Below are 72,089 nucleotides of genomic sequence, written 5' to 3'. Positions count from 1 at the left end.
ATAAAATTAAAACTCACACAACACCAGGTTATAGTCCAACAGGTTTAACTGGAAGCACTAGCTTTCGGAGCGCTGCTCCTTCATCAGGTTTATTTCATAGTCATCCTTATCTAGCCTGGCCTACAAGTCACTAAAGACCCACTGCAATGTAGCTGACTCATAACTACCCCATGGGCCTAGTCAGTAACATTTACACTCCCTGTAAAGGAATATAAATCTTATACCTCCTAGCTTCTGGAGTAGAGTCAATGAGGGGCCACTTGTGGTGCAGTGTGAGTGTCCTACCTCAAAGGCAGAAAACCCAAGTTTAAGTCCTCACTACTCCAGAGCTATGTCATAACATTACATTACCTACAGCGTGGAAACAAGCTATTTGGCCCAACAAGTCCACACCGACCCACCGAAGCACAACCCACCCAGACCCATTCCCCTACATTTACCCCTTCACCTAACACTACGGGCAATTTAGCATGGCCAATTCACCTAACCTGCACATTTTTGGATTGCGGGAGGAAACTGGAGCATCCGGAGGAAACCCACGCAGACACGGGGAGAACGTGCAAACTCCACACAGAGAGTCACCTGAGACGGGATTTGAACCCAGGTCTGCTGGCTCTGTGAGGCAGCAGTGCTAACCACTGTGCCACCCATTTTCTGTGTTCTTCCCACTTGATATTTGTGTGTTTGCTGAGGTAGGTGGTAACATTTCTGGTAATGTTTCTTAGTGGTTGGAATATGGGATCTGACTCGAAATGTTTGTTAATGGAATGCCAGGTTGAGTGCCAGACCTTCAGGAATTTCTGTGCATTTCTTTGCCATACGTCAAGGACATTTCTGAAACAAACACCAGACTACTCTGACCCCTAGGTATTATGGTAGCCCACAAATCAGCAATTACGCTACAACAGCTACTGATGAGCATAAAGGATCCCATACCTGCAACTAACACAATCAACATTATATACAAAATACCATGGAAAGATTGCCACAAAAGGCACACTGGAAAAAAACTAGCCATCAGGATACATGAACACCAACTAGCCACCAAGATATATGATCAACTATCACTTGTGTCCATACACATGGACAAAGAAGGAGACCAATTTGACTGGGACACACGTACCTATCCACGGACAAGCTAAAGACATGCATGGGAATCCCTGGAGGCCTGGCACCCAACCTAGAACTCCATGAACAAACATGTAGAATTATACCCCATACACCAACAACTAAGAAACAAAACCAGATATGAAACCACCCACCTCAGCAAACCGGGAGACATAAAAAACAACCAGGACAGAACACCAACGCTTCACGGGAGATGGACTGATTATGTTACCTAATACGGTGTTGAAAAGTCTGCAAACAAACTTTCCAACAAGCAAGTCAACAACCTCTGATCCAAATCGTTTTGATGAACAGCAGTGGACCCAGCACCGAAACTTGCTGAACACCACTGGTTACCGGCCTCCAGTCTAAAAACAACTCTACAATCTTCCTCTGTTTTCTATTGTCAAGCTAATTTTGTATCCAATTGTATCCCATGTGATCTAACTATACTAATTAGTCTACCATGTAGAACCTTATCAAAGGTTTTACTAAAGTCTATGTCAACAACATCTAATGCTCTACCTTTATTAATCTTTTTAATTACGTCCTCAAAAACCTCAATCAAATTGATGGGACACAATTTCCCAATCACAAAACCATACTGACTATCCTTAATCTGTCTTTACCTCTCCAAATGCAATGTATTTTATAATTTTATTTTTATAAATATGATATTTTATAATCTCTTCAACAACTGGCTCGAAGGTAGAAGATAGTGTGCTGACGCATGATTGCCTTCAGATTGGGGGCCTGTGACCAGCAGTGTGCCACAAGGATCGGTGCTGGGTTCATTGCTTTGTGTCATTTATATAAATAATATGGATGTGAAGTGTCGTTAGTCAGTTTGCAGATGACCACAGAATTGGAGGTGTAGTGGACAGCGAAGAAGGTTACCTCAGATTACAACAGGATCTTGACCAGATGGGCCAATGGGCTTAGGAGTGGCAGATGGAGTTTAATTTAGATAAATGTGAGGTGCAGCATTTAGGAAAGGCAAATCAGGGCAGGACTTGTATACTTAACACTAAGGTCCTGGGGAGTGCTGCTAAACAAACAGACCTTGGAGTGCAGGTTCATAGTTCTTTGAAAGTGGAGTCGCAGGTAGATAGGATAGTGAAGGTGGTGTTTGGTCAGAGCATTGAGTAAAGGAGTTGGGAGATCATGTTGCGGCTGTACAGGACCTTGGTTAGGCCACTTTTGGGATACGGTGTGCAATTTTGCTCTTCCTGCTATAAGATGGATGTTGTGAAACTTGAAAGGGTTCTGAAAAGACTTACAAGGATTTTGCTAGGGTTAGAGAGTTTGAGCAAAAGGGAAAGGCTGAATGGGTGGGGCAATTTTCATTGGAGTATCTGAGGCTGAGGGGTGACCTTATAGAGGTTTATAAAATCATGCAGGGGCATGGATAGGACAAATAGACAAGGTCTTTTCCCTGAGATGGGGGAGCTCCAGAATTAGAGGGCATAGGTTGAGGGTGAGAGGGGAGATATTTAAAAGGGACCTAAGAGGCAACTTTTCCACATAGAGGGTGGTGCATGTATGGAATATGCTGCCAGGGAAGTGGTGGAAGCTGGTACAATTACAACATTAAAAGGCACAGGATGAGCACAGGAATAGGAGGCATTTAGATGGATCTGGGCCAAGTGCTGGCAAATAGAACTAGATTAGTTTAGGATATCTGGTCAGCATGGATGAGTTGGACCGAAGGGTCTGTTTCTGTGCTGTACATCTCTATGACTCTATAACTCTATGTGGCACCGATGACAGATTCACTGGTCTATAGTTCCCTGGCTTCTCCTTAGAACCTTTCTTTAAATAAAGGCACATTAATCGACCTGCAATCCTCTAGTGCCCCATAGATATCTATGGTAGGGGGCCCACAATTTCTTCTCTGTCTATCCACAACGTCCTGGGATACAGTTGATCAGGTCCCAGAGATTTATCCACCTTTATGTGTTTTTAAGATCTCCAGCACCTCCTCTTCTGTAATGTGGATTGTTTTCAAAACATCAATATTTATTCTCAGTTCTCTCGCCTTCATGTTTCTCCACAGTAAAAACTGGCACAAAATTTAGTATGCCTGCCATCATCTGTGGTTCCACACAAAGATAACCTCATCCATCTTTAAGGTGCCTTATTTTTTCCTTAGCTGCTCTTAACATATGTGTTGAATCTCTGGATTACTGTTAACCTTATCTGCCATGGCTATCTCATCTCCTTTTGTCCCCTGATTTCCCTCTTAATAATGGACCTATCTATCTCTCTTGAAATACTCTTCAAAGGATTCACTTGATCCCAGTTGTCTATACCTAACATATGCCTCCTTATACTTGTTCAAACAGAGCCTCAATGAAGGCAGCATTTGGTATACATGCCGTTATTGCATAGTGCATTGAGTATAGACTTTGGGAGGTCATGTTGCAGCTGTACAGGACATTTGTTAGGCCATTATTAAAATACTGTGCGCAATTCTGGCCTCCCTGCTATGAGAAGGATGTTGTGAAATTTGTAAGGGTTTAGGAAAGTTTTACAAGGATGTTGCCAGGATTGGAAGATTTGAGATATAAGGAGGCGGAATACACTGGGGCTATTTTCCCTGGAGGCTGAGGGGTGACCTTACAGAGGTTTATAAAATCATGAGGGGCATGCATAGGGTAAATACACAAGGTACTTTCCTCGGGTTGGGCGAGTCAAAAGCTTGAGGGCACAGGTTTAGTATGAGAGGGGAAAGATTTAAAAGGGGCAGTTTTTTCACGCAGAGGGTGGTGCATGTATGGAATGAGCTGCCTGAGAAATTGTTGGAGGCTAGTACAATTACAACACTTAAAAGGCCTCTGGATGGGTATATGAATAAGAAGGGTTTAGAGGGATATGGGCCAAGTGCTGGTGAATGGGATTGATTAATTTAGGGTATCTGGTTGGCATAGACGAGTTGGACCGAAGTCTGTGGTGTATGTCTCTGCGACTTTATGTCTTCATCCACTGTACCGGCATTTACCAGCTTTACTCTAACTGGAACATAATGCTGTCCAGAAAGAAAATCACTGCCAAGGTGCTGCAGGGATTAAAATCCCAAATTTGTGATGATTTTTGCATCCCCAGGATTAAGAGGCGATTGGTGAAATCTCTCATTTTCTGGAACAGTCTCAGTGGAATGGAATTTTTTTTAGTCACTTGTGGGACATGAGCATCACTAGCTGGCCAGCATTTATCACCAGTGCCCAGTGGCTCTTGAGAAGTTGGTGATGAGCTGCCTTCCTGAATTGCTGTAGTCCATGAGATATAGGTAGACCCCTCAGGGAGGGAATTTCATGATTTTGACCCAGCGACAGTGTAGGAATGGCAATATATTTCCAAGTCAGGATGGCGAGTGTCTTGGAGTGGAACTTGAGGGGTTGGGGTTCCATGTATCTGCTGCCCTTGTCCTTCTAAATGGAAATGGTCATGGATGCTTAGCTATCTACTAATCTGTCTCTTCACCTTCAGGGATCTGTGGGCAAGACCCCTGTTCCTCTGAGTTTCCTAGTGTCCTATCATTCACTGAGTACTCCCCTTGTCTTGTAACACAGGAACAGGAGATCATTCCGTTCCTCAATCCTGTTACACAGGAATAGGAAGGATACCAGTCAGTCCCCCAGCAGATAAGATCAGTGAGCTCAGAATAAACCTTGGCTGATGGGAGGGAGATGGAGCAATCTGGGATCATCTTGCTGTGTGTGAAGCCTGCACCCTCACCCCGCATCCCTTATGACAACCCGTGAAAAGAATGAGTTCTGAAGTCAGACAGAATCTTTTGCTTTATTTAGGAATCGAAAGGAACTTGTTGCGATGCCTTTGCCCCATCTCACCTTCGGTCCCAAATTCCCATGCATCGACTGGTACACTCTCCGTGGTTCGCTGAGGATCAGCCCACTGTCTTTTAGCGCAGAGCGGAATCGCTGGACCTACAGAGCACAGAGAGATGGAGATGAGATGAGTTTGTTCGCTGATAGCCCCTTGCTGCCCTCCCTCTCTCTACCCCACAGGGTAGCTGTCCCTTCTCTGCCCAATCCTGAGGCAGTGATTCTTCTCCTACTGTCAAGTCTACCCTCTTCTTCTGTAATACCTCTCCCAGACAACTATCCCTATGGGATTGTGATTCCTACCTCAATCGATGAACCTAAAAAAATTCTGATTGTTTCCTCCTCCCCCACAAATTTTCTTTCATTATTCCAGGGTTTTGTGATTGCTATTTGGACTGACAAACTCCCATTTTTATCCCAGGTTAAAACTCAGTTTAGAAGATTGCGATACTGCAGACTTGAACTGTTTCCTGAGATGTAAGGGACAAGGAGAAGTTGTTATGAAGGAATTAAAGGCAACATTCCAATTAACTATACCTGGGAGAAAAAGGAGTCAAAGCAACATAAATAACCCGTTTCCAGGGTTAGCAAAGTTAATTGTTTGACAACCAGCTGTCTTGTGACTAATAGGTAATTAATATTCCCTGCATGAGGGATGTACTGAAGTGAAGGGGTTACTGGCACAACATGCAATGTTTTGAATAGAAAGTTGGCATCAAGTGTAACAAGGAACAGAAAAGCTACTCCCAATAAGAAGGCAATCCAAAGACTTGAATACTCCAGAATCAATATTGTGGATGAACAAATCTAAAGGAGCATCAATCATGTCACATCACAAGGCAGAAAATTCTAGAAGATTTCAGATTCAGGATTCCTCAGCAGCAGAACTCTGAAGAACGGCACTGTACAAGGATGATACCCTGGACATCCAAAGACAGACATTGTAGGTCGTAATCGTAGCTAAATTCCACCATGAATCAGGTAATACCCAAGCTGGGTTGTGAGGCCTAACTCGCTGACCTGAGGTCCTTATTTTGGCTGCCACGTGCAATAAAGATTAAGTACAGACTAACCTCAATTATCCGTATTTTGGATTATCCGAACAAGGTCTCAAGGTCTAATAAAAATATTACATCAAAGAGGTAGGTCAATTTGGATTGCCTGTACTGAAGAACATGTGAAAACACTGGCAAAATCAAAGAAACACAATCACCTCAAGCAACAATGAGTGGAGTTTTTGGTTTCACGTAAGGATTAGTTACACAGTCCTTTTCAAACGTGTGCTTTATTTCCGTCACTTTACTGGGCAGTTCTTGAAATAAATTGCCGAGAAAGTAAACATGCGCAAGGCAGTGCTTCTGATTTCCTACTGTGACACTGAGTTCACAGAAACTTGATAAATGCTCTTGTGATTGTAGAAGCTGTTCAGGACCTTGCTTAATGCAGGGATTTCATATATTTATGTGATGTTAAGGGTTTAAGTCCTTCTCAGTTTAACCTGCAATTTGCAGAATGCAAAGATTAGTTTGTTCAAATAGCAGACTCATCAAAATTATTGATTTAAACAAACTGTCTGGTAGAGCACTGCGATCCGAACGAAAAGGTGCTCGCCCAACTCATTCAGATAATAGAGGTTCCTCTGTTTTAAGACTGGATTGTCTTGGAGATTCCTTAGTAAGTAGCCAAATTAAAGGTAGCTTGTGGTAATTCACCCACAAGATCTAATTGAAGTTTGTAAGTTGCGAAAGGAGATTAACAAAGTAGACGCAGAGAAGATGTTTCCCCTTGTGGGGCAATGTAGGTTAAGAGGCTGAAAGATTTGGGAGGATGTACTGCAACATTGAGTCAAAGTTAAAATCAGATCGGCCATGACCTTATTGAACGGCAGAGTAAGCTGGAGGAGCTGAGTGGCTTCCTTACGGTCCTCGTTCATATGAGAGGTCATCGTTTTAGGCTTAACATGTGGCACGTTTAATAACAGACATGACGAGGGTTGGTACCTGGGACTTCGATGTTGTGGCCATTACAGAGACGTGGGTAGAACAGGGACAGGAATGGCTGTTGCAGGTTCCAGGGTTTAAATGTTTTAGTAGGGTCAGAGATGGGGGTAAAAGAGGGGGAGGTGTGGCATTGCTTGTCAAGGATAATATTACAGCAGTAGAAAGGGTGATGGAGGAAGACTTGCCATCTGAGGTAGTGTGGGCGGAGGTTAGAAATAGGAAAGGTGAGGTCACCCTGTTCGGAGTTTTCTACAGGCCTCCTAATAGTCCGAGAGAAGTAGAGGAAAGTATTGACAGGATGATTCAGGAGAAGAGTGAAAGTAGCAGGGTGGTTGTTATGGGGGACTTTAACTTCCCAGATATTGACTGGGAAAGCTATAGCTCGAGTTCGTTAGATGGGTCGGTGTTTGTCCAATGTGTGCAGGAGGGTTTCCTGACACAATATGTAGACAGGCCAACAAGAGGTGAGGCTATACTGGATTTGGTTCTAGGTAATGAACCAGGCCAGGTGTTAGACTTGGAGGTAGGTGAGCACTTCGGGGGCAGTGACCACAACTCGGTGACTTTTACTCTCGTGATGGAGAGGGATAAGTGTGCACTGCAGGCCAACAGTTATAGCTGGGGGCAGGGAAATTATGATGCGGTGAGGCATGACTTAGGATGCGTGGATTGGAAAAATAGGCTTCAAGGGAAGAACACAAATGATATGTGGAGATTGTTCAAGGAACAGCTGATGGGTGTCCTTGATAAGTATGTACCAGTCAGGCAGGGAGTAAAGGGTCTTGTGAGGGAGCCGTGGTTTAATAAGGAATTGGAATCCCTTGTGAAAGGGAAGAGGGCGGCCTATGTAAAGATGAGGCGTGAAGGTTCAGTTGGGGCGATTGAGAGTTATAAGGTAGCCAGGAAGGATCTAAAGACAGAGCTAAGAGCAGCGAGAAGGGGTAATGAAAAGTCCTTAGTTGGTAGGATTAGGGAAAACCCAAAGGCTTTCTACAGGTATGTCAGGAATAAAAGGATGACTAGGGTAGGTATCGGTCCAGTCAAGGATAGTAGTGGGAAGTTGTGTGTGTGGAGGTGGAGGAGATTGGTGAGACACTGAATCAAAACTTTTCGTCAGTATTCACTCAGGAACAGGACATTCTTGCCGATGTGAATATTGAGTCACAAGTGATTAGAATGGATGGCCTTGAGGTACGTAGGGAAGAGGTCTGGGGAATACTGGAAAGGATGAAAATAGATAAGTCCCCTGGGCCTGATGACATTTATCCTGGGATCCTCTGGGAAGCTAGGGAGGAGATAGCGGATCCATTGGCCTTGATTTTTATGTCGTCATTGTCTACGGGAATAGTGCCAGAAGACTGGAGGATAGCAAATGTGGTCCCCTTGTTCAAGAAGGGGAGCAGGGATCGCCTTAGTAACTATAGGCCAGTGAGTCTCACTTCTGTTGTGGGCAAAGTCTTAGAGAGAATTGTAAGGGATAGGATTTAATGAACATCTGGATAGGAATAATGTGATCAAGGATAGTCAGCATGGTTTTGTGAAGGGCAGGTCGTGCCTCACAAACCTTATTGAATTCTTTGAGAAGGTGACCAAGGAAGTGGACGAGGGTAAAGCAGTAGATGTGGTGTATATGGATTTTAGCAAGGCGTTCGATAAAGTATCCCATGGCAGGCTAATGCAAAAACTACGGAGATATGGCATTAAGGGTGCATTAGAGGCTTGGATTAGGAATTGGCTGGCTGGAAGGAGACAGAGGGTAGTAGTTGATGGTATAGTTCATCTTGGAGCGCAGTTACTCGCGGTGTTCCAGAAGGATCTGTTTTGGGACCATTGCTGTTTGTCATTTTTATAAATGACCTGGAGGAGGGGCTTGAAGGCTGGGTGAGCAAGTTTGCGGATGACACAAAAGTCTGTGGAGTTGGGGACAGCGAAGAAGGATGTGGCAGGTTACAGCGCGATATAGATAAGTTGCAGAGCTGGGCAGTAAGGTGGCAAATGGAATTCAATGTAGCTAAGTGTGAAGTCATTCACTTTGGTAGGAGTAACAAGAAGATGGATTACTGGGCTAATGGTAGACTACTTGGTAGTGTGGATGAGCAGAGGGATCTTGGTGTCCATGTACACAGATCTTTGAAAGTTGCCACCCAGGTAAATAGTGCTGTGATGAAGGCATATGGTGTACTGGGCTTTATTGGTAGAGGAATTGAGTTCCGGAGTCCTGAGGTCATGTTGCAGTTGTATAAGACTCTGGTGTGGCCTCATCTGGAGTATTGTGCGCAGTTTTGGTCGCCATACTATAGGAAGGATGTGGAGGCATTGGAACGAGTGCAGAGAAGGTTTACCAGGATGTTGCCTGGCATGGTAGGAAGATCATATGAGGAAAGGCGGAGGCACTTGGGACTTTTCTCATTGGAGAAAAGAAGGTTTAGGGGAGATTTGATAGAGGTGTACAAGATGATTAGGGGTTTAGATAGGGTTGACAGTGAGAACCTTTTTCCGCGTATGGAGTCAGCTGTTACTAGGGGACACAGCTTTAAATTAAGGGGTGGTAGGTATAGGACAGATGTTAGGGGTAGATTTTTTACTCAGCGGGTTGTGAATTCATGGAATGCCCTGCCAGTAGCAGTGGTGGACTCTCCCTCTTTTTGGTCATTTAAGCGGGCATTGGACAAGCATATGGAGGTTATTGGGCTAGTGTAGGTTAGGTAGGCTTCGGTCGGCGCAACATCGAGGGCCGAAGGGCCTGTACTGCGCTGTATTTTTCTATGTTCTATGTTCTCATAAGGGGATTTGCTTCTCCAGAGTGTGATAGTCACTGAATAAATTTGAGGTGGTAGACAATTTTTTAGTCAGTAATGGTTTCAAGACAGTGGGCAGGACTGTGGAGTTGAGGCCGGATGCAATCAGCCACAATCCTGTTTAAGTGAGTCACCCATCTTTCCTCCTAAACTAATCAGGACCCTCATTCTCTTAAAGTTCTCGGGACTTACCGACTCTGCCCGGTATTCCCAAGGGATAGCCCGGAATTGGAGGTAGCCAATCCCGGCCTCAAGGCAGCGTTGAGCTAGCACACGGCCCACAGTCTCGGCTGCAGTGACGTCCCGGGTGCTGTATAGGTGCTTCTTGATGGACCACTCTTGGGTCGAAGCTGAGATGACCACCTCGCCCTGACTGCTTGCTGCCTCCACACAGGCTGTGACGTGCCTCTGGCTCTTCCTGAAACGCAACCTGGCATCAAGCAGTAGAGAGACAGAAAAATCAATGACAAAGGAAATGAGAGATATCAGCAGCAAATCATCCTGTGAGGCACCACTTACCACAACTGCACTCCCCTGCCTTCTTCAATTGTCTTTGTCACTTCATCAAAAACTCAATTAAGTTGGTGAGATACCATTTCTCATGCACAAAACCATGTTGACTATCCCTAATAAGTCCTTGGCTTTCCAAATGCACATAGATCCTATCCCTCACAATCCCCTCCAACAACTTACCCACCACGGACATCAGTTCCCTGGCTTTTGCTTCCTACCTTTCTTAAATAATCACACCACATTAGCCACCCTCCAATCTACTGGCAATTCATTCGTGGCTATCGATGATACAAATATATCAGCAAGGGACCCAAAAATCACTTCCCATACTTCTGAGGCGTTAGATAATGTCCTTGGGATTACAGGAATGAAATGGGATCAGGGAACCGAGTTGGCTGATCAGCCATGATCACATGGATTGTTAAAAGGGGTAAACAGCCTCCTCCTTTGCTTATACTGTATGTTTCTATGAGCCCTGTGTGACCTTATTTCTAAGTCAATGAATGCGAACATGGCGCTACAGCTAGCAATTTGGAAAACAAGTAGTCCTTTGGCCTTTTTATGAGTAGTAGTGAGTCCAGCCGTTAAACTGTCTTCCATTTTCTTCCACGCAATTTTGGTGAGATGGAATATTCCATCTAGTTTTGACATTCCTGATAAAGGGCTTACCCCCGGAATGTCGACTCTCCTGCTCCTCGGATGCTGCGTGACCTGCCATGTTTTTCCAGCGCCACACTTTTCGACTCTAGTTTTGAGGCACAGTCTCAGAATAAAAGGGAAGCATGAGGAGGAATTTCTTCTCTCAGAGGGGAGTGAATCTGCGGAACTCTTGACCACAGAGGGCGGTCGAGGCTGAGTCATTAATTATATTGAAGGCTGCGATGAGATTTTTAATCTGGAAGGGATCAAAGATTATAAAGAAAGACAGGAGAGTGGAGTTGATAATTGCCAAATCAGCCATGACCCCATCGGACAAAAGAGTACATTCAATTGGCTGACCTCTGTTCCAACATCATATGGACTGTCAAGTAGATACTGCGGTTACTCAGGGAACACAGCAACTAACGTGCAGACAGCAAGAACTGACTAACAGCACTGTGATATCGGGCTGATTGCCTGTTTTCACCAACTGGACACAAGTTTTAAAGATTCAGATTGGCATTCACAGTGCTTCTTCCAAGGAGGTCACGAAATCTTTAATATGGACTTCAGACAGCAGTCAGCCAGTTAGATGTCACAGAGGGACACAGTCTGGCACTCCCTCAGCACTGACCCTCCAACAGTGTGCTACTCCAGTACAACAGTTCTCACACCAGCCCAGATACCAGTGGTTAGATTTCTGCTCTCCCATCTAACCCAGAATCTCGGAAGTCTGAGACAAGAGGACTATTCACTGAAGAATTTTCACATTCACCCGGCCAGAGGCAGAACTCAGGGACAAAGAGCTGACAGCCACTGGCAATGGAAACGGGAAATTGGCAGAAACTGACACGGCAGTGAACCTGCACAGTTACTGCCTTTGTTGTTTGAATTCGTGAATCACTGGACATTGGAATACATCTGGGAAAACAAACAAGTGAAATTCACAACTAATCTTGGAGGAACCTGTTTGGGAGAGGGGACAGCACAGAAACAGGTAAGTGGATATTTTAAGCATGGCCTTACAGTAAATCTGCAGTTGTGAGTAGAGTTGGTGTTTTATTATTTTTTTTGAGATATGCCTCTTGATTAAACTTAAAATATAAGCCACAAGTATTAATTTAACCTGGAGCAGTGTTTTGTAGAGGAATAAGACAGTGCTATTTTCTGTGTCTGGAGACTAAAAGCAAAAATGGCCTTTAGTAGAGTGATATGCTCTTCTTGTCGGATGTAGGAGTTCAGGGAGAGTTTAAGGGTTACTGAGGACGATATCTGCAATATATGCCGTTGATTAAGAATCCTTTCAAATTGAATGGAACAGTTGGAGAGACAGTTCGAGGTAATGAGGAATTTACAAGAGCAGGGAGACATGAAGGATGGCAGTTATAGGAAGAGGGAAAAGATGCAGATACAGTCACATAGATTGGTTAACTCCAGGAAAGGTAAGAGAGGTAGACAGTTCGTGCAGGAGTCTTCTGTGGCTATCCCCGTTTCAAATAAGTATGCTTTTTTGGAACATGTGGGGTTGATGATTCTCAGGGAAACGTAGCAAACAGCCAAGATTCTGGTACTGAGACCAGTTCTAATGCAATGACAGGTACATCAGGTTCCAAGAGATCGATTGAATTTGAGGACTGTCTAGAATTTGAGGACAGATGGTCCTGTGGCCAGCAGCATAAAATCAGAATGGTGTGTTGCATTCCTGGTGCCAGAGTCAAGGATGTCTCAGAGGGGATGCAGAATGTTCTCAAGTGGAAGAGGGGCCAGCAGGAGGTCATTGGAACCAATGACATAGGAAGGGAAAAGATTGAGATTCTGAAAGGAGATTACAGGGAGTTAGGCAGGAATTTAAAAAGGAGGCCCATGAGAGTACTAATATCTGGATTACTCCTGGTGCTATGAGCTAGTGAGGGCAGGAATAGGAGGATAGAGCAGATGAATGCATGGCTGAGGAGCAGGTGCACGGGAGAAGGATTCAAAATTTTGGATCATTGGAAGCTCTTTTGGGGTAGAGGTGACCTGCACAAGAAGGATGGATTGTACCTAAATTGGAAGAGGACTAATATACTGGCAGGGAGATTTGTTAGAGCTGCTTGGGAGGATTTAAACTAGTATGATGGGGCTGTGGGACCCAGGGAGATAGTGAGGAAAGAGATCAATCTGAGACTGGTACAGTTGAGAACAAAGGCGAGTCAAACAGTAAGGGCAGGCAGGAACAAAGCAGAGAACAGAGTAGGACTGATAAATTAAACTGCATTTATTTCAATGCAAGAGGCCTCACAGGGAAGGCAGATGAACTGAGGGCATGGTTAGGAACATGGGACTGGGATATCATAACAATTAGAGAAACATAGCTCAGGGATGGACAGAACTGGCAGCTTAATGTTCCAGGATACAAATGCGAGGAAGGATAGAAAGGGAGGCAACAGAGGAGGGGGAGTGGCGTTTTTGATAAGGGATAGCATTACTGCTGTACTGAGGGAGGATATTCTCGAAAATACATCCAGGGAAGTTATTTGGGTGGAACTGAAATAAGAAAGGGCTTGTTGTACTTGTATTATAGACTCCCTCATAGCCAGAGAGAAATTGAGAAACAAATTTGTAAGGAGATCTCAGAACTAGAGCAATAAGCTTAGGGTGAGAGGGGAAGACATAAAAGAGACCTAAGGGGCAACTTTTTCACACAGAGGGTGGTGCGTGTATGAAATGAGCTGCCAGAGGAAGTGGTGGAGGCTGGTACAATTACAACATTTAAAAGGCAATGAATGGGTATACGAATAGGAATGGTTTGGAGGGATATGGGCCAGGTGCTGGGAGGTGCCAGACTGGGTTGAGATATCTGGTCGGTATGGACAAGTTGGACTGTTCCCATGCTGTACATCTCTATGACTCTTTGACTTGCTATCTGAATGCTCATCATTTGGAGATGCCACTGCTGGACTGAGGTGTACAAAGTTAAAAATCACACAACACCAGGTTATAGTCCAACGGGTTTAATTGGAAGCACACGAGCTTTCGGAGTGCCGCTCCTTCATCACAACCACCTGAAGAAGGACGAGCGGCACTCCGAAAGATAGTGCTCCCAATTAAACCTGTTGGGACTATAACCGGGTGTTGTGTGATTTTTAACTTTGTATCGGAATGCTGTTGACAAACTGAGGGCAGAAGCTGGAAGAGGGGAAAGCAGACAGATACAGTCAAGGGCAAAGCGAAGGAAGATGGAGTGGATTTTTCCCGATAGAGGTGTACAAGTTGATGAGAGGCTTAGATAGAGTAGGTAGCCAGAGACTTCCCCACCCCCCACCCCCCACCCCCGGGCAGAAATGGGTGACACAAGAGGTCATAATTTTAAGGTGACTGCAGAAAGGTATAGGGGCGATGTGAGAGGTAGGTTCTTTATTCAGAGAGCGGTGGGTGTGTGGAATGCACTGCCAGCGGTGGTAGAAAAGTCAGAGACATTAGGGACATTTAAGCAACTGCTGGACAAGCACATGGACGGCAGTAATTTGCAGGGTGTGTAGATGTGTTTGATGTTAGATAAATGCTCAGCACAACATGGTGGGCCGAAGGGCCTGTACTGTTCTGTCCCATGTGGTGTCCGGTGCTCACCGGTGCCAGTAGCTGCCCCTCGGCCAGGTGCTCTGCCAGCCGTTGTCCTTCCTCGCCAGCGCCAGACGCTCCAGGTTCCGGGGGTTGCGGTTCACAAATCGCGGCGAGACCGTCTCGTTCTCTCGCGTGTCCGGGGCTATCGAGGCTTCAGCCGAGGCCGACATCAACCGCCAACCTTCAGGCCCAGAGAGAGAGAGACGGGGTTAATGCAGGGGCACATGGGTCATCACTGCTGACAATGGCCGGGTGACAGGGGCATGACTCTGCCCACACCGTACCTGCTCGAGCGGGAACCGCCACCGCCGCTCGCTCCAGCTGCAACCCGAGAGCGACCACCACCACCGCCATTGCGCTGAGAACCCCGCCCCCTGATGTCACGACGGGAAACGTAGCCCCGCCCCTCGACCTCACTCCCAGACACTCAGCACTGTCCCCTGAAACCTCGCCCTCCGCCCATGGACACCAAGCCCCGCCCACTTATTCCCCGCCCTGGCAACTAAGCCCCGCCCCGGCAACTAAGCCCCGCCCCCTAACGCCTCACCTGGTTTGCCAACCCACGCCCCCTGGCAACCAAGCCCCGCCCCCCTGGCCATCCTCCCCGGACACCTCGCCTGGCCTCCGACGCCTCTCCTGGATACCGCGCCCCGCCCACTGACGTCTCTTCCCCAATATCAAGCCCCGCCCCACCCGGAGACCCACCCCGTTTTCCCCTGACCCCATTGTCTCGTCACTAGCCCCGCCCCCTGCCGATCAGCCGGAAGCTGGCCTTCACGGCAGTGACGGAATCGTCGCAGTGGGCGGGGCTTCCGTTCCTATCCTTCATTTAATTGGCGGTTGGATGAAGTCCCATATCCAATCCACACACCATCCCCTTCCCTCACAACTATCCTCCAATCTGTCCCCATTCCACATATCATCCTTAATCTCTCATAACTGGCCTCATCCCCTCCTGTTTTTAGACTGCTGCAAGGACCCCTCTCAGTTAAAATAATGTTGATATTGCTGTTGTTGAAACTGCTTTGTGCACCTTCTGTGCAGTGTAACGTGTATGCCTGGCTCTGCCCAGACACCCTCTGATCTATATGTCCTTGCTTGTTATGATCTGCTTGTTCTGCTCACAAAACAAAGCTGCACTTAGATTACGACAAAAAATACTGCAGGAGGCTGGAGGACACAGCAAGCCAGGCAGCATCAGGAGGTCTTGAAGAAGAGTTATACCCGAAACATCGACATCTCCACCTCCTGATGCTGCCTGGCTTGCTGTGTTCTTCCAGCCTCCTGCCTGTTTATTTCACTCTACTAGGGTACACGTGAGTACAATAAGTCAAGATGTGGAGGCACATTCTCTCCCAGTCAGGGAACACTTCAGCAGTCAGGGACATCCGGCCTCAGATCTTCAGGGGACTGTCCTCCAAGGCCGACTTCGGGATACGCAACATTGCACTGTGGCCGGGCAGAGGCTCATATAAGTTTGGTACCCATGAGGATAGCTTCAACCAGGATTTTGGGTTCATGCCACACTACAGGGGACCGCACTACACAATACCCACACACTGTTACATACTCACATGGACCCTATCATACACACACATACACCACCCACACTCACACCCATGTACACACTCTCTCACAGGCTTATTCTCCGTCATACTCATGCACACACTCTACCAAGAATGCACACACCCAAACACACCCTCTCACAAGCATTAACATTTACATGCACACACTCACAGTCTTTACCACACACCCACATAAAATCACTCAGAGTCTCTGAGACTTACATGCACGCACACACTCATGTAAGTCTATGGGGTGATTTTGCGTTTACAGTATTGTAATTGCAGATAGATTCTATTTTGTTCAAAAAGCACACAATTTGCAAGCAGTCAATGCAAGCAAGTCAATCCATGTAACATTTTACAAATTCCTACTTTGGAAATAGAACCAGTCTGGCTCAAGATTAAGATACAGACAGGCTCTAACTTCACACAGTTAATGCATTGTCTGAGCTGAAATGTCATCTCTTTTCTAATAAAGCCTGAAGTTATCTCAAGCATGTGACTTGAAAGAAGTTCTGGGATTTACATATTAATGAACTGAAACCTGCAGCCCATTCGAAAAGATGAAAGACTTAACAGCAATCTAGGTTTGTTCAACATATCATTTCAGTTGCATGACACTGTGATCTTTTTCTATAAAGTCTGTGTCTTATAGTCCTGCTCCACAGCTCCCTCATGAAGGAGCAGTGCTGTGAATGCTGGTACTTCCAAATAAACCTGTTGGACTACAACCTGGTGCCGTGTGATTTTTAACAATCTCCATCCCCTGTCTTCATCCTCCACACTATCACATATCTCATATCATCCCCATCCCTACACTGTTCCAAAACTCCACACCATCCTCATTCCACACACCATGTCCATCATTACTCTCACTTTCCCACACCATTTCTCTCATCCCATTGGACAATCTCCACGTCAAGCAACACATTCATCCCAACTATTAGCCCCCATCGAATTGGCCATTCCCCTCATCCAAGGTAACTGTCTATAATTTTCAGTGAGGCCCCACATCATCTATCTACTCAGCCTTGTGTTCTGGCTCAGATTCCTCGACTTCTCCTCATATGACAACCCAGAACCATTCTTGTAGACCTTCTCTGTCACTTCCTTGGGTAACACATCCCTCCTTTGACACAGGGCTCATAGCTGCTCACAATGTAGAAAATGCCGTCTGACCAGAACTTTGTACAGCCTCAACAGTTCACTTCTGCTCTTGTATTCTAGTCCATTCAAAACAAATGCAAACATTGCATTTGCCTTCCTAACTGTTCACTGAATCCACTTGATACCTCAAAAGATTTCTGAATTAAAACTCTGAAATACAGTATCCACATACTTCATTCTGTGTCCTACTGCCCACCTCACCATCACTGCTATGTTATTGGCGAGTTTCCATGTTCATCACCAAACCTCCTCTGTACTATCTCCCACATCCTATTGGCCATTCCCAGAATCCAACATTACTGGCATCCCAATGGTCAGTTACCATGGCCATCATAGCACTCCATAGCGAACCCACCATCACTCTAAACCCAGCATGCACATCTCCATGTCCAGTCTCCATGTACATTATCACTCTCTTTCTCACACATACCTCACCAACATTCCCATCCTATTGGCATTCATGCCATCATTCCTCTGCCTGACCGCCCACATCATCACACCAACACCAATGGCCAATCACCATGTTCATTATTACTCTGACAGCTCACCATTGTTGCAAGCCCAGTCACTCATCTCCGGAGGCAGCATCATTCTGTCTTCTGTGATGATACTATGGCTTTATGTATTGTATTATGACACGGTGGTGAACTCCTCTGTTAATTAAACGAAACACCCAAAAAGGTTCACCTCACCTCATAATCTGTTAAAATATGAGTAATAGAGAACATCCAAATTCCACTATTTAGAGAAAATAACATTAATTTATTCCTTAACTCTAAAAGTGAACATTAAACAACAAATCACAACTCTAAGCTCCTTCCTCCCTCTCTTAACTGCTTATTGTCTGCCTACAATTCTATAACAATGAACACTTCCAATAAAAAAAATATATTAATATTACATCAATTTAGTTTCAAAACCATATAGTGGCTGTCGTCTCCGGTGTCTGTCTTCTTTTGGCTGAAGATCTCTCTGGGTTGCTTTCTGCCTTTTAATGTGAAGATATTTCATATGAAGAAGATACCTCTGACAGAGAGTGTTTTTGAATGGCAGTCTTTCTTGATAGCAGTTACTCTCTCAATAACAGTTGCTCTGTCAGACTTTCTAAATGCCGGCTTTTTTTTTAATACCCCAACATCAGATCGTCTCACTGGTTGTATGTTTGCAAAAACAATCAATACAAACGCGATTGGGTTTTAGTATCCTGGGGCATAATTCAAAATGATTGGTTTAGTTTGAATTCTTGTCAAAGCAGCAACCAACTCATGTATCCATTTCACAGCCAAATTATACATATTTTCAAATTTCCAATACTCTCTGAAACTGCCATCTAGTCACCACAGGTGCGTGTCAGCTCTCAGTTCAGAACAGCATTTACTCTCTCTTAAACTTCAACTTCATAACACCTCCCCCCCGGTTAAGAAAAAGATGGACCATCATAATGAAACAACTGCTTCATCTTTTTTCTAATTCTTAAATCCCATTACAATAAAATACACAAGACATTAATTTAAGATCATATTAAATTTCTGCAAACATATACATAACATAAGGTATCTGTCCAATCTTAGTTGTAATTTATCTGTTGAATTCACAATAACACGTGCTGTCAGATGAAATTCCTTGATGGCCTTTGTCTTTGCGATCCTTGAGGTCAACATTCCATGACAGATTTTATGCCCCAAAAGCATCACCTCGGTTTTCGCAAATTCTGTTTTCTTTACATTTATTACGGTTTTATTTCTCTTAATTGTTCAAAGAGCTCTGCCAACTGTACCATGTGATCTTTCCATGACTTGCTAAACATCAATATATCATCCAGATAAACTGCACAGTTTGTTAACTCAGCCACGACTCTGTTCATAAATCTTTGGGATGTGGCTGGTGTGTTCTTCATTCCACTTTGAATTGATATAGCCCATTTGGAATGACAAATGCAGAAACCTCTTTCACTTTCTCTGATAAAGGTACCTGTCAATAACCACACAGGAAGTCCAACTTTCTGATGTAACTCGTTTATCCAACCTTCACCCTACAGTCCTCCAATCTTGTATGAGTCTGATTTTGTTACGGCATTGATCTTCCAATAGTCCACACAAAACCATTGAGTCTTGTCAGGTTTGGGAACTATCACGATCGGCGAACTCCACTTGCTCTGACTCAGTTCGAAGATATCTCCGTTAAGCATGACATCCACTTCCTTCTGGACCTGTGTGGCTTTGAAATGAAGAAGTCTGCAGGGGTGTTATTTTATGCATCAGCATTCCCAACTTCCAGCTCATGCACAACAGTATTAGTCCTCCTCATCTTATTCCTGCATATGTTGTCATGCTGCTGCACCAATCATTTCAACTGGATTCTTTGCTCCTGAGACAGAGAGTTCATTAACCTATCCCACTCCTCAAGGACTTCCTCACTGAGACAATGAAATGTCCCCCCTACCTCCACGTGGATTGGATTCGCAGACGGGGAGTGTGAGGAGCGTTTAGAGACAGCCTGCAAAACCTCGCTCCTGCAGTAGCCCAAGGGTCTCGCGTGTTGGGGAAATGGCTCAATCATAATACAGGAGGCGTGCGGAGGCTCTCTCTGTGGATGGGCACCGTTTCGCTGAGTACCTGAGGGTAGTGCATGGGTGGACTGCTACAAGAGGGGCTGTGATCCAATAATCCCTTGTCCAGTGACCCTGCTCTCTGTGTCCCCTGCATTGATCGGTATTCCTGTCCCGACATCACTGTGCCTGGCTACGACTTCCTCCCAGTCTAATGGTTCCTCTGTTTTTGCCGTTTTTGTTTTCTAAGAAAACTCTTGAGAAGTTTTAGAAACTGAAAGAACTGCAGAATTATGTGGGGCATGGATAGGATAAATAGACAAAGTCTTTTCCCTGGGGTCGGGCAGTCCAGAACTAGAGGGCATAGGTTTAGTGTGAGAGGCGAAAGATATAAAAGCGACCAAAGGGTCAACGCTTCATCCAGAGGGTGGTACATGTGTGGAATGAGCTGCCAGAGGAAGTGGCGGAGGCTGGTACAATTGCAACATTTTCGAGGCATTTGGATGGGTATATGAATAGGAAGGGTTTGGAAGGATATGGGCCGGGTGCTGGCAGGTGGGACTAGATTGGGTTGGGATATCTGGTCGGCATGGGCAGGTTGGACCGAAGGGTCTGTTTCCGAGCTGTACATCTCTATCTCGATGACTATGTCTACGCTGTAAATCAGAAACCAAACCCGAAGTCGGTGGTAAAGCTGTATGAAGAGAAATCAGAGATCACGTTTCGGTCCGGTGAACCTTTCTGAGAACTTGACAAGTTTTAATTGTGTGATCGTTCCAGGGTTGCCCTGGGATTTTCGTGCTAATTCTGTTATTGATTGATTTCAGATGATGAGAAATCCGAAATGCTGCTTTGTGTGTATTAAAAAGTGAGGCGGGGCATCAGGAGACCGATCCACTCAGTAAAACTCGGTCTTTGATGACTTCTCAATTCTTATATTTCACTGCAAATTTCCAACAAAACAACAACGAAATTTCGAGTCAAGAACTATTATGGCACATCAGCTGATTTCTAGAGCACTTCTGGCTGTAGCGATGGTGGTATAGCGGTGAGCATAGCTGCCTTCCAAGCAGTTGACCCGTGTTCGATTCCCGGCCATCGCCAGCCGTGCATTTTAACACCACTCCACAACAGAAAGAGCCGATCGATTCAGTGGAAATGAAACAGCTCCGTCTGCACATCACATTGAGTCTGCCAGACCTCTGGAGTGCAGACACAACTTTGAAGTTGAGGATGTACCCAGGAGGATTAAGGAGTCAAGTCGAGCACGGTTCAAAGAAACACGAGTCATGGCAGAATTCCTTGGTTTTCCATCTTATTTCGAAAGAAATGTTTCCGGATTTCACTCATTTCAACATTACTCTCATTTTGTTTTTTGTGAACTACAGCCCAATATCAAGTGAAATGTGGGTGGACAGTTCACAAATATCCAAACAACGTTATTTCTCATATCGAATCGGTAATGTTATTGTTTGAGGTGCAGGTCAGAAATAGGAGGAGTGGACACCAGCTGCTTTTATATTTCCAGTATGAGAAAATGATTCGATAAAACTCTGAGAGATGATAGAAGTGACCACAGAGTGAGTGAAAGTTTAATCCAGGATAAAGTTAAAGATCACACAACACCAGATTACAGTCCAACAGCTTTACTTGGAAGCACTAGTTTTAGGAGTGCTCCGAAAGCTACTTGGACGATAACCTGGTATTGTGTGATTTTGAACTTTGTCCTCCCCAGTCCACCACAGGCTCCTCCACGTCATCATCCGATATAGTCATCATGGATTTGTTAAGGGAAGGTAGTGTCTGATGAAGGTGACTGATTTTCTTTGAAGGATAAAGAATGGATGGAGTGTATCCGATGTAGATCAACCTGATGATAAGAAGGACCATAAGACGCAGTATTTATAGCAAAAGGATTACAGTTTAATGCAGCTGAAATGATATATTAAACACATTTAGGTTAAGCCTTTCATCTTTTATAATGGGTTTACTAGTTTCCGTTCTTTAATATAAGAACCTCAGAACCTTTTCAAAGTTACGTTGTCGAGATAACTTCAGGTTGTCTAACAAGAGATGCCATCTCAGCTCAGACAATGCATTAAAGGTGTGAGGTTAAAGTCTGTCTGTGTCCCAATCTTGAGTCAGACTGGTTCTAGCCTCCCAGTCGGAGAGCACTTCAGCGCTCTGTGCCTTTCGGTCTCGGACCCCTGGGTGACAATCCTCCAAGGCAGACTATGGGACAGCCAACAATGCAAAGTGGCCAAGCAGAGGCTGATAGTCAAGTTCGGTACCCATGGGGATGACTTTAACTGGGCACTTTGGTTCATGTCACACGACACGTGACAACACTGCACTGTATACTATTTCACCGACACTCACAAGTACACGCACACACACAAAAGCACACTCCTACCGACCCACACACACATGCATACCCTCTCTCAAACACAAGCTCTCTCTCATAAACTCACTCAAACACTTCCACATTCACAGCAACTCACGCACATTCTCACAAATTGATACCCCAGTACACTCACACACATGCACCTACACACACTCTCACAGACCCGCATATCCCTACATGCACACACACACACAGACACACACACACTACCACACACACCCACACATGCACCCACACACACACACATGTATGCACCCACACACGCAGACACACACACACACAGGACACACACCCACACATGCACCCACACACATGCAGCCACACACACGCATGCACCCACACACGCAGACACACACAGACATACACACACACACACACACACACACACACACACACGGTCCCCCCCGACACACAGACTGATTCCGGGTTCTCACGACTCTCAGCTGGAGACTATCATTGCCTGCAGACCCGACCTTCATCCCCCCACGACACCATGAAGGGTAACACTTGTTCATGCCCTTACACAGCCGTCTGTGCCCTCCCTTGACCCCGTCCTTTCCATCTTGCCCACCGCCCCTCCATGCCCCTCTACCTCATTCCTGCGCTGGGTTGCTCTGACAATGTCAATTTCACTTCCTATGTCAATTTCACCGCACTACGTTTTCTTTTTCCCCTCACGAACCGGGATCACCCTTCGCTGTGCTTGCTGACCCCACCCCCTACGTTTGCCTTCCCGATAGCGCTTTGTGTTTCGTTGGACCCGCAGGAGAAGCTGCGGACGTTCTGCTTAAACCTGAGCGGATAACACTGTTCTGCTCGCAGAAAGGGAGGTCTGTAGATGCTGGAGCCCGAAACATCGATTTCCCTGCTGTGCGTTTCCAGCAACACACTCTCGACACTGTTCTGCCACGACCCTGTCTCGGTTGCACACAATCCCATTCATCATTAAGGCGCCACGGCATCCCAAGGACTGGGGACCCATGGGAACTAAATGATGACAGCGGCCTCAGCACTCTGCACCCCCTGACCTTGGAAAGCCCATCTTGGTTCAGGTTACCTATCTAGGGCAGGGAGGGTTTTGCGTGCACTGCCTTCCCACATCAGTGGAAGCGACCTTCACTAAACAGCTGCCCATGACTACCCCTTGCTGTGAAGTTAAACATCACACAACACCAGGTTATAGTCCAACAGATTTAATTGGAAGCTCTAGATTTCGGACAACCACCTGATGAAGGAGCAGCGCTCCGAAAGCTAGTGCTTCCAATTAAACCTGTTGGTCTATAACCTGGTGTTGTGTGATTTTTAACTTTCTATACCCCAGTCCAACACTGGCATCTCCAAATCATGCCCTCCTGTGAAAACCCCTTACTGCTGACTGACACCTCCCCCTCTTCTACAAAGTAAAAGAGAAACCTGCAAATCTATCAACGGGATCGAACTTCAAATTAATACATATTCCTCGAGAGGGTTCTGCTTCCCGAACTGTTACCCGGAATTCCCTCCTCTCCACAATTACTGCAGCGTGGCCTCAGTCTAATGGTTCCTCTGTTTTTGCCGTTTTTGTTTTCTAAGAAAACTCTTGAGAAGTTTTAGAAACTGAAAGAACTGCAGAATTATGTGGGGCATGGATAGGATAAATAGACAAAGTCTTTTCCCTGGGGTCGGGGAGTCCAGAACTAGAGGGCATAGGTTTAGTGTGAGAGGCGAAAGATATAAAAGCGACCAAAGGGTCAACGCTTTCATCCAGAGGGTGGTACGTGTGTGGAATGAGCTGCCAGAGGAAGTGGCGGAGGCTGGTACAATTGCAACATTTTCCAGGCATTTGGATGGGTATATGAAAAGGAAGGGTTTGGAAGGATATGGGCCGGGTGCTGGCAGGTGGGACTAGACTGGGTTGGGATATCTGGTCGGCATGGGCAGGTTGGACCGAAGGGTCTGTTTCCGAGCTGTACATCTCGATCTCGATGACTATGTCTACGCTGTAAATCAGAAACCAAACCCGAAGTCGGTGGTAAAGCTGTATGAAGAGAAATCAGAGTTGACGTTTCGGTCCGGTGAACCTTTCTGAGAACTTGACAAGTTTTAATTGTGTGATCGTTCCAGGGTTGCCCTGGGATTTTCGTGCTATTTCTGTTATTGATTGATTTCAGATGATGAGAAATCCGAAATGCTGCTTTGTGTGTATTAAGAAGTGAGGCGGGGCATCAGGAGACCGATCCACTCAGTAAAACTCGGTCTTTGATGACTTCTCAATTCTAATATTTCACTGCAAAATTTCCAACAAAACAACAACGAAATTTCGAGTCAAGAACTATTATGGCACATCAGCTGATTTCTAGAGCGCTTCAGCCTGTAGCGATGGTGGTATAGTGGTGAGCATAGCTGCCTTCCAAGCAGTTGACCCGGGTTCGATTCCCGGCCATCGCAAGCAGTGCATTTTAACACCACTCCACAACCAAAAGAGCCGATCGATTCAGTGGGATTGAAACACCTCCGTCTGCACATCACATTGAGTCTGCCAGACCTCTGGAGTGCAGACACAACTTTGAAGTTGAGGATGTCCCCAGGAGGATTAAGGAGTCAAGTCGAGCACGGTTCAAAGAAACACGAGTCATGGCAGAATTCCTTGGTTTTCCATCTTATTTCGAAAGAAATGTTTCCGGATTTCACTCATTTCAACATTACTCTCATTTTGTTTTTTGTGAACTACAGCCTAATATCAAGTGAAATGTGGGTGGACAGTTCACAAATATCCAAACAACGTTATTTCTCATATCGAATCGGTAATGTTATTGTTTTAGGTGCAGGTCAGAAATAGGAGGAGTGGACACCAGCTGCTTTTATATTTCCAGTATGAGAAAATGATTCGATAAAACTCTGAGAGATGATAGAAGTGACCACACAGTGAGTGAAAGTTCAATCCAGGATAAAGTTAAAAATCACACAACACCAGATTACAGTCCAACAGCTTTACTTGGAAGCACTAGTTTTAGGAGTGCTCCGAAAGCTACTTGGACGATAACCTGGTATTGTGTGATTTTGAACTTTGTCCTCCCCAGTCCACCACAGGCTCCTCCACGTCATCATCCGATATAGTCATCATGGATTTGTTAAGGGAAGGTAGTGTCTGATGAAGGTGACTGATTTTCTTTGAAGGATAAAGAATGGATGGAGTGTATCCGATGTAGATCAACCTGATGATAAGAAGGACCATAAGACGCAGTATTTATAGCAAAAGGATTACAGTTTAATGCAGCTGAAATGATATATTAAACACATTTAGGTTAAGCCTTTCATCTTTTATAATGGGTTTACTAGTTTCCGTTCTTTAATATAAGAACCTCAGAACCTTTTCAAAGTTACGTTGTCGAGATAACTTCAGGTTGTCTAACAAGAGATGCCATCTCAGCTCAGACAATGCATTAAAGGTGTGAGGTTAAAGTCTGTCTGTGTCCCAATCTTGAGTCAGACTGGTTCTAGCCTCCCAGTCGGAGAGCACTTCAGCGCTCTGTGCCTTTCGGTCTCGGACCCCTGGGTGACAATCCTCCAAGGCAGACTATGGGACAGCCAACAATGCAAAGTGGCCAAGCAGAGGCTGATAGTCAAGTTCGGTACCCATGGGGATGACTTTAACTGGGCACTTTGGTTCATGTCACACGACACGTGACAACACTGCACTGTATACTATTTCACGGACACTACACAAGTACACGCACACACACAAAAGCACACTCCTACCGACCCACACACACATGCATACCCTCTCTCAAACACAAGCTCTCTCTCATAAACTCACTCAAACACTTCCACATTCACAGCCACTCACGCACATTCTCACAAATTGATACCCCAGTACACTCACACACATGCACCTACACACACTCTCACACACCCGCATATCCCTACATGCATACACACACACACAGACACACACACACACAGCCACACACACCCACACATGCACCCACACACACACACATGCAGCCACACACACACGCATGCACCCACACACGCAGACACACACACACACACACACACATATACACACACACACACACACACAGTCCCCCCCGCCCCCCCCACACACACTGATTCCGGGTTCTCACGACTCTCAGCTGGAGACTATCATTGCCTGCAGACCCGACCTTCATCCCCCCACGACACCATGAAGGGTAACACTTGCTCATGCCCTTACACTGCCGTCTGTGCCCTCCCTTGACCCCGTCCTTTCCATCTTGCCCACCGCCCCTCCATGACGCTCTCCCTCCTTCCTGCGCAGGTTTGCTCTGACAATGTCAATTTCACGTCCTTTGTCAATTTCACTTCCTGTGTTAATTTCACCGCACTACGTTTTCTTTTTCCCCTCACGAACCGGGATCACCCTACGCTGTGCTTGCTGACCCCACCCCCTACGTTTGCCTTCCCGGATAGCGCTTTGTGTTTCGTTGGACCCGCAGGAGTAGCTGCGGACGTTCTGCTAAAACCTGAGCGGATAACACTGTTCTGCTCGGAGACAGGGAGGTCTGTAGATGCTGGAGCCCGAAACATCGATTTCCCTGCTGTGCGTTTCCAGCAACACACTCTCGACACTGTTCTGCCACGACCCTGTCTCGGTTGCACACAATCCCATTCATCATTAAGGCGCCACGGCATCCCAAGGACTTGGGACCCATGGGAACTAAATGATGACAGCGGCCTCAGCACTCTGCACCCCCTGACCTTGGAAAGCCCATCTTGGTTCAGGTTACCTATCTAGGGCAGGGAGGGTTTTGCGTGCACTGCCTTCCCACATCAGTGGAAGCGACCTTCACTAAACAGCTGCCCATGACTACCCCTTGCTGTGAAGTTAAACATCACACAACACCAGGTTATAGTCCAACAGATTTAATTGGAAGCTCTAGATTTCGGACAACCACCTGATGAAGGAGCAGCGCTCCGAAAGCTAGTGCTTCCAATTAAACCTGTTGGTCTATAACCTGGTGTTGTGTGATTTTTAACTTTCTATACCCCAGTCCAACACTGGCATCTCCAAATCATGCCCTCCTGTGAAAACCCCTTACTGCTGACTGACACCTCCCCCTCTTCTACAAAGTAAAAGAGAAACCTGCAAATCTATCAACGGGATCGAACTTCAAATTAATACATATTCCTCGAGAGGGTTCTGCTTCCCGAACCGTTACCCGGAATTCCCTCCTCTCCACAATTACTGCAGCGTGGCCTCAGTCTAATGGTTCCTCTGTTTTTGCCGTTTTTGTTTTCTAAGAAAACTCTTGAGAAGTTTTAGAAACTGAAAGAACTGCAGAATTATGTGGGGCATGGATAGGATAAATAGACAAAGTCTTTTCCCTGGGGTCGGGGAGTCCAGAACTAGAGGGCATAGGTTTAGTGTGAGAGGCGAAAGATATAAAAGCGACCAAAGGGTCAACGCTTTCATCCAGAGGGTGGTACGTGTGTGGAATGAGCTGCCAGAGGAAGTGGCGGAGGCTGGTACAATTGCAACATTTTCCAGGCATTTGGATGGGTATATGAAGAGGAAGGGTTTGGAAGGATATGGGCCGGGTGCTGGCAGGTGGGACTAGATTGGGTTGGGATATCTGGTCGGCATGGGCAGGTTGGACCGAAGGGTCTGTTTCCGAGCTGTACATCTCTATCTCGATGACTATGTCTACGCTGTAAATCAGAAACCAAACCCGAAGTCGGTGGTAAAGCTGTATGAAGAGAAATCAGAGTTGACGTTTCGGTCCGGTGAACCTTTCTGAGAACTTGACAAGTTTTAATTGTGTGATCGTTCCAGGGTTGCCCTGGGATTTTCGTGCTATTTCTGTTATTGATTGATTTCAGATGATGAGAAATCCGAAATGCTGCTTTGTGTGTATTAAAAAGTGAGGCGGGGCATCAGGAGACCGATCCACTCAGTAAAACTCGGTCTTTGATGACTTCTCAATTCTAATATTTCACTGCAAAATTTCCAACAAAAGAACAACGAAATTTCGAGTCAAGAACTATTATGGCACATCAGCTGATTTCTAGAGCGCTTCAGCCTGTAGCGATGGTGGTATAGTGGTGAGCATAGCTGCCTTCCAAGCAGTTGACCCGGGTTCGATTCCCGGCCATCGCAAGCAGTGCATTTTAACACCACTCCACAACCAAAAGAGCCGATCGATTCAGTGGGATTGAAACACCTCCGTCTGCACATCACATTGAGTCTGCCAGACCTCTGGAGTGCAGACACAACTTTGAAGTTGAGGATGTCCCCAGGAGGATTAAGGAGTCAAGTCGAGCACGGTTCAAAGAAACACGAGTCATGGCAGAATTCCTTGGTTTTCCATCTTATTTCGAAAGAAATGTTTCCGGATTTCACTCATTTCAACATTACTCTCATTTTGTTTTTTGTGAACTACAGCCTAATATCAAGTGAAATGTGGGTGGACAGTTCACAAATATCCAAACAACGTTATTTCTCATATCGAATCGGTAATGTTATTGTTTTAGGTGCAGGTCAGAAATAGGAGGAGTGGACACCAGCTGCTTTTATATTTCCAGTATGAGAAAATGATTCGATAAAACTCTGAGAGATGATAGAAGTGACCACACAGTGAGTGAAAGTTTAATCCAGGATAAAGTTAAAAATCACACAACACCAGATTACAGTCCAACAGCTTTACTTGGAAGCACTAGTTTTAGGAGTGCTCCGAAAGCTACTTGGACGATAACCTGGTATTGTGTGATTTTGAACTTTGTCCTCCCCAGTCCACCACAGGCTCCTCCACGTCATCATCCGATATAGTCATCATGGATTTGTTAAGGGAAGGTAGTGTCTGATGAAGGTGACTGATTTTCTTTGAAAGATAAAGAATGGATGGAGTGTATCCGATGTAGATCAACCTGATGATAAGAAGGACCATAAGACGCAGTATTTATAGCAAAAGGATTACAGTTTAATGCAGCTGAAATGATATATTAAACACATTTAGGTTAAGCCTTTCATCTTTTATAATGGGTTTACTAGTTTCCGTTCTTTAATATAAGAACCTCAGAACCTTTTCAAAGTTACGTTGTCGAGATAACTTCAGGTTGTCTAACAAGAGATGCCATCTCAGCTCAGACAATGCATTAAAGGTGTGAGGTTAAAGTCTGTCTGTGTCCCAATCTTGAGTCAGACTGGTTCTAGCCTCCCAGTCGGAGAGCACTTCAGCGCTCTGTGCCTTTCGGTCTCGGACCCCTGGGTGACAATCCTCCAAGGCAGACTATGGGACAGCCAACAATGCAAAGTGGCCAAGCAGAGGCTGATAGTCAAGTTCGGTACCCATGGGGATGACTTTAACTGGGCACTTTGGTTCATGTCACACGACACGTGACAACACTGCACTGTATACTATTTCACGGACACGACACAAGTACACGCACACACACAAAAGCACACTCCTACCGACCCACACACACATGCATACCCTCTCTCAAACACAAGCTCTCTCTCATAAACTCACTCAAACACTTCCACATTCACAGCCATTCACGCACATTCTCACAAATTGATACCCCAGTACACTCACACACATGCACCTACACACACTCTCACACACCCGCATATCCCTACATGCATACACACACACACAGACACACACACACACAGCCACACACACACACAGCCACACACACCCACACATGCACCCACACACACACACATGCATGCACCCACACACACAGGACACACACCCACACATGCACCCACACACACACGCATGCACCCACACACGCAGACACACACACACACACACACACACACATATACACACACACACACACAGTCCCCCCCGCCCCCCCCACACACACTGATTCCGGGTTCTCACGACTCTCAGCTGGAGACTATCATTGCCTGCAGACCCGACCTTCATCCCCCCACGACACCATGAAGGGTAACACTTGTTCATGCCCTTACACAGCCGTGTGTGCCCTCCCTTGACCCCGTCCTTTCCATCTTGCCCACCGCCCCTCCATGACGCTCTACCTCCTTCCTGCGCAGGGTTGCTCTGACAATGTCAATTTCACGTCCTTTGTCAATTTCACTTCCTGTGTCAATTTCACCGCACTACGTTTTCTTTTTCCCCTCACGAACCGGGATCACCCTACGCTGTGCTTGCTGACCCCACCCCCTACGTTTGCCTTCCCGGATAGCGCTTTGTGTTTCGTTGGACCCGCAGGAGTAGCTGCGGACGTTCTGCTAAAACCTGAGCGGATAACAGTGTTCTGCTCGGAGACAGGGAGGTCTGTAGATGCTGGAGCCCGAAACATCGATTTCCCTGCTGTGCGTTTCCAGCAACACACTCTCGACACTGTTCTGCCACGACCCTGTCTCGGTTGCACACAATCCCATTCATCATTAAGGCGCCACGGCATCCCAAGGACTTGGGACCCATGGGAACTAAATGATGACAGCGGCCTCAGCACTCTGCACCCCCTGACCTTGGAAAGCCCATCTTGGTTCAGGTTACCTATCTAGGGCAGGGAGGGTTTTGCGTGCACTGCCTTCCCACATCAGTGGAAGCGACCTTCACTAAACAGCTGCCCATGACTACCCCTTGCTGTGAAGTTAAACATCACACAACACCAGGTTATAGTCCAACAGATTTAATTGGAAGCTCTAGATTTCGGACAACCACCTGATGAAGGAGCAGCGCTCCGAAAGCTAGTGCTTCCAATTAAACCTGTTGGTCTATAACCTGGTGTTGTGTGATTTTTAACTTTCTATACCCCAGTCCAACACTGGCATCTCCAAATCATGCCCTCCTGTGAAAACCCCTTACTGCTGACTGACACCTCCCCCTCTTCTACAAAGTAAAAGAGAAACCTGCAAATCTATCAACGGGATCGAACTTCAAATTAATACATATTCCTCGAGAGGGTTCTGCTTCCCGAACTGTTACCCGGAATTCCCTCCTCTCCACAATTACTGCAGCGTGGCCTCAGTCTAATGGTTCCTCTGTTTTTGCCGTTTTTGTTTTCGAAGAAAACTCTTGAGAAGTTTTAGAAACTGAATGAACTGCAGAATTATGTGGGGCATGGATAGGATAAATAGACAAAGTCTTTTCCCTGGGGTCGGGGAGTCCAGAACTAGAGGGCATAGGTTTAGTGTGAGAGGCGAAAGATATAAAAGCGACCAAAGGGTCAACGCTTTCATCCAGAGGGTGGTACGTGTGTGGAATGAGCTGCCAGAGGAAGTGGCGGAGGCTGGTACAATTGCAACATTTTCCAGGCATTTGGATGGGTATATGAAGAGGAAGGGTTTGGAAGGATATGGGCCGGGTGCTGGCAGGTGGGACTAGATTGGGTTGGGATATCTGGTCGGCATGGGCAGGTTGGACCGAAGGGTCTGTTTCCGAGCTGTACATCTCTATCTCGATGACTATGTCTACGCTGTAAATCAGAAACCAAACCCGAAGTCGGTGGTAAAGCTGTATGAAGAGAAATCAGAGTTGACGTTTCGGTCCGGTGAACCTTTCTGAGAACTTGACAAGTTTTAATTGTGTGATCGTTCCAGGGTTGCCCTGGGATTTTCGTGCTATTTCTGTTATTGATTGATTTCAGATGATGAGAAATCCGAAATGCTGCTTTGTGTGTATTAAAAAGTGAGGCGGGGCATCAGGAGACCGATCCACTCAGTAAAACTCGGTCTTTGATGACTTCTCAATTCTAATATTTCACTGCAAAATTTCCAACAAAACAACAACGAAATTTCGAGTCAAGAACTATTATGGCACATCAGCTGATTTCTAGAGCGCTTCAGCCTGTGGCGATGGTGGTATAGTGGTGAGCATAGCTGCCTTCCAAGCAGTTAACCCGGGTTCGATTCCCGGCCATCGCAAGCAGTGCGTTTTAACACCACTCCACAACCAAAAGAGCCGATCGGTTCAGTGGGAATGAAACACCTCCGTCTGCACATCACATTGAGTCTGCCAGACCTCTGGAGTGCAGACACAACTTTGAAGTTGAGTATGTCCACAGGAGGATTAAGGAGTCAAGTCGAGCACGGTTCAAAGAAACACGAGTCATGGCAGAATTCCTTGGTTTTCCATCTTATTTCGACAGAAATGTTTCCGGATTTCACTCAATTCAACATTACTCTCATTTTGTTTTTTGTGAACTACAGCCTAATATCAAGTGAAATGTGGGTGGACAGTTCACAAATATCCAAACAACGTTATTTCTCATATCGAATCGGTAATGTTATTGTTTTAGGTGCAGGTCAAATATAGGAGGAGTGGACACCAGCTGCTTTTATATTTCCAGTATGAGAAAATGATTCGATAAAACTCTGAGAGATGATAGAAGTGACCACACAGTGAGTGAAAGTTTAATCCAGGATAAAGTTAAAAATCACACAACACCAGATAACAGTCCAACAGCTTTACTTGGAAGCACTAGTTTTAGGAGTGCTCCGAAAGCTACTTGGACGATAACCTGGTATTGTGTGATTTTGAACTTTGTCCTCCCCAGTCCACCACAGGCTCCTCCACGTCATCATCCGATATAGTCATCATGGATTTGTTAAGGGAAGGTAGTGTCTGATGAAGGTGACTGATTTTCTTTGAAGGATAAAGAATGGATGGAGTGTATCCGATGTAGATCAACCTGATGATAAGAAGGACCATAAGACGCAGTATTTATAGCAAAAGGATTACAGTTTAATGCAGCTGAAATGATATATTAAACACATTTAGGTTAAGCCTTTCATCTTTTATAATGGGTTTACTAGTTTCCGTTCTTTAATATAAGAACCTCAGAACCTTTTCAAAGTTAGGTTGTCGAGATAACTTCAGGTTGTCTAACAAGAGATGCCATCTCAGCTCAGACAATGCATTAAAGGTGTGAGGTTAAAGTCTGTCTGTGTCCCAATCTTGAGTCAGACTGGTTCTAGCCTCCCAGTCGGAGAGCACTTCAGCGCTCTGTGCCTTTCGGTCTCGGACCCCTGGGTGACAATCCTCCAAGGCACACTATGGGACAGCCAACAATGCAAAGTGGCCAAGCAGAGGCTGATAGTCAAGTTCGGTACCCATGGGGATGACTTTAACTGGGCACTTTGGTTCATGTCACACGACACGTGACAACACTGCACTGTATACTATTTCACGGACACTACACAAGTACACGCACACACACAAAAGCACACTCCTACCGACCCACACACACATGCATACCCTCTCTCAAACACAAGCTCTCTCTCATAAACTCACTCAAACACTTCCACATTCACAGCCACTCACGCACATTCTCACAAATTGATACCCCAGTACACTCACACACATGCACCTACACACACTCTCACACACCCGCATATCCCTACATGCATACACACACACACAGACACACACACACACACAGCCACACACACCCACACATGCACCCACACACACACACATGCAGCCACACACACACGCATGCACCCACACACGCAGACACACACACACACACACACACACATATACACACACACACACACACAGTCCCCCCCGCCCCCCCCCACACACACTGATTCCGGGTTCTCACGACTCTCAGCTGGAGACTATCATTGCCTGCAGACCCGACCTTCATCCCCCCACGACACCATGAAGGGTAACACTTGTTCATGCCCTTACACAGCCGTGTGTGCCCTCCCTTGACCCCGTCCTTTCCATCTTGCCCACCGCCCCTCCATGCCTCTCTACCTCCTTCCTGCGCAGGTTTGCTCTGACAATGTCAATTTCACGTCCTTTGTCAATTTCACTTCCTATGTTAATTTCACCGCACTACGTTTTCTTTTTCCCCTCACGAACCGGGATCACCCTACGCTGTGCTTGCTGACCCCACCCCCTACGTTTGCCTTCCCGGATAGCGCTTTGTGTTTCGTTGGACCCGCAGGAGTAGCTGCGGACGTTCTGCTTAAACCTGAGCGGATAACACTGTTCTGCTCGGAGACAGGGAGTTCTGTAGATGCTGGAGCCCGAAACATCGATTTCCCTGCTGTGCGTTTCCAGCAACACACTCTCGACACTGTTCTGCCACGACCCTGTCTCGGTTGCACACAATCCCATTCATCATTAAGGCGCCACGGCATCCCAAGGACTTGGGACCCATGGGAACTAAATGATGACAGCGGCCTCAGCACTCTGCACCCCCTGACCTTGGAAAGCCCATCTTGGTTCAGGTTACCTATCTAGGGCAGGGACGGTTTTGCGTGCACTGCCTTCCCACATCAGTGGAAGCGACCTTCACTAAACAGCTGCCCATGACTACCCCTTGCTGTGAAGTTAAACATCACACAACACCAGGTTATAGTCCAACAGATTTAATTGGGAGCTCTAGATTTCGGACAACCACCTGATGAAGGAGCAGCGCTCCGAAAGCTAGTGCTTCCAATTAAACCTGTTGGTCTATAACCTGGTGTTGTGTGATTTTTAACTTTCTATACCCCAGTCCAACACTGGCATCTCCAAATCATGCCCTCCTGTGAAAACCCCTTACTGCTGACTGACACCTCCCCCTCTTCTACAAAGTAAAAGAGAAACCTGCAAATCTATCAACGGGATCGAACTTCAAATTAATACATATTCCTCGAGAGGGTTCTGCTTCCCGAACTGTTACCCGGAATTCCCTCCTCTCCACAATTACTGCAGCGTGGCCTCAGTCTAATGGTTCCTCTGTTTTTGCCGTTTTTGTTTTCGAAGAAAACTCTTGAGAAGTTTTAGAAACTGAAAGAACTGCAGAATTATGTGGGGCATGGATAGGATAAATAGACAAAGTCTTTTCCCTGGGGTCGGGGAGTCCAGAACTAGAGGGCATAGGTTTAGTGTGAGAGGCGAAAGATATAAAAGCGACCAAAGGGTCAACGCTTTCATCCAGAGGGTGGTACGTGTGTGGAATGAGCTGCCAGAGGAAGTGGCGGAGGCTGGTACAATTGCAACATTTTCCAGGCATTTGGATGGGTATATGAATAGGAAGGGTTTGGAAGGATATGGGCCGGGTGCTGGCAGGTGGGACTAGATTGGGTTGGGATATCTGGTCGGCATGGGCAGGTTGGACCGAAGGGTCTGTTTCCGAGCTGTACATCTCTATCTCGATGACTATGTCTACGCTGTAAATCAGAAACCAAACCCGAAGTCGGTGGTAAAGCTGTATGAAGAGAAATCAGAGTTGACGTTTCGGTCCGGTGAACCTTTCTGAGAACTTGACAAGTTTTAATTGTGTGATCGTTCCAGGGTTGCCCTGGGATTTTCGTGCTATTTCTGTTATTGATTGATTTCAGATGATGAGAAATCCGAAATGCTGCTTTGTGTGTATTAAAAAGTGAGGCGGGGCATCAGGAGACCGATCCACTCAGTAAAACTCGGTCTTTGATGACTTCTCAATTTTAATATTTCACTGCAAAATTTCCAACAAAACAACAACGAAATTTCGAGTCAAGAACTATTATGGCACATCAGCTGATTTCTAGAGCGTTTCTGGCTGTAGCGATGGTGGTATAGTGGTGAGCATAGCTGCCTTCCAAGCAGTTTCCCCGGGTTCGATTCCCGGCCATCGCAAGCAGTGCATTTTAACACCACTCCACAACCAAAAGAGCCGATCCATTCAGTGGGAATGAAACACCTCCGTCTGCACATCACATTGAGTCTGCCAGACCTCTGGAGTGCAGACACACCTTTGAAGTTGAGGATGTCCCCAGGAGGATTAAGGAGTCAAGTCGAGCACGGTTCAAAGAAACACGAGTCATGGCAGAATTCCTTGGTTTTCCATCTTATTTCGAAAGAAATGTTTCCGGATTTCACTCATTTCAACATTACTCTCATTTTGTTTTTTGTGAACTACAGCCTAATATCAAGTGAAATGTGGGTGGACAGTTCACAAATATCCAAACAACGTTATTTCTCATATCGAATCGGTAATGTTATTGTTTTAGGTGCAGGTCAGAAATAGGAGGAGTGGACACCAGCTGCTTTTATATTTCCAGTATGAGAAAATGATTCGATAAAACTCTGAGAGATGATAGAAGTGACCACACAGTGAGTGAAAGTTTAATCCAGGATAAAGTTAAAAATCACACAACACCAGATTACAGTCCAACAGCTTTACTTGGAAGCACTAGTTTTAGGAGTGCTCCGAAAGCTACTTGGACGATAACCTGGTATTGTGTGATTTTGAACTTTGTCCTCCCCAGTCCACCACAGGCTCCTCCACGTCATCATCCGATATAGTCATCATGGATTTGTTAAGGGAAGGTAGTGTCTGATGAAGGTGACTGATTTTCTTTGAAGGATAAAGAATGGATGGAGTGTATCCGATGTAGATCAACCTGATGATAAGAAGGACCATAAGACGCAGTATTTATAGCAAAAGGATTACAGTTTAATGCAGCTGAAATGATATATTAAACACATTTAGGTTAAGCCTTTCATCTTTTATAATGGGTTTACTAGTTTCCGTTCTTTAATATAAGAACCTCAGAACCTTTTCAAAGTTAGGTTGTCGAGATAACTTCAGGTTGTCTAACAAGAGATGCCATCTCAGCTCAGACAATGCATTAAAGGTGTGAGGTTAAAGTCTGTCTGTGTCCCAATCTTGAGTCAGACTGGTTCTAGCCTCCCAGTCGGAGAGCACTTCAGCGCTCTGTGCCTTTCGGTCTCGGACCCCTGGGTGACAATCCTCCAAGGCAGACTATGGGACAGCCAACAATGCAAAGTGGCCAAGCAGAGGCTGATACTCAAGTTCGGTACCCATGGGGATGACTTTAACAGGGCACTTTGGTTCATGTCACACGACACGTGACAACACTGCACTGTATACTATTTCACGGACACTACACAAGTACACGCACACACACAAAAGCACACTCCTACCGACCCACACACACATGCATACCCTCTCTCAAACACAAGCTCTCTCTCATAAACTCACTCAAACACTTCCACATTCACAGCCACTCACGCACATTCTCACAAATTGATACCCCAGTACACTCACACACATGCACCTACACACACTCTCACACACCCGCATATCCCTACATGCATACACACACACACAGACACACACACACACAGCCACACACACCCACACATGCACCCACACACACACACATGCAGCCACACACACACGCATGCACCCACACACGCAGACACGCACACACACACACACACATATATACACACACACACACACAGTCCCCCCCGCACCCCCCACACACACTGATTCCGGGTTCTCACGACTCTCAGCTGGAGACTATCATTGCCTGCAGACCCGACTTTCATCCCCCCACGACACCATGAAGGGTAACACTTGCTCATGCCCTTACACTGCCGTCTGTGCCTTCCCTTGACCCCGTCCTTTCCATCTTGCCCACCGCCCCTCCATGACGCTCTCCCTCCTTCCTGCGCAGGTTTGCTCTGACAATGTCAATTTCACGTCCTTTGTCAATTTCACTTCCTGTGTCAATTTCACCGCACTACGTTTTCTTTTTCCCCTCACGAACCGGGATCACCCTACGCTGTGCTTGCTGACCCCACCCCCTACGTTTGCCTTCCCGGATAGCGCTTTGTGTTTCGTTGGACCCGCAGGAGTAGCTGCGGACGTTCTGCTTAAACCTGAGCGGATAACACTGTTCTGCTCGGAGACAGGGAGGTCTGTAGATGCTGGAGCCCGAAACATCGATTTCCCTGCTGTGCGTTTCCAGCAACACACTCTCGACACTGTTCTGCCACGACCCTGTCTCGGTTGCACACAATCCCATTCATCATTAAGGCGCCACGGCATCCCAAGGACTTGGGACCCATGGGAACTAAATGATGACAGCGGCCTCAGCACTCTGCACCCCCTGACCTTGGAAAGCCCATCTTGGTTCAGGTTACCTATCTAGGGCAGGGAGGGTTTTGCGTGCACTGCCTTCCCACATCAGTGGAAGCGACCTTCACTAAACAGCTGCCCATGACTACCCCTTGCTGTGAAGTTAAACATCACACAACACCAGGTTATAGTCCAACAGATTTAATTGGAAGCTCTAGATTTCGGACAACCACCTGATGAAGGAGCAGCGCTCCGAAAGCTAGTGCTTCCAATTAAACCTGTTGGTCTATAACCTGGTGTTGTGTGATTTTTAACTTTCTATACCCCAGTCCAACACCGGCATCTCCAAATCATGCCCTCCTGTGAAAACCCCTTACTGCTGACTGACACCTCCCCCTCTTCTACAAAGTAAAAGAGAAACCTGCAAATCTATCAACGGGATCGAACTTCAAATTAATACATATTCCTCGAGAGGGTTCTGCTTCCCGAACTGTTACCCGGAATTCCCTCCTCTCCACAATTACTGCAGCGTGGCCTCAGTCTAATGGTTCCTCTGTTTTTGCCGTTTTTGTTTTCTAAGAAAACTCTTGAGAAGTTTTAGAAACTGAAAGAACTGCAGAATTATGTGGGGCATGGATAGGATAAATAGACAAAGTCTTTTCCCTGGGGTCGGGGAGTCCAGAACTAGAGGGCATAGGTTTAGTGTGAGAGGCGAAAGATATAAAAGCGACCAAAGGGTCAACGCTTTCATCCAGAGGGTGGTACGTGTGTGGAATGAGCTGCCAGAGGAAGTGGCGGAGGCTGGTACAATTGCAACATTTTCCAGGCATTTGGATGGGTATATGAAGAGGAAGGGTTTGGAAGGATATGGGCCGGGTGCTGGCAGGTGGGACTAGATTGGGTTGGGATATCTGGTCGGCATGGGCAGGTTGGACCGAAGGGTCTGTTTCCGAGCTGTACATCTCTATCTCGATGACTATGTCTACGCTGTAAATCAGAAACCAAACCCGAAGTCGGTGGTAAAGCTGTATGAAGAGAAATCAGAGTTGACGTTTCGGTCCGGTGAACCTTTCTGAGAATTTGACAAGTTTTAATTGTGTGATCGTTCCAGGGTTGCCCTGGGATTTTCGTGCTATTTCTGTTATTGATTGATTTCAGATGATGAGAAATCCGAAATGCTGCTTTGTGTGTATTAAAAAGTGAGGCGGGGCATCAGGAGACCGATCCACTCAGTAAAACTCGGTCTTTGATGACTTCTCAATTCTAATATTTCACTGCAAAATTTCCAACAAAACAACAACGAAATTTCGAGTCAAGAACTATTATGGCACATCAGCTGATTTCTAGAGCGCTTCAGCCTGTAGCGATGGTGGTATAGTGGTGAGCATAGCTGCCTTCCAAGCAGTTGACCCGGGTTTGATTCCCGGCCATCGCAAGCAGTGCGTTTTAACACCACTCCACAACCAAAAGAGCCGATCGGTTCAGTGGGAATGAAACACCTCCGTCTGCACATCACATTGAGTCTGCCAGACCTCTGGAGTGCAGACACAACTTGGAAGTTGAGTATGTCCACAGGAGGATTAAGGAGTCAAGTCGAGCACGGTTCAAAGAAACACGAGTCATGGCAGAATTCCTTGGTTTTCCATCTTATTTCGAAAGAAATGTTTCCGGATTTCACTCAATTCAACATTACTCTCATTTTGTTTTTTGTGAACTACAGCCTAATATCAAGTGAAATGTGGGTGGACAGTTCACAAATATCCAAACAACGTTATTTCTCATATCGAATCGGTAATGTTATTGTTTTAGGTGCAGGTCAAATATAGGAGGAGTGGACACCAGCTGCTTTTATATTTCCAGTATGAGAAAATGATTCGATAAAACTCTGAGAGATGATAGAAGTGACCACACAGTGAGTGAAAGTTTAATCCAGGATAAAGTTAAAAATCACACAACACCAGATAACAGTCCAACAGCTTTACTTGGAAGCACTAGTTTTAGGAGTGCTCCGAAAGCTACTTGGACGATAACCTGGTATTGTGTGATTTTGAACTTTGTCCTCCCCAGTCCACCACAGGCTCCTCCACGTCATCATCCGATATAGTCATCATGGATTTGTTAAGGGAAGGTAGTGTCTGATGAAGGTGACTGATTTTCTTTGAAGGATAAAGAATGGATGGAGTGTATCCGATGTAGATCAACCTGATGATAAGAAGGACCATAAGACGCAGTATTTATAGCAAAAGGATTACAGTTTAATGCAGCTGAAATGATATATTAAACACATTTAGGTTAAGCCTTTCATCTTTTATAATGGGTTTACTAGTTTCCGTTCTTTAATATAAGAACCTCAGAACCTTTTCAAAGTTAGGTTGTCGAGATAACTTCAGGTTGTCTAACAAGAGATGCCATCTCAGCTCAGACAATGCATTAAAGGTGTGAGGTTAAAGTCTGTCTGTGTCCCAATCTTGAGTCAGACTGGTTCTAGCCTCCCAGTCGGAGAGCACTTCAGCGCTCTGTGCCTTTCGGTCTCGGACCCCTGGGTGACAATCCTCCAAGGCACACTATGGGACAGCCAACAATGCAAAGTGGCCAAGCAGAGGCTGATAGTCAAGTTCGGTACCCATGGGGATGACTTTAACTGGGCACTTTGGTTCATGTCACACGACACGTGACAACACTGCACTGTATACTATTTCACGGACACTACACAAGTACACGCACACACACAAAAGCACATTCCTACCGACCCACACACACATGCATACCCTCTCTCAAACACAAGCTCTCTCTCATAAACTCACTCAAACACTTCCACATTCACAGCCACTCACGCACATTCTCACAAATTGATACCCCAGTACACTCACACACATGCACCTACACACACTCTCACACACCCGCATATCCCTACATGCATACACACACACACAGACACACACACACACACAGCCACACACACCCACACATGCACCCACACACACACACATGCAGCCACACACACACGCATGCACCCACACACGCAGACACACACACACACACACACACACACATATACACACACACACACACACAGTCCCCCCCGCCCCCCCCCCCCACACACACTGATTCCGGGTTCTCACGACTCTCAGCTGGAGACTATCATTGCCTGCAGACCCGACCTTCATCCCCCCACGACACCATGAAGGGTAACACTTGTTCATGCCCTTACACAGCCGTGTGTGCCCTCCCTTGACCCCGTCCTTTCCATCTTGCCCACCGCCCCTCCATGCCTCTCTACCTCCTTCCTGCGCAGGTTTGCTCTGACAATGTCAATTTCACGTCCTTTGTCAATTTCACTTCCTATGTTAATTTCACCGCACTACGTTTTCTTTTTCCCCTCACGAACCGGGATCACCCTACGCTGTGCTTGCTGATCCCACCCCCTACGTTTGCCTTCCCGGATAGCGCTTTGTGTTTCGTTGGACCCGCAGGAGTAGCTGCGGACGTTCTGCTTAAACCTGAGCGGATAACACTGTTCTGCTCGGAGACAGGGAGTTCTGTAGATGCTGGAGCCCGAAACATCGATTTCCCTGCTGTGCGTTTCCAGCAACACACTCTCGACACTGTTCTGCCACGACCCTGTCTCGGTTGCACACAATCCCATTCATCATTATGGCGCCACGGCATCCCAAGGACTTGGGACCCATGGGAACTAAATGATGACAGCGGCCTCAGCACTCTGCACCCCCTGACCTTGGAAAGCCCATCTTGGTTCAGGTTACCTATCTAGGGCAGGGACGGTTTTGCGTGCACTGCCTTCCCACATCAGTGGAAGCGACCTTCACTAAACAGCTGCCCATGACTACCCCTTGCTGTGAAGTTAAACATCACACAACACCAGGTTATAGTCCAACAGATTTAATTGGAAGCTCTAGATTTCGGACAACCACCTGATGAAGGAGCAGCGCTCCGAAAGCTAGTGCTTCCAATTAAACCTGTTGGTCTATAACCTGGTGTTGTGTGATTTTTAACTTTCTATACCCCAGTCCAACACTGGCATCTCCAAATCATGCCCTCCTGTGAAAACCCCTTACTGCTGACTGACACCTCCCCCTCTTCTACAAAGTAAAAGAGAAACCTGCAAATCTATCAACGGGATCGAACTTCAAATTAATACATATTCCTCGAGAGGGTTCTGCTTCCCGAACTGTTACCCGGAATTCCCTCCTCTCCACAATTACTGCAGCGTGGCCTCAGTCTAATGGTTCCTCTGTTTTTGCCGTTTTTGTTTTCGAAGAAAACTCTTGAGAAGTTTTAGAAACTGAAAGAACTGCAGAATTATGTGGGGCATGGATAGGATAAATAGACAAAGTCTTTTCCCTGGGGTCGGGGAGTCCAGAACTAGAGGGCATAGGTTTAGTGTGAGAGGCGAAAGATATAAAAGCGACCAAAGGGTCAACGCTTTCATCCAGAGGGTGGTACGTGTGTGGAATGAGCTGCCAGAGGAAGTGGCGGAGGCTGGTACAATTGCAACATTTTCCAGGCATTTGGATGGGTATATGAATAGGAAGGGTTTGGAAGGATATGGGCCGGGTGCTGGCAGGTGGGACTAGATTGGGTTGGGATATCTGGTCGGCATGGGCAGGTTGGACCGAAGGGTCTGTTTCCGAGCTGTACATCTCTATCTCGATGACTATGTCTACGCTGTAAATCAGAAACCAAACCCGAAGTCGGTGGTAAAGCTGTATGAAGAGAAATCAGAGTTGACGTTTCGGTCCGGTGAACCTTTCTGAGAACTTGACAAGTTTTAATTGTGTGATCGTTCCAGGGTTGCCCTGGGATTTTCGTGCTATTTCTGTTATTGATTGATTTCAGATGATGAGAAATCCGAAATGCTGCTTTGTGTGTATTAAAAAGTGAGGCGGGGCATCAGGAGACCGATCCACTCAGTAAAACTCGGTCTTTGATGACTTCTCAATTTTAATATTTCACTGCAAAATTTCCAACAAAACAACAACGAAATTTCGAGTCAAGAACTATTATGGCACATCAGCTGATTTCTAGAGCGCTTCTGGCTGTAGCGATGGTGGTATAGTGGTGAGCATAGCTGCCTTCCAAGCAGTTTCCCCGGGTTCGATTCCCGGCCATCGCAAGCAGTGCATTTTAACACCACTCCACAACCAAAAGAGCCGATCCATTCAGTGGGAATGAAACACCTCCGTCTGCACATCACATTGAGTCTGCCAGACCTCTGGAGTGCAGACACAACTTTGAAGTTGAGGATGTCCCCAGGAGGATTAAGGAGTCAAGTCGAGCACGGTTCAAAGAAACACGAGTCATGGCAGAATTCCTTGGTTTTCCATCTTATTTCGAAAGAAATGTTTCCGGATTTCACTCATTTCAACATTACTCTCATTTTGTTTTTTGTGAACTACAGCCTAATATCAAGTGAAATGTGGGTGGACAGTTCACAAATATCCAAACAACGTTATTTCTCATATCGAATCGGTAATGTTATTGTTTTAGGTGCAGGTCAGAAATAGGAGGAGTGGACACCAGCTGCTTTTATATTTCCAGTATGAGAAAATGATTCGATAAAACTCTGAGAGATGATAGAAGTGACCACACAGTGAGTGAAAGTTTAATCCAGGATAAAGTTAAAAATCACACAACACCAGATTACAGTCCAACAGCTTTACTTGGAAGCACTAGTTTTAGGAGTGCTCCGAAAGCTACTTGGACGATAACCTGGTATTGTGTGATTTTGAACTTTGTCCTCCCCAGTCCACCACAGGCTCCTCCACGTCATCATCCGATATAGTCCTCATGGATTTGTTAAGGGAAGGTAGTGTCTGATGAAGGTGACTGATTTTCTTTGAAGGATAAAGAATGGATGGAGTGTATCCGATGTAGATCAACCTGATGATAAGAAGGACCATAAGACGCAGTATTTATAGCAAAAGGATTACAGTTTAATGCAGCTGAAATGATATATTAAACACATTTAGGTTAAGCCTTTCATCTTTTATAATGGGTTTACTAGTTTCCGTTCTTTAATATAAGAACCTCAGAACCTTTTCAAAGTTAGGTTGTCGAGATAACTTCAGGTTGTCTAACAAGAGATGCCATCTCAGCTCAGACAATGCATTAAAGGTGTGAGGTTAAAGTCTGTCTGTGTCCCAATCTTGAGTCAGACTGGTTCTAGCCTCCCAGTCGGAGAGCACTTCAGCGCTCTGTGCCTTTCGGTCTCGGACCCCTGGGTGACAATCCTCCAAGGCAGACTATGGGACAGCCAACAATGCAAAGTGGCCAAGCAGAGGCTGATACTCAAGTTCGGTACCCATGGGGATGACTTTAACAGGGCACTTTGGTTCATGTCACACGACACGTGACAACACTGCACTGTATACTATTTCACGGACACTACACAAGTACACGCACACACACAAAAGCACACTCCTACCGACCCACACACACATGCATACCCTCTCTCAAACACAAGCTCTCTCTCATAAACTCACTCAAACACTTCCACATTCACAGCCACTCACGCACATTCTCACAAATTGATACCCCAGTACACTCACACACATGCACCTACACACACTCTCACACACCCGCATATCCCTACATGCATACACACACACACAGACACACACACACACAGCCACACACACCCACACATGCACCCACACACACACACATGCAGCCACACACACACGCATGCACCCACACACGCAGACACGCACACACACACACACACATATATACACACACACACACACAGTCCCCCCCGCACCCCCCACACACACTGATTCCGGGTTCTCACGACTCTCAGCTGGAGACTATCATTGCCTGCAGACCCGACTTTCATCCCCCCACGACACCATGAAGGGTAACACTTGCTCATGCCCTTACACTGCCGTCTGTGCCTTCCCTTGACCCCGTCCTTTCCATCTTGCCCACCGCCCCTCCATGACGCTCTCCCTCCTTCCTGCGCAGGTTTGCTCTGACAATGTCAATTTCACGTCCTTTGTCAATTTCACTTCCTGTGTCAATTTCACCGCACTACGTTTTCTTTTTCCCCTCACGAACCGGGATCACCCTACGCTGTGCTTGCTGACCCCACCCCCTACGTTTGCCTTCCCGGATAGCGCTTTGTGTTTCGTTGGACACGCAGGAGTAGCTGCGGACGTTCTGCTTAAACCTGAGCGGATAACACTGTTCTGCTCGGAGACAGGGAGGTCTGTAGATGCTGGAGCCCGAAACATCCATTTCCCTGCTGTGCGTTTCCAGCAACACACTCTCGACACTGTTCTGCCACGACCCTGTCTCGGTTGCACACAATCCCATTCATCATTAAGGCGCCACGGCATCCCAAGGACTTGGGACCCATGGGAACTAAATGATGACAGCGGCCTCAGCACTCTGCACCCCCTGACCTTGGAAAGCCCATCTTGGTTCAGGTTACCTATCTAGGGCAGGGAGGGTTTTGCGTGCACTGCCTTCCCACATCAGTGGAAGCGACCTTCACTAAACAGCTGCCCATGACTACCCCTTGCTGTGAAGTTAAACATCACACAACACCAGGTTATAGTCCAACAGATTTAATTGGAAGCTCTAGATTTCGGACAACCACCTGATGAAGGAGCAGCGCTCCGAAAGCTAGTGCTTCCAATTAAACCTGTTGGTCTATAACCTGGTGTTGTGTGATTTTTAACTTTCTATACCCCAGTCCAACACTGGCATCTCCAAATCATGCCCTCCTGTGAAAACCCCTTACTGCTGACTGACACCTCCCCCTCTTCTACAAAGTAAAAGAGAAACCTGCAAATCTATCAACGGGATCGAACTTCAAATTAATACATATTCCTCGAGAGGGTTCTGCTTCCCGAACTGTTACCCGGAATTCCCTCCTCTCCACAATTACTGCAGCGTGGCCTCAGTCTAATGGTTCCTCTGTTTTTGCCGTTTTTGTTTTCTAAGAAAACTCTTGAGAAGTTTTAGAAACTGAAAGAACTGCAGAATTATGTGGGGCATGGATAGGATAAATAGACAAAGTCTTTTCCCTGGGGTCGGGGAGTCCAGAACTAGAGGGCATAGGTTTAGTGTGAGAGGCGAAAGATATAAAAGCGACCAAAGGGTCAACGCTTTCATCCAGAGGGTGGTACGTGTGTGGAATGAGCTGCCAGAGGAAGTGGCGGAGGCTGGTACAATTGCAACATTTTCCAGGCATTTGGATGGGTATATGAAGAGGAAGGGTTTGGAAGGATATGGGCCGGGTGCTGGCAGGTGGGACTAGATTGGGTTGGGATATCTGGTCGGCATGGGCAGGTTGGACCGAAGGGTCTGTTTCCGAGCTGTACATCTCTATCTCGATGACTATGTCTACGCTGTAAATCAGAAACCAAACCCGAAGTCGGTGGTAAAGCTGTATGAAGAGAAATCAGAGTTGACGTTTCGGTCCGGTGAACCTTTCTGAGAATTTGACAAGTTTTAATTGTGTGATCGTTCCAGGGTTGCCCTGGGATTTTCGTGCTATTTCTGTTATTGATTGATTTCAGATGATGAGAAATCCGAAATGCTGCTTTGTGTGTATTAAAAAGTGAGGCGGGGCATCAGGAGACCGATCCACTCAGTAAAACTCGGTCTTTGATGACTTCTCAATTCTAATATTTCACTGCAAAATTTCCAACAAAACAACAACGAAATTTCGAGTCAAGAACTATTATGGCACATCAGCTGATTTCTAGAGCGCTTCGGCCTGTAGCGATGGTGGTATAGTGGTGAGCATAGCTGCCTTCCAAGCAGTTGACCCGGGTTTGATTCCCGGCCATCGCAAGCAGTGCGTTTTAACACCACTCCACAACCAAAAGAGCCGATCGATTCAGTGGGAATGAAACACCTCCGTCTGCACATCACATTGAGTCTGCCAGACCTCTGGAGTGCAGACACAACTTTGAAGTTGAGGATGTCCCCAGGAGGATTAAGGAGTCAAGTCGAGCACGGTTCAAAGAAACACGAGTCATGGCAGAATTCCTTGGTTTTCCATCTTATTTCGAAAGAAATGTTTCCGGATTTCACTCATTTCAACATTACTCTCATTTTGTTTTTTGTGAACTACAGCCTAATATCAAGTGAAATGTGGGTGGACAGTTCACAAATATCCAAACAACGTTATTTCTCATATCGAATCGGTAATGTTATTGTTTTAGGTGCAGGTCAGAAATAGGAGGAGTGGACACCAGCTGCTTTTATATTTCCAGTATGAGAAAATGATTCGATAAAACTCTGAGAGATGATAGAAGTGACCACACAGTGAGTGAAAGTTTAATCCAGGATAAAGTTAAAAATCACACAACACCAGATTACAGTCCAACAGCTTTACTTGGAAGCACTAGTTTTAGGAGTGCTCCGAAAGCTACTTGGACGATAACCTGGTATTGTGTGATTTTGAACTTTGTCCTCCCCAGTCCACCACAGGCTCCTCCACGTCATCATCCGATATAGTCATCATGGATTTGTTAAGGGAAGGTAGTGTCTGATGAAGGTGACTGATTTTCTTTGAAGGATAAAGAATGGATGGAGTGTATCCGATGTAGATCAACCTGATGATAAGAAGGACCATAAGACGCAGTATTTATAGCAAAAGGATTACAGTTTAATGCAGCTGAAATGATATATTAAACACATTTAGGTTAAGCCTTTCATCTTTTATAATGGGTTTACTAGTTTCCGTTCTTTAATATAAGAACCTCAGAACCTTTTCAAAGTTAGGTTGTCGAGATAACTTCAGGTTGTCTAACAAGAGATGCCATCTCAGCTCAGACAATGCATTAAAGGTGTGAGGTTAAAGTCTGTCTGTGTCCCAATCTTGAGTCAGACTGGTTCTAGCCTCCCAGTCGGAGAGCACTTCAGCGCTCTGTGCCTTTCGGTCTCGGACCCCTGGGTGACAATCCTCCAAGGCAGACTATGGGACAGCCAACAATGCAAAGTGGCCAAGCAGAGGCTGATAGTCAAGTTCGGTACCCATGGGGATGACTTTAACAGGGCACTTTGGTTCATGTCACACGACACGTGACAACACTGCACTGTATACTATTTCACGGACACTACACAAGTACACGCACACACACAAAAGCACACTCCTACCGACCCACACACACATGCATACCCTCTCTCAAACACAAGCTCTCTCTCATAAACTCACTCAAACACTTCCACATTCACAGCCACTCACGCACATTCTCACAAATTGATACCCCAGTACACTCACACACATGCACCTACACACACTCTCACACACCCGCATATCCCTACATGCATACACACACACACAGACACACACACACACAGCCACACACACCCACACATGCACCCACACACACACACATGCAGCCACACACACACGCATGCACCCACACACGCAGACACGCACACACACACACACACATATATACACACACACACACACAGTCCCCCCCGCACCCCCCACACACACTGATTCCGGGTTCTCACGACTCTCAGCTGGAGACTATCATTGCCTGCAGACCCGACTTTCATCCCCCCACGACACCATGAAGGGTAACACTTGCTCATGCCCTTACACTGCCGTCTGTGCCTTCCCTTGACCCCGTCCTTTCCATCTTGCCCACCGCCCCTCCATGACGCTCTCCCTCCTTCCTGCGCAGGTTTGCTCTGACAATGTCAATTTCACGTCCTTTGTCAATTTCACTTCCTGTGTCAATTTCACCGCACTACGTTTTCTTTTTCCCCTCACGAACCGGGATCACCCTACGCTGTGCTTGCTGACCCCACCCCCTACGTTTGCCTTCCCGGATAGCGCTTTGTGTTTCGTTGGACCCGCAGGAGTAGCTGCGGACGTTCTGCTTAAACCTGAGCGGATAACACTGTTCTGCTCGGAGACAGGGAGGTCTGTAGATGCTGGAGCCCGAAACATCGATTTCCCTGCTGTGCGTTTCCAGCAACACACTCTCGACACTGTTCTGCCACGACCCTGTCTCGGTTGCACACAATCCCATTCATCATTAAGGCGCCACGGCATCCCAAGGACTTGGGACCCATGGGAACTAAATGATGACAGCGGCCTCAGCACTCTGCACCCCCTGACCTTGGAAAGCCCATCTTGGTTCAGGTTACCTATCTAGGGCAGGGAGGGTTTTGCGTGCACTGCCTTCCCACATCAGTGGAAGCGACCTTCACTAAACAGCTGCCCATGACTACCCCTTGCTGTGAAGTTAAACATCACACAACACCAGGTTATAGTCCAACAGATTTAATTGGAAGCTCTAGATTTCGGACAACCACCTGATGAAGGAGCAGCGCTCCGAAAGCTAGTGCTTCCAATTAAACCTGTTGGTCTATAACCTGGTGTTGTGTGATTTTTAACTTTCTATACCCCAGTCCAACACTGGCATCTCCAAATCATGCCCTCCTGTGAAAACCCCTTACTGCTGACTGACACCTCCCCCTCTTCTACAAAGTAAAAGAGAAACCTGCAAATCTATCAACGGGATCGAACTTCAAATTAATACATATTCCTCGAGAGGGTTCTGCTTCCCGAACTGTTACCCGGAATTCCCTCCTCTCCACAATTACTGCAGCGTGGCCTCAGTCTAATGGTTCCTCTGTTTTTGCCGTTTTTGTTTTCTAAGAAAACTCTTGAGAAGTTTTAGAAACTGAAAGAACTGCAGAATTATGTGGGGCATGGATAGGATAAATAGACAAAGTCTTTTCCCTGGGGTCGGGGAGTCCAGAACTAGAGGGCATAGGTTTAGTGTGAGAGGCGAAAGATATAAAAGCGACCAAAGGGTCAACGCTTTCATCCAGAGGGTGGTACGTGTGTGGAATGAGCTGCCAGAGGAAGTGGCGGAGGCTGGTACAATTGCAACATTTTCCAGGCATTTGGATGGGTATATGAAGAGGAAGGGTTTGGAAGGATATGGGCCGGGTGCTGGCAGGTGGGACTAGATTGGGTTGGGATATCTGGTCGGCATGGGCAGGTTGGACCGAAGGGTCTGTTTCCGAGCTGTACATCTCTATCTCGATGACTATGTCTACGCTGTAAATCAGAAACCAAACCCGAAGTCGGTGGTAAAGCTGTATGAAGAGAAATCAGAGTTGACGTTTCGGTCCGGTGAACCTTTCTGAGAATTTGACAAGTTTTAATTGTGTGATCGTTCCAGGGTTGCCCTGGGATTTTCGTGCTATTTCTGTTATTGATTGATTTCAGATGATGAGAAATCCGAAATGCTGCTTTGTGTGTATTAAAAAGTGAGGCGGGGCATCAGGAGACCGATCCACTCAGTAAAACTCGGTCTTTGATGACTTCTCAATTCTAATATTTCACTGCAAAATTTCCAACAAAACAACAACGAAATTTCGAGTCAAGAACTATTATGGCACATCAGCTGATTTCTAGAGCGCTTCAGCCTGTAGCGATGGTGGTATAGTGGTGAGCATAGCTGCCTTCCAAGCAGTTGACCCGGGTTTGATTCCCGGCCATCGCAAGCAGTGCATTTTAACACCACTCCACAACCAAAAGAGCCGATCGATTCAGTGGGAATGAAACACCTCCGTCTGCACATCACATTGAGTCTGCCAGACCTCTGGAGTGCAGACACAACTTTGAAGTTGAGGATGTCCCCAGGAGGATTAAGGAGTCAAGTCGAGCACGGTTCAAAGAAACACGAGTCATGGCAGAATTCCTTGGTTTTCCATCTTATTTCGAAAGAAATGTTTCCGGATTTCACTCATTTCAACATTACTCTCATTTTGTTTTTTGTGAACTACAGCCTAATATCAAGTGAAATGTGGGTGGACAGTTCACAAATATCCAAACAACGTTATTTCTCATATCGAATCGGTAATGTTATTGTTTTAGGTGCAGGTCAGAAATAGGAGGAGTGGACACCAGCTGCTTTTATATTTCCAGTATGAGAAAATGATTCGATAAAACTCTGAGAGATGATAGAAGTGACCACACAGTGAGTGAAAGTTTAATCCAGGATAAAGTTAAAAATCACACAACACCAGATAACAGTCCAACAGCTTTACTTGGAAGCACTAGTTTTAGGAGTGCTCCGAAAGCTACTTGGACGATAACCTGGTATTGTGTGATTTTGAACTTTGTCCTCCCCAGTCCACCACAGGCTCCTCCACGTCATCATCCGATATAGTCATCATGGATTTGTTAAGGGAAGGTAGTGTCTGATGAAGGTGACTGATTTTCTTTGAAGGATAAAGAATGGATGGAGTGTATCCGATGTAGATCAACCTGATGATAAGAAGGACCATAAGACGCAGTATTTATAGCAAAAGGATTACAGTTTAATGCAGCTGAAATGATATATTAAACACATTTAGGTTAAGCCTTTCATCTTTTATAATGGGTTTACTAGTTTCCGTTCTTTAATATAAGAACCTCAGAACCTTTTCAAAGTTACGTTGTCGAGATAACTTCAGGTTGTCTAACAAGAGATGCCATCTCAGCTCAGACAATGCATTAAAGGTGTGAGGTTAAAGTCTGTCTGTGTCCCAATCTTGAGTCAGACTGGTTCTAGCCTCCCAGTCGGAGAGCACTTCAGCGCTCTGTGCCTTTCGGTCTCGGACCCCTGGGTGACAATCCTCCAAGGCAGACTATGGGACAGCCAACAATGCAAAGTGGCCAAGCAGAGGCTGATAGTCAAGTTCGGTACCCATGCGGATGACTTTAACTGGACACTTTGGTCAATGTCACACGACACGTGACAACACTGCACTGTATACTATTTCACGGACACTCACAAGTACACGCACACACACAAAAGCACACTCCTACCGACCCACACACTATTGCATACCCTCTCTCAAACACAAGCTCTCTCTCATAAACTCACTCAAACACTTCCACATTCACAGCCACTCACGCACATTCTCGCAAATTGATACCCCAGTACACTCACACACATGCACCTACACACACTCTCACAGACCCGCATATCCCTACATGCACACACACACACAGACACACACACACACAGCCACACACACCCACACATGCACCCACAAACACACACATGCATGCACCCACACACGCAGACACACACACACACAGGACACACACCCACACATGCACCCACACACACACATGCAGCCACACACACACGCATGCACCCACACACGCAGACACACACACACACACACACAGACATACACACATACAAACGGTCCACCCCCACACACACACACTGATTCCGGGTTCTCACGACTCTCAGCTGGAGACTATCATTGCCTGCAGACCCGACCTTCATCCCCCCACGACACCATGAAGGGTAACATTTGTTCATGCCCTTACACAGCCGTCTGTGCCCTCCCTTGACCCCGTCCTTTCCATCTTGCCCACCGCCACTCCATGGCGCTCTACCTCCTTCCTGCGCAGGGTTGCGCTGACAATGTCAATTTCACCTCCTTTGTCAATTTCACTTCCTATGTCAATTTCACCGCAATACGTTTTCTTTTACCCCTCACGAACCGGGATCACCCTACGCTGTGCTTGCTGACCCCACCCCCTACGTTTGCCCTCCCGGATAGCGCTTTGTGTTTCGTTGGACCCGCAGGAGTAGCTGCGGACGTTCTGCTTAAACCTGAGCGGATTACACTGTTCTGCTCGGAGACAGGGAGGTCTGCAGATGCTGGAGCCCGAAACATCGATTTCCCTGCTGTGCGTTTCCAGCAACACACTCTCGACACTGTTCTGCCACGACCCTGTCTCGGTTGCACACAATCCCATTCATCATTAAGGCGCCACGGCATCCCAAGGACTTGGGACCCATGGGAACTAAATGATGACAGCGGCCTCAGCACTCTGCACCCCCTGACCTTGGAAAGCCCATCTTGGTTCAGGTTACCTATCTAGGGCAGGGAGGGTTTTGCGTGCACTGCCTTCCCACATCAGTGGAAGCGACCTTCACTAAACAGCTGCCCATGACTACCCCTTGCTGTGAAGTTAAACATCACACAACACCAGGTTATAGTCCAACAGATTTAATTGGAAGCTCTAGATTTCGGACAACCACCTGATGAAGGAGCAGCGCTCCGAAAGCTAGTGCTTCCAATTAAACCTGTTGGTCTATAACCTGGTGTTGTGTGATTTTTAACTTTCTATACCCCAGTCCAACACCGGCATCTCCAAATCATGCCCTCCTGTGAAAACCCCTTACTGCTGACTGACACCTCCCCCTCTTCTACAAAGTAAAAGAGAAACCTGCAAATCTATCAACGGGATCGAACTTCAAATTAATACATATTCCTCGAGAGGGTTCTGCTTCCCGAACTGTTACCCGGAATTCCCTCCTCTCCACAATTACTGCAGCGTGGCCTCAGTCTAATGGTTCCTCTGTTTTTGCCGTTTTTGTTTTCTAAGAAAACTCTTGAGAAGTTTTAGAAACTGAAAGAACTGCAGAATTATGTGGGGCATGGATAGGATAAATAGACAAAGTCTTTTCCCTGGGGTCGGGGAGTCCAGAACTAGAGGGCATAGGTTTAGTGTGAGAGGCGAAAGATATAAAAGCGACCAAAGGGTCAACGCTTTCATCCAGAGGGTGGTACGTGTGTGGAATGAGCTGCCAGAGGAAGTGGCGGAGGCTGGTACAATTGCAACATTTTCCAGGCATTTGGATGGGTATATGAAGAGGAAGGGTTTGGAAGGATATGGGCCGGGTGCTGGCAGGTGGGACTAGATTGGGTTGGGATATCTGGTCGGCATGGGCAGGTTGGACCGAAGGGTCTGTTTCCGAGCTGTACATCTCTATCTCGATGACTATGTCTACGCTGTAAATCAGAAACCAAACCCGAAGTCGGTGGTAAAGCTGTATGAAGAGAAATCAGAGTTGACGTTTCGGTCCGGTGAACCTTTCTGAGAACTTGACAAGTTTTAATTGTGTGATCGTTCCAGGGTTGCCCTGGGATTTTCGTGCTATTTCTGTTATTGATTGATTTCAGATGATGAGAAATCCGAAATGCTGCTTTGTGTGTATTAAAAAGTGAGGCGGGGCATCAGGAGACCGATCCACTCAGTAAAACTCGGTCTTTGATGACTTCTCAATTCTAATATTTCACTGCAAAATTTCCAACAAAACAACAACGAAATTTCGAGTCAAGAACTATTATGGCACATCAGCTGATTTCTAGAGCGCTTCAGCCTGTAGCGATGGTGGTATAGTGGTGAGCATAGCTGCCTTCCAAGCAGTTGACCCGGGTTCGATTCCCGGCCATCGCAAGCAGTGCATTTTAACACCACTCCACAACCAAAAGAGCCGATCGATTCAGTGGGAATGAAACACCTCCGTCTGCACATCACATTGAGTCTGCCAGACCTCTGGAGTGCAGACACAACTTTGAAGTTGAGGATGTCCCCAGGAGGATGAAGGAGTCAAGTCGAGCACGGTTCAAAGAAACACGAGTCATGGCAGAATTCCTTGGATTTCCATCTTATTTCGAAAGAAATGTTTCCGGATTTCACTCATTTCAACATTACTCTCATTTTGTTTTTTGTGAACTACAGCCTAATATCAAGTGAAATGTGGGTGGACAGTTCACAAATATCCAAACAACGTTATTTCTCATATCGAATCGGTAATGTTATTGTTTTAGGTGCAGGTCAGAAATAGGAGGAGTGGACACCAGCTGCTTTTATATTTCCAGTATGAGAAAATGATTCGATAAAACTCTGAGAGATGATAGAAGTGACCACACAGTGAGTGAAAGTTTAATCCAGGATAAAGTTAAAAATCACACAACACCAGATAACAGTCCAACAGCTTTACTTGGAAGCACTAGTTTTAGGAGTGCTCCGAAAGCTACTTGGACGATAACCTGGTATTGTGTGATTTTGAACTTTGTCCTCCCCAGTCCACCACAGGCTCCTCCACGTCATCATCCGATATAGTCATCATGGATTTGTTAAGGGAAGGTAGTGTCTGATGAAGGTGACTGATTTTCTTTGAAGGATAAAGAATGGATGGAGTGTATCCGATGTAGATCAACCTGATGATAAGAAGGACCATAAGACGCAGTATTTATAGCAAAAGGATTACAGTTTAATGCAGCTGAAATGATATATTAAACACATTTAGGTTAAGCCTTTCATCTTTTATAATGGGTTTACTAGTTTCCGTTCTTTAATATAAGAACCTCAGAACCTTTTCAAAGTTACGTTGTCGAGATAACTTCAGGTTGTCTAACAAGAGATGCCATCTCAGCTCAGACAATGCATTAAAGGTGTGAGGTTAAAGTCTGTCTGTGTCCCAATCTTGAGTCAGACTGGTTCTAGCCTCCCAGTCGGAGAGCACTTCAGCGCTCTGTGCCTTTCGGTCTCGGACCCCTGGGTGACAATCCTCCAAGGCAGACTATGGGACAGCCAACAATGCAAAGTGGCCAAGCAGAGGCTGATAGTCAAGTTCGGTACCCATGCGGATGACTTTAACTGGACACTTTGGTCAATGTCACACGACACGTGACAACACTGCACTGTATACTATTTCACGGACACTCACAAGTACACGCACACACACAAAAGCACACTCCTACCGACCCACACACTATTGCATACCCTCTCTCAAACACAAGCTCTCTCTCATAAACTCACTCAAACACTTCCACATTCACAGCCACTCACGCACATTCTCGCAAATTGATACCCCAGTACACTCACACACATGCACCTACACACACTCTCACAGACCCGCATATCCCTACATGCACACACACACACAGACACACACACACACAGCCACACACACCCACACATGCACCCACAAACACACACATGCATGCACCCACACACGCAGACACACACACACACAGGACACACACCCACACATGCACCCACACACACACATGCAGCAACACACACACGCATGCACCCACACACGCAGACACACACACACACACACACAGACATACACACATACAAACGGTCCACCCCCACACACACACACTGATTCCGGGTTCTCACGACTCTCAGCTGGAGACTATCATTGCCTGCAGACCCGACCTTCAACCCCCCACGACACCATGAAGGGTAACATTTGTTCATGCCCTTACACAGCCGTCTGTGCCCTCCCTTGACCCCGTCCTTTCCATCTTGCCCACCGCCACTCCATGGCGCTCTACCTCCTTCCTGCGCAGGGTTGCGCTGACAATGTCAATTTCACCTCCTTTGTCAATTTCACTTCCTATGTCAATTTCACCGCAATACGTTTTCTTTTACCCCTCACGAACCGGGATCACCCTACGCTGTGCTTGCTGACCCCACCCCCTACGTTTGCCCTCCCGGATAGCGCTTTGTGTTTCGTTGGACCCGCAGGAGTAGCTGCGGACGTTCTGCTTAAACCTGAGCGGATAACACTGTTCTGCTCGGAGACAGGGAGGTCTGCAGATGCTGGAGCCCGAAACATCGATTTCCCTGCTGTGCGTTTCCAGCAACACACTCTCGACACTGTTCTGCCACGACCCTGTCTCGGTTGCACACAATCCCATTCATCATTAAGGCGCCACGGCATCCCAAGGACTTGGGACCCATGGGAACTAAATGATGACAGCGGCCTCAGCACTCTGCACCCCCTGACCTTGGAAAGCCCATCTTGGTTCAGGTTACCTATCTAGGGCAGGGAGGGTTTTGCGTGCACTGCCTTCCCACATCAGTGGAAGCGACCTTCACTAAACAGCTGCCCATGACTACCCCTTGCTGTGAAGTTAAACATCACACAACACCAGGTTATAGTCCAACAGATTTAATTGGAAGCTCTAGATTTCGGACAACCACCTGATGAAGGAGCAGCGCTCCGAAAGCTAGTGCTTCCAATTAAACCTGTTGGTCTATAACCTGGTGTTGTGTGATTTTTAACTTTCTATACCCCAGTCCAACACTGGCATCTCCAAATCATGCCCTCCTGTGAAAACCCCTTACTGCTGACTGACACCTCCCCCTCTTCTACAAAGTAAAAGAGAAACCTGCAAATCTATCAACGGGATCGAACTTCAAATTAATACATATTCCTCGAGAGGGTTCTGCTTCCCGAACTGTTACCCGGAATTCCCTCCTCTCCACAATTACTGCAGCGTGGCCTCAGTCTAATGGTTCCTCTGTTTTTGCCGTTTTTGTTTTCTAAGAAAACTCTTGAGAAGTTTTAGAAACTGAAAGAACTGCAGAATTATGTGGGGCATGGATAGGATAAATAGACAAAGTCTTTTCCCTGGGGTCGGGGAGTCCAGAACTAGAGAGCATAGGTTTAGTGTGAGAGGCGAAAGATATAAAAGCGACCAAAGGGTCAACGCTTTCATCCAGAGGGTGGTACGTGTGTGGAATGAGCTGCCAGAGGAAGTGGCGGAGGCTGGTACAATTGCAACATTTTCCAGGCATTTGGATGAGTATATGAATAGGAAGGGTTTGGAAGGATATGGGCCGGGTGCTGGCAGGTGGGACTAGATTGGGTTGGGATATTTGGTCGGCATGGGCAGGTTGGACCGAAGGGTCTGTTTCCGAGCTGTACATCTCTATCTCGATGACTATGTCTACGCTGTAAATCAGAAACCAAACCCGAAGTCGGTGGTAAAGCTGTATGAAGAGAAATCAGAGTTGACGTTTCGGTCCGGTGAACCTTTCTGAGAACTTGACAAGTTTTAATTGTGTGATCGTTCCAGGGTTGCCCTGGGATTTTCGTGCTATTTCTGTTATTGATTGATTTCAGATGATGAGAAATCCGAAATGCTGCTTTGTGTGTATTAAAAAGTGAGGCGGGGCATCAGGAGACCGATCCACTCAGTAAAACTCGGTCTTTGATGACTTCTCAATTCTAATATTTCACTGCAAAATTTCCAACAAAACAACAACGAAATTTCGAGTCAAGAATTATATTGGCACATCAGCTGATTTCTAGAGCGCTTCAGCCTGTAGCGATGGTGGTATAGTGGTGAGCATAGCTGCCTTCCAACAGTTGATCCGGGTTCGATTCCCGGCCATCGCAAGCAGTGCGTTTTAACACCACTCCACAACCAAAAGAGCCGATCGATTCAGTGGGAATGAAACACCTCCGTCTGCACATCACTTTGAGTCTGCCAGACCTCTGGAGTGCAGACACAACTTTGAAGTTGAGGATGTCCCCAGGAGGATTAAGGAGTCAAGTCGAGCACGGTTCAAAGAAACACGAGTCATGGCAGAATTCCTTGGTTTTCCATCTTATTTCGAAAGAAATGTTTCCGGATTTCACTCATTTCAAAATTACTCTCATTTTGTTTTTTGTGAACTACAGCCTAATATCAAGTGAAATGTGGGTGGACAGTTCACAAATATCCAAACAACGTTATTTCTCATATCGAATCGGTAATGTTATTGTTTTAGGTGCAGGTCAGAAATAGGAGGAGTGGACACCAGCTGCTTTTATATTTCCAGTATGAGAAAATGATTCGATAAAACTCTGAGAAATGATAGAAGTGACCACACAGTGAGTGAAAGTTTAATCCAGGATAAAGTTAAAAATCACACAACACCAGATTACAGTCCAACAGCTTTACTTGGAAGCACTAGTTTTAGGAGTGCTCCGAAAGCTACTTGGACGATAACCTGGTATTGTGTGATTTTGAACTTTGTCCTCCCCAGTCCACCACAGGCTCCTCCACGTCATCATCCGATATAGTCATCATGGATTTGTTAAGGGAAGGTAGTGTCTGATGAAGGTGACTGATTTTCTTTGAAGGATAAAGAATGGATGGAGTGTATCCGATGTAGATCAACCTGATGATAAGAAGGACCATAAGACGCAGTATTTATAGCAAAAGGATTACAGTTTAATGCAGCTGAAATGATATATTAAACACATTTAGGTTAAGCCTTTCATCTTTTATAATGGGTTTACTAGTTTCCGTTCTTTAATATAAGAACCTCGAACCTTTTCAAAGTTACGTTGTCGAGATAACTTCAGGTTGTCTAACAAGAGATGCCATCTCAGCTCAGACAATGCATTAAAGGTGTGAGGTTAAAGTCTGTCTGTGTCCCAATCTTGAGTCAGACTGGTTCTAGCCTCCCAGTCGGAGAGCACTTCAGCGCTCTGTGCCTTTCGGTCTCGGACCCCTGGGTGACAATCCTCCAAGGCAGACTATGGGACAGCCAACAATGCAAAGTGGCCAAGCAGAGGCTGATAGTCAAGTTCGGTACCCATGGGGATGACTTTAACAGGGCACTTTGGTTCATGTCACACGACACGTGACAACACTGCACTGTATACTATTTCACGGACACTCACAAGTACACGCACACACACAAAAGCACACTCCTACCGACCCACACACTATTGCATACCCTCTCTCAAACACAAGCTCTCTCTCATAAACTCACTCAAACACTTCCACATTCACAGCCACTCACGCACATTCTCACAAATTGATACCCCAGTACACTCACACACATGCACCTACACACACTCTCACAGACCCGCATATCCCTACATGCACACACACACACAGGCACACACACACACAGCCACACACACCCACACATGCACCCACAAACACACACATGCATGCACCCACACACGCAGACACACACACACACAGGACACACACCCACACATGCACCCACACACACACATGCAGCCACACACACACGCATGCACCCACACACGCAGACACACACACATACACACACACACACACACACACACACACGATCCCTCCCCACACACACAAAGATTCCGGGTTCTCACGACTCTCAGCTGGAGACTATCATTGCCTGCAGACCCGACCTTCATCCCCCCACGACACCATGAAGGGTAACACTTGTTCATGCCCTTACACAGCCGTCTGTGCCCTCCCTTGACCCCGTCCTTTCCATCTTGCCCACCGCCCCTCCATGACGCTCTACCTCCTTCCTGCGCAGGGTTGCTCTGACAATGTCAATTTCACCTCCTTTGTCAATTTCACTTCCTATGTCAATTTCACCGCAATACGTTTTCTTTTTCCCCTCACGAACCGGGATCACCCTACGCTGTGCTTGCTGACCCCACCCCCTACGTTTGCCCTCCCGGATAGCGCTTTGTGTTTCGTTGGACCCCCGGGAGTAGCTGCGGACGTTCTGCTTAAACCTGAGCGGATAACACTGTTCTGCTCGGAGACAGGGAGGTCTGCAGATGCTGGAGCCCGAAACATCGATTTCCCTGCTGTGCGTTTCCAGCAACACACTCTCGACACTGTTCTGCCACGACCCTGTCTCGGTTGCACACAATCCCATTCATCATTAAGACGCCACGGCATCCCAAGGACTTGGGACCCATGGGAACTAAATGATGACAGCGGCCTCAGCACTCTGCACCCCCTAAAACTGTCTTCATTTAAGGATCAGTATCCTACAATTCCCTTCTTATTCATGTCTTCATCCAGGTGCTTCTTGAATGCTGCTAATGTGTCTGTTTCCACCACCTCCTCTGGCAGTGTGTTCCGGGCACTCACTACCCTTTGTGTGAACAATTTGCCTCGCATATCTGTTTTAAATTCCTCCCTCATCCCATACCTTGAACCTGTGTCCGCTAGAAATTGACTCCTTCACCCTGTGAAAAAGCCTCATACTTTGCACTCTATTCATGCCATTCACAATCTTATAAACTTCAGTCAGGTTGCCTCTCAACCTCCTGCATTCTAGTCTATCCAACCTTTCTTCATAGTTAAAATGCCCCATATCAAGCAATATCCTGTAAAACTTTTCTGTACTCTTTCCAAAGCATCCACATCCTTCTGGTAGTATGGTGCCCAGAACTGTACGCAAAATTTCCAATGCAACCTAACTAAAGTTCTATAAAGCTGCAGCATAACTTTCCTGTCCTTATATTCAGTGCCCCTTCCAATGAAGGCAAGCATGCCATAGGCCTTTATTACTATCTTATCCAGCTGCATTGTCATCTTTAGTGATCTATGGACCTGCACACGGAAATCCGTCTGCATATCAATACTCCTAAGGGTTCTGCCATTCACTACATAAATTCATCTTAAAGTCACAGTATGGGCCGGGTTGAACCACTCAACAATAATAAACAAAAAGAGCCAGTGCATTCAGTGGTAATTAAACACTTCCATCTCTACGTGACATTGAGGCCGCCTGCATCTTCTGAGATAGACAATTTTGGCCAAGTACCTGCCGCGTACATGGTGGGTGTGTCCCCACGTGCAATGGTGGTACCTGTGTTGACACTCTGACACATCTTGCAGCAGCTGCCCTGACAGGGTTATATGGTGTCATGGTCAATGTGGTCCTGAAGGCTAGGCAGTTTGCTGTGAACAATGATCTGTTTCAGGTTTGGTGGCGATCTAAAGCTGAGCAGTGGAGGCAGAGGGAAGGTCTTGGCGAGGTGCGCATCCTCAGCGACAATGTGTTGCAGTCTGCGAAGAACATGGTGCAGTCTTTTGTTTCTGACCTGCACCATCCAACACAAGGGCAACAATTATTGTCTGTTCTCTCATTCTCTCTGATCAGGGAACTTCATTGTTCCACAAGTTAGTGACCACTACTGGCCACAAGTGGGAATTGCAACCAACCCGCAGAAATACTCAAGAGACTGTCCGGGTGAATGAAGTGAGCAAAACAGATTCTGTCTGTGCACGACACAATCAGATTGGTGTACATTTCAATTAAAAAATAAAATTACCGATTCGATGTAATAAATAATGTTCTTTGGATATTTGTGAACTTCCCACCCACATTTCACTTGATATTAAGCTGTATTTCACAAAAAAACCTGAGAGTTATGTTGAAAGGAGTGAAATCCGGAAACATTTCTTTTGAAATAAAATGAAAAACCAAGGAATGCTGCCCTGACTCCAGTCTATTTGAACCATGTATTGACCTGACTCCTGAATCCGCTCGGGCGCAACATCAACTTCAAAATTGTGGTTTCACTACAAAGGTCTGGCAGATGGAAGTGTTTAATTACCACTGAATGCACCGGCTCTTTTTGTGTTTTATTGTTGAGTGGTTTAAAGTTGGCAGCTTGCGATGGCTGGCAATTGAACCCAAGGCAACTTCTTGGAAGGCAACTCTGTTCACCACTATACCACCATCACAACAGCCCACAACGCCCGACAAATCAGCTGATGTACAATAATAGTTCTTGACTCTAAATTTTGTTGTAGTTTGGTTCGAAATTTTGCAGCGAAATGATAGAATTGAGATTTACTGTGAGGGTTGGTCTCATGATGCCCCGCCTCACTTACACACAAAACAGCATTTCGGATTTCTCATCATCTGAAATCAATCAATAACGAAATTAGCAAGAAAATCTAAGGGCAACCGTGAAACCATCACACAATTAAAACTTTTGAAATTCTCAGAAACTTGGCAGAACAGTGTTGAGAGTGTGCTGCTGGAAACGCACAGCAGGGAAATCGATGTTTCGGGCTCCAGCATCTGCAGACCTCCCTGTCTCCGAGCAGAACAGTGTTATCCGCTCAGGTTTAAGCAGAACGTCCGCAGCTACTCCCGCGGGTCGAACGAAACACAAAGCGCTATCCGGGAGGGCACACGTAGGGGGTGGGGTCAGCAAGCACAGAGTAGGGTGATCCCGGTTCGTGAGGGGAAAAAGAAAACGTAGTGCGGTGAAATTGACATAGGAAGTGAAATTGACGTAGGACGTGAAATTGACAATGTCAGAGCAACCCAGCGCAGGAAGGAGGTTGAGGGGCATGGAGGGGCGGTGGGAAAGATGGAAAGAACGGGGTCAAGGGAGGGCACGGACGGCTGTGTAAGGGCATGACCAAGTGTTAACCTTCATGGTGTGGTGGGGGGATGAAGGTCGGGTCTGCAGGCAATGATAGTCTCCAGCTTAGAGTCATGAGAACCCGGAATCACTGTGTGTGTGTGTGGGTCTGTGTGTGGGTGTCGCTGCATGTGTGTGTGTGGGTGCATGTGTGGGTGTGTGTCCTGTCTGTGTGTCTGTGTGTGGGTGCATGTGTGGGTATGTGTGGCTGTGTGTGTGTGTCTGTCTATGTGTGTGGCTGCATGTGTTGGTGTCTGTGTGAGTGGGTGTCTGTGTGTGTGGGTGCATGTGTGGGTGTATGTGGCTGTGTGTGTGTGTCTGTGTATGTGTGTGCATGTAGGGATATGCGGGTCTGTGAGAGTGTGTGTAGGTGCATGTGTGTGAGTGTACTGGGGTATCAGTTTGTGAGAAGGTGCGTGAGTGGCTGTGAATGTGGAAGTGTTTGAGTGAGTTGATGAGAGAGAGCTTGTGTTTGAGAGAGGGTATGCATGTGTGTGTGGGTCGGTAGGAGTGTGCTTTTGTGTGTGTGTGTGTGTGCGTGTACTTGTGAGTGTCGGTGAAATAGTATACAGTGCAGTGTTGTCACGTGTCGTGTGACATGAACCAAAGTGCCCAGTTAAAATCATCCCCATGGGTACCGAACTTGACTATCAGCCTCTGCTTGGCCACTTTGCATTGTTGGCTGTCCCATAGTTTGCCTTGGAGGATTGTCACCCAGGGGTCCGAGACCTAAAGGCCCAGAGCGCTGACGTGCTCTCCGACTGGGAGGCTAGAACCAGCCTGACTGAATATTGGGACACAGACAGACTTTAACCTCACACCATTAATGCATTGTCGGAACTGAGATGGCATCTCTTGTTAGACAACCTGAAGTGATCTCGACAACGTAGCTTTAAAGAGGTTCTGAGGTTCTTATATTAAAGAACGGAAACTGGCAAACCCATTATCCAAGATGAAAGGCTTAAACTAAATGTGTTTAATATATCATTTCAGCTGCATTAAACTGTAATCCTTTTGCTATAAATACTGCGTCTTATGGTCCTTCTTATCATCAGGTTGATCTACATCGGATACACTCCATCCATTCTTTATCCTTCAAAGAAAATCAGTCACCTTCATCAGACACGACCTTCCCTTAAGAAATCCATGATGACTAACTCGGATGATGACGTGGAGGAGCCTGTGGTGGACTGGGAAGGACAAAGTTCAAAATCACAATATACCAGGTTATCGTCCAAGTAGCTTTCGGAGCTCTTCTAAAACTAGTGCTTCCAAATAAAGCTGTTGGACTGTAATCTGGTGTTGTGTGATTTTTAACTTTATCCTGTATTAAACTTTCACTCACTGTGTGGTCATTTCTATCATCTCTCAGAGTTTTTACGAATCATTTTCTCATACTGGAAATATAAAAGCAGCTGGTGTCCACTCCTCCTATTTCTGACCTGCACCTAAAACAATAACATTACCGATTCGATATGAGAAATAACGTTGTTTGGATATTTGTGAACTGTCCACCCACATTTCACTTGATATTAGGCTGTCGTTCACAAAAATCAAAATGAGAGTAATGTTGAAATCCGGAAACATTTCTTTCGAAATAAGATGGATAACCAAGGAATTCTGCCATGACTCTAGTTTATTTGAACCGGGAGCGACTTGACTCCTTAATCCTCCGGGGGACATCCTCAACTTCAAAGTTGTGTCTGCACTCCAGATGTCTGGCAGACTCAATGTGATGTGCAGACGGAGGTGTTTCATTACCACTGAAGCGATCGGCTCTTTTGGTTGTGGAGTGGTTTAAATTTCACAGCATACGACGTCGAGGAATCGAACCCGGGTCAATTGCTTGGAAGGCAGCTATGCTCACCACTATACCACCATCGCTACAGCGAACGGCCCTCTAGAAATCAGCTGATGTGCAATAATAGTTCTTGACTCTAAATTTCGTTGTTGTTTTGTTGGAAATTTTGCAGTGAAATATTAGAATTGAGAAGTCATCAAAGACCGAGTTTTACTGAGTGGATCGGTCTCCTGATGCCCCGCCTCACTTTTTAATACACACAAAGCAGCATTTTGGATTTCTCATCATCTGAAATCAATCAATAAGAAAAATAGCACAAAAATCCCAGGGCAAACCTGGAACGATCACACAATTAAAACTTGCGAAGATCTCAGAAAGGTTCACCGGACTGGAACGTGAACTCTGATTTCTCTTCATACAGCTTTACCACCAACTTCGGGTTTGGTTTCTGACTTACAGCGTCCGTAGTTCTTTCGGGTGTTAAAACTTAGGAAGGGTTTTTGGAAGACAAAAGGATCTGTCAGAATGAGACCTCGCTGCAGTAATTGTGGAGAGGAGGGGATTCCGGGTAACAGTTCCAAAAGCAAAACCCTCTTGAGGAATATATAATTTGAAGTTCGATCCTGATGATAGATTTGCAGTTTTCTCTTTTACTTTGTAAAAGAGGGGGAGGTGTCAGTCAGCAGTAAGGGGTTTTCACAGGAGGGCATGATTTGGAGATGCCAGTGTTGGACTGGGGCATAGAAAGTTAAAAATCACACAACACCAGGTTATAGTCCAACAGGTTTAATTGGAAGCACTAGCTTTCGGAGCGCTGCTCCTTCATCAGGTGGTTGTCCAAAATCTAGAGCTTCCAATTAAATCTGTTGGACTATAACCTGGTGTGTGATGTTTAAGTTAGAGTCATAGAGTCACAGAGATGCACTGAATGGAAACAGACCCTTTGGTCCAACCCGTCCATGCCGGCCAGATATCCAAACCCAATCTAGTCCCACTTGCCAGCACCCGGCCCATATCCCTCCGAACCCTTCCTATTCATATACCCACCCAAATGCCTCTTAAATGTTGCAATTGTACCAGTGTCCACCACATCCTCTGGCAGCTCATTCCATACACGTACCACCCTCTGCATAAAATGTTGCCCCTTCAGTCACTTTTATATCTTTCCCCTGTCACCCTAAACCTATGCCTTCTACTTCTGGTCTCCTCGACCCCAGGGAGCAGACTTTGTCTATTTATCCTATCCATGCCCCTCATAATTTTATACACCTCTATAAGGTCACCCCTCAGCCTCCGACGCTCCAGGGAAAACAGCCCCAGCTTGTTCAGCCTCTCCCTGTAGCTCCGATCTTCCAACCCTGGCAACATCCTTGTAAATCTTTTCTGAACCCTTTCAAGTTTCACAAAATCTTTCTGATAGGAAGGAGACCAGAATTGCACGCAATATTCCAACAGCCGCAACATGACCTCCCAACTCCTGTACTCAATACTCTGACCAATAAAGGAAAGCGTACGAAACGCCTCCTTTGCTATCCTGTCTACCTGTGACTCCACTTTTAAGGAGCTATGAACCTGCACTCCAAGGTCTCTTTGTTCAACAACACTCTCTAGGACCTTACCATTAAGTGTATAAGTCCTGCTAAGATTTGCTTTCCGAAAATGCCGCACCTCACATTTTTCTGAATTAAACTCTATCTGCCACTTCTCAGTCCATTGGCCCATCTGGTCCAGATCCTGTTGTAATCTGAGGTAACGCTCTTTGCTGTCCACTACATCTCCAATTTTGGTGTCATCCGCAAACTTACTAATTGTACCTCTTATGCTCACATCCAAATCATTTATGTAAATGACAAAAAGTCGTGGACCCAGCACCGATCCTTGAGGCACTCCACTGGTCACAGGCCTCCTGTCTAAAAAACAACCACCCAACGCCACCCTCTGTCTTCTACCCTTGAGCCAGTTCTGTATCCAAATGGCTCGTTCTCCCTGTATTCCTTGTGATCTAAATTTGCTAACCAGTCTCCCATGGGGAACCTTGTCGAATGCCTTACTGAAGTCCATATAGATTACATCTACCACTCTGTCCTCGTCAATCCTCTTTGTTACTGCTTCAAAAAAACTCAATCAAGTTTGCCTGACATGATTTCTCTCACACAAAGCCATGTTGACTATCCCTAATCAGTCCTTGCCCTTCCAAATACATGTACATCCTGTCCCTCAGGATTCCCTCCAACAACTTGCCCACCACTGAGGTCAGGCTCACCAGTCTATAGTTCCCTGGCTTGTCTTTACCACCCTTCTTAAACAGTGACACCACGTTTGCCAATCTCCAGTCTTCTGGCATCTTACCTGTGACTATCGATGATACAACTATCTCAGCAAGAGGCCCAGCAATCACTTCTCCAGCTTCCCACAGAGTTCTCGTGTACACCTGATCAGGTCCTAGGGATTTATCCACCTTTAACCGTTTCAAGACATCCAGCACTTCCTCCTCTGTAATCTCAACATTTTGCAAGATGTCACCATTTATTTCCCTAAAGTCTATGTTTGTTTTTGTCTTATTAAACAATACGCAGTTTGCAAAAGAATTAACATTAACAGCTGTACACAGAGAAACAGCAATTTTACGAGGGAAAGGAGTGGCAAAGCCAGGCCCCAACCCTCCCAGCTCAACCAGTTTTCAGGGAAAAGAGGACAAACCTCAAATCCCACTTTCAATCATTACAAAACACTACCAATAATATTTGTACATACAAGACAGTCCAATTACGTTTTAAAAAATGTATACAATATAGACCACAAGCAACCCACCAGTCCCTCCCACCTTCCGGCCCCTCTAAGCAGCCTGCCCCTACACCTCTTCCAGCTCTCGGTCTATCTCATGCCCCTTCCAGCTCTCAGTCCACCCTGACACACCTTCCGGCCTCCTCTAGGACAGCCCACCCTGGTTTGTTCCCCTTGTATCGGACGGTTCAAGTTAGAAATAATGAGTGGAGACCAGCTGCTATTATATTTCCTGTGGTGAGAAAATGATTGGAAAATCTCTGAGCTACAATAGAAATGATCAAATAGAGTGTGAAATTTTAATCCAGGAGAGGCAGCATGGACTCGTTAAGAGAAGATCGTGACTGATGAACTGAACTGATTATCTTTGAAGGAACAAGATTATTAATTGAGATAGCATTTGTGATGTTAGTCAAACGGATCACAGGAATAGTGGATTTTTGGCTGAAATAGCTCAGTTGTGAGAACGTTAGCCTGAAGATCTGACCTGGTGTTGGACAAGAGTTGATTTGGTTTTTACTGACACAATGACAATGCTTCTTTCTTTGCTATAAACTGTCTCTAGTTCCATGACCCCATGTAACAGTGTGGTAGCAAGGTAAAGTAACAGGTTAGATTGATAATGACACCAACGTGAACGGTAATGATGGACTCATATTTGCATGATTGGAAAGTTGGTTTAGGAACAAGGACGGGCTGTTTTGCCCCTGGAGCATATTCCACCATTCAAAAGCCAGATCCATGGCCTTACTGCATAAGCATTAGGCCTATATTCCTTGAAATCCTTGCTTTTAAAAATGTTTATCTCAGATTTCAATTTCACAATTGAATGAGGAACAGCCACCAATTTGAGGAAGAGAATTCAATTCTCTTGAAGTCTTGTGTGAATAAGTGCTTACCACCGTCCCTCGTGAATGGCCTGGCCCTAATTCTTACACGATGCCCCTGTTTCTAGAATCTTTAACCAGTGGAAAAAGTTATCTCTATCAACTCTGTCTTTCCCTGTTAATTTGCTGAAGAGCTCAATTAACTCACTCCTGAACCATCTAAATTCTGGAGAATAAAAGCCAAATTTGATTAAATTGATTGCATATCTTGACCCCTGAATCCCAGGTATCATCCTTGTAAACCTATGTTGAACTCCCATCAGAGCTAAAACAGTCTTCCTAATGTATGATGCCCAGCTCTGCTCACAGTACTCTAAGTGGGATCTAACTAGGATTTTCCATACCATATGCATCCCCTTACTCCAGCTTTTTAGATTTGAAGCCCAGCATTCCATTAGCTGTCTTGAGTATTTTCTGAAACTGAACCTCAAAATCTTGTTGGACGTTCACTGTATTAAACAAATTGCCTTCTAAAAATAATCCTAATCTATCCTTGTTCGAACCAATTGGGTAATTTCTCATTTGTTTGCATTGAAATCCATCAGTCTCAGCTTTGCCCATTCACCTCATCTATGCTGCAATTTGATTAGACTTGCTCCAATTTTGCCCAATTTTGTGTCTTGGATATTTGATTTTTGGTAACATTACCAAAGTGTTAATGAAATGGCGAATAATTGAGGGCCCCACCACAGATCTCTTTGGGACATCACTAGCCACAACCTTCCAGTTTGATTACTTACCAAATATTCTGACTCCCTGTTTGTTGCGACAACATAGAGCAGACGAGCTGAGGCTGATAGCCCAGTTGGGTACCCATGGGGATGACCTCAACTAGGACCTGGGGTTCATGTCACACTGCAGGTGACCCCAGTGCGCTATAAATTCTTACACAAGCACACACACACACACACACACACTTACATACACAGACTCACACAGATCCTCTCACATACGTACACTCTGTCTCATTCACTCTCTCTCTGTCTCTCTCTCTTTCTCTCTCGTTCCCTCATCTGCTCACACACACACATATAAGTCTCTGGTGTGAATTTGCATTTGTAAAATTCTATTTGGAAATACATTCTATTTTTGCTCAAAAAGCACACAGTCTGCAGCAGTCAATCCCTCTGACATTTTATAAGTTCCAACTTTGAAAATAGAACCAGTCTGACTCAAGATTGGGATACAGACAGACTCTAACCTCACACCTTTAATACATTATCTGAGCTGAGATATCACCTTTTTTAAAATAAAACCTTAGTCATCTCGAGAATGTGACTTAAATGAAGTTCTGGGATTTGCAAATTAATGAACCGAAATCTGCAAGATGAAAAATTTAACAGCAATCTAGGTTTGCTCAATATGTCGTATCAGTTGCATGATACGATGATCTTTTGCTATAAATTCTAAGTCTTATGATCCTGCCCCACTATCTACCTGATGATGGAGCGGTGCTCCGAAAGCTAGTGCCTCCAAATAAACTTGTTGGACTATAACCTGATGTTATGTGATTTTTAAACATTGTCTACCCTAGTCCAACACAGGCACCTCCTCATCAGTCTTAAAGTCATGATAGAAAAGGATAGACCGGATCTGAAAGTTAAAATTCTAAATTGGGGGAAGGCCAATTTTGATGGTATGAGGCAAGAACTTTCAAAAGTTGATTAGGGGGCGGATGTTCGTTGGTAGAGGGACGGCTGGAAAATGGGAAGCCTTCAAAAATGAGATAATGATAGTCCAGAGACAGTATGTACCTATTAGAGTGAAAGACAAGGTTGGCAGGTGTCAGGAACACTGGACTGAGGTTTTAGTTCAGAAAAAGAAGGAAGCATATGACAGGTGAAATCCAATGAATCCCTAGAAGGGTATAAAGGCAGTAGGAGTATACTTAAGAGGGAAATCAGGAGGGCAAAAATGGGACATGGGATAGTTTTGGCAAATAGGGTTAAGGAGAATCAAAAAGGGATTCTACAAATACATTAAGGACAAAAGGGTAACTAGGGAGAGAATAGGGTCCCTTAAAGATCAGCAAGGCAGCCTTTGTGTGGAGCTGCAGGAGATGGGGAGATACCAAACACATACTTTGCATCAGAATGACAATCATGACCTAATTCATATTAACTTTCAGCCCATTTTATTGATAAGTCGATTGTTGATTTTCTTTTGAAACCTATACTGGAATTAAATGTAAACAAATTGGTCTGTTACAGAATGAAAAACAAAAAAAAACCTGTTGGAGACCAGAACCAATCAGGATACACAATATTCTGCAGAAACTCATCATTTCTGGCAACATCTTTTGAGTGAGAGGAATGTGATAAATGTCACAAATGTGAGGAAGTTAGAAAGCCAGAAAAGAAGGAGTTCCATTTTTACTTCTTTTTTCTGACATTCTGGGAACTCAAGGGTTAAGCATTCCACTGCTGGCTGACTCCCGGAGAACCGAATCCTCTGGAGCCATACATGTGGATTTCACTTCCAGCCTCAGGCAAAGGTGTTTGTCTTCCCTGGATAAGACTGATAGCCTTGGCCATAACCTTATTAACTGCCTCCTGTTCCCATTATTACGTGTCCCCGACCTATAAACATAGGTGTGTGAATCCAACAATGAGAACAAAGCAAAATCCTTCTGTCTAAATCTCTACCCATCAACATATGCTGATGAAGAATACAATAACCAGTCCCTGTAAACCATTCGCTAGTTATCACAGGAAATTGGCAATCACTGGACATTGTAAAATTGTAATTACCTGTCTTAAACAATGTAACAGCAATCAACCATGTGACTTGTCGACCTCTGTATTATTCCTATAAAATATCCTGCCTCCGTGTGTGGAGCAGAGATTCGTTGCAAAGTACCACCACAAGTAGCTCCACGACTTCTTTTGTGTCACTGAGAATCTCTCACTGTCTGTCTGATAATAAAGCATCTCCCTTTGTATGGAAACTTGTGTCGTCCGGATTTGTAGAAAAACTAGATTACTTGCAGCGTGGAAACAGGCCCTTCGGCCCAAGAAGTCCACACCGACCCACGACCCACCCCGCTCCCTTCACCCGTTCACCATGGGCAATTTAGCACAGCTAATTCACCTGACCTACACATTTTTTTAGGGAGTGGGAGGAAACTGCTATAAACCCACACAGACACAGGGAGAATGTGCAAAAGCCACACACAGAGTCTCCTGATACAGGGATTGAACCTGAGTCTCTAGCACTGTGAAGCAGCAGTGCTAACCACTGTTCCACCATGCCACCCAACCAACCTTCAACAAATACTTCACAAATCCGACTATTAACTCCGTTTCTCCACACACAAACAAGTAAATCGACACAGACATGCAAACTCCCTCACACTCACAGAGTCACGCACACCCAAACTCTGTCACACACACCCATACACTCAGACACTCACAGACAATAATACGCTCACACGTACTCATTCATGCTCAAGCAAACGCACATGTATACACACAAATTCAAGCTTGCATTCACACATACAGATGCACTCGTGTGCTCACATGTGGCTCAGTGGTTGACACTTCTGCCTCACAGCACCAGTGTACCAGGTTCGATCCCAGCCCTGGGCAACTGTCTGTGTGGTGTTTGCGCATTCTCCCTGTGTCTGTGTGGGTTTGCTCTGGTTTTCTCCCACAATCCAAAGATGTGTCGGTCAGGTGAATTGACCATAGTGTTAGGTGAGTTTGTCAGAGGAGGGTGGGTTACTCTTCAGAGGGTCAGTGTGGACTTGTTGGGCCAAATCGCCTGTTTCCACACTGTAGGGAATCTAATCTAAACACGTGCATGGAGTTGCACAATCAAAAAAGCACACATGCTTA

General features: G+C 45.9%; 1 protein-coding gene and 10 non-coding genes across 11 annotated transcripts; 10 read left to right on the top strand and 1 right to left on the bottom strand.

Moving 5' to 3' along the window:
• Positions 1–4,881: 4,881 nt before the first annotated feature.
• Positions 4,882–14,866, bottom strand: LOC140486106 (large ribosomal subunit protein uL18m-like). The gene is made up of 4 exons (XM_072584761.1): positions 14,790–14,866; positions 14,512–14,686; positions 9,943–10,180; positions 4,882–5,054 (listed from the first exon to the last, which is right to left on the bottom strand). Exons 1-4 carry the CDS (start codon positions 14,857–14,859, stop codon positions 4,890–4,892), a joined length of 648 nt encoding a protein of 215 aa, XP_072440862.1. The 5' UTR covers positions 14,860–14,866; the 3' UTR covers positions 4,882–4,889.
• A 5,950-nt stretch (positions 14,867–20,816) lies between these two features.
• Positions 20,817–20,888, top strand: trnag-ucc (transfer RNA glycine (anticodon UCC)). The gene has a single exon. It is a non-coding gene; the product is annotated as a tRNA-Gly (tRNA).
• A 3,656-nt stretch (positions 20,889–24,544) lies between these two features.
• trnag-ucc (transfer RNA glycine (anticodon UCC)) lies at positions 24,545–24,616 on the top strand. The gene has a single exon. It is a non-coding gene; the product is annotated as a tRNA-Gly (tRNA).
• Positions 24,617–28,235: 3,619 nt separating this feature from the next.
• trnag-ucc (transfer RNA glycine (anticodon UCC)) lies at positions 28,236–28,307 on the top strand. The gene has a single exon. It is a non-coding gene; the product is annotated as a tRNA-Gly (tRNA).
• A 3,672-nt stretch (positions 28,308–31,979) lies between these two features.
• Positions 31,980–32,051, top strand: trnag-ucc (transfer RNA glycine (anticodon UCC)). Its single transcript has one exon. It is a non-coding gene; the product is annotated as a tRNA-Gly (tRNA).
• A 3,622-nt stretch (positions 32,052–35,673) lies between these two features.
• On the top strand, positions 35,674–35,745 carry trnag-ucc (transfer RNA glycine (anticodon UCC)). Its single transcript has one exon. It is a non-coding gene; the product is annotated as a tRNA-Gly (tRNA).
• A 3,617-nt stretch (positions 35,746–39,362) lies between these two features.
• trnag-ucc (transfer RNA glycine (anticodon UCC)) lies at positions 39,363–39,434 on the top strand. Its single transcript has one exon. It is a non-coding gene; the product is annotated as a tRNA-Gly (tRNA).
• Positions 39,435–43,061: 3,627 nt separating this feature from the next.
• Positions 43,062–43,133, top strand: trnag-ucc (transfer RNA glycine (anticodon UCC)). The gene has a single exon. It is a non-coding gene; the product is annotated as a tRNA-Gly (tRNA).
• A 3,617-nt stretch (positions 43,134–46,750) lies between these two features.
• trnag-ucc (transfer RNA glycine (anticodon UCC)) lies at positions 46,751–46,822 on the top strand. Its single transcript has one exon. It is a non-coding gene; the product is annotated as a tRNA-Gly (tRNA).
• Positions 46,823–50,439: 3,617 nt separating this feature from the next.
• trnag-ucc (transfer RNA glycine (anticodon UCC)) lies at positions 50,440–50,511 on the top strand. The gene has a single exon. It is a non-coding gene; the product is annotated as a tRNA-Gly (tRNA).
• A 3,677-nt stretch (positions 50,512–54,188) lies between these two features.
• On the top strand, positions 54,189–54,260 carry trnag-ucc (transfer RNA glycine (anticodon UCC)). The gene has a single exon. It is a non-coding gene; the product is annotated as a tRNA-Gly (tRNA).
• Positions 54,261–72,089: the final 17,829 nt, after the last annotated feature.

This window comes from Chiloscyllium punctatum, chromosome 15 (assembly GCF_047496795.1).
Source record: "Chiloscyllium punctatum isolate Juve2018m chromosome 15, sChiPun1.3, whole genome shotgun sequence".
Classification (NCBI taxonomy): Eukaryota; Metazoa; Chordata; class Chondrichthyes; order Orectolobiformes; family Hemiscylliidae; genus Chiloscyllium; species Chiloscyllium punctatum.
The sequence above is the reverse complement of the archived record's forward strand: the minus strand, read 5'-3'. Positions and strand labels throughout refer to the sequence as shown.

Coding starts and splice junctions, on each gene's coding strand:
- LOC140486106 (XM_072584761.1), bottom strand. CDS start 14,859: ATGGCGGTGGTGGTGGTCGCTCTCGGGTTGCAGCTGGAGCGAGCGGCG. Junction 10,181..14,511: donor AGGGGCAGCTACTGGCACCG/GTGAGCACCGGA, acceptor GCTTGATGCCAG/GTTGCGTTTCAGGAAGAGCC. Junction 5,055..9,942: donor GGGAATACCGGGCAGAGTCG/GTAAGTCCCGAG, acceptor TGTGCTCTGTAG/GTCCAGCGATTCCGCTCTGC.